Source organism: Myodes glareolus, chromosome 3, assembly GCF_982192425.1.
Source record: "Myodes glareolus chromosome 3, mMyoGla1.1, whole genome shotgun sequence".
Lineage (NCBI taxonomy): Eukaryota > Metazoa > Chordata > Mammalia > Rodentia > Cricetidae > Myodes > Myodes glareolus.
Window position 1 is genome coordinate 29,060,696 of NC_142028.1, and position 70,410 is coordinate 29,131,105.

The 70,410-nt window shown below is 44.3% G+C and overlaps 3 protein-coding genes across 8 annotated transcripts in view; 2 read left to right on the forward strand and 1 right to left on the reverse strand.

Annotated features, from left to right (window-relative positions):
- The first annotated feature begins 15,684 nt into the window (after positions 1-15,684).
- Phc1 (polyhomeotic homolog 1) lies at positions 15,685-36,888 on the forward strand. Of its 3 annotated transcripts, none has more exons than XM_048444308.3 (15): positions 15,685-15,888; positions 18,379-18,536; positions 20,212-20,322; positions 21,063-21,143; positions 21,723-21,872; positions 22,507-22,662; positions 28,223-28,715; positions 30,491-31,260; positions 31,803-31,950; positions 32,207-32,418; positions 33,184-33,298; positions 34,016-34,124; positions 34,297-34,447; positions 34,811-35,042; positions 35,914-36,888. In XM_048444308.3, exons 2-15 carry the CDS (start codon positions 18,423-18,425, stop codon positions 36,066-36,068), a joined length of 2,997 nt encoding a protein of 998 aa, XP_048300265.2. In that variant the 5' UTR covers positions 15,685-15,888; positions 18,379-18,422; the 3' UTR covers positions 36,069-36,888. The 3 variants fall into 3 exon arrangements, with proteins under 3 accessions (XP_048300265.2, XP_048300262.2, XP_048300266.2); XM_048444305.3 differs by lacking the exon at positions 15,685-15,888 and adding an exon at positions 15,904-15,984; XM_048444309.3 differs by lacking the exons at positions 15,685-15,888; positions 22,507-22,662 and adding an exon at positions 15,904-15,984.
- A 62-nt stretch (positions 36,889-36,950) lies between these two features.
- Positions 36,951-46,308, reverse strand: M6pr (mannose-6-phosphate receptor, cation dependent). Of its 2 annotated transcripts, none has more exons than XM_048444310.3 (7): positions 46,132-46,308; positions 42,697-42,876; positions 41,683-41,849; positions 39,639-39,748; positions 39,237-39,367; positions 38,472-38,598; positions 36,951-38,326 (listed from the first exon to the last, which is right to left on the reverse strand). In XM_048444310.3, the coding sequence occupies exons 2-7, from the start codon at positions 42,873-42,875 to the stop codon at positions 38,204-38,206; spliced, it is 837 nt and encodes a 278-aa protein (XP_048300267.1). In that variant the 5' UTR covers position 42,876; positions 46,132-46,308; the 3' UTR covers positions 36,951-38,203. The 2 variants fall into 2 exon arrangements, with proteins under 2 accessions (XP_048300267.1, XP_048300268.1); XM_048444311.3 differs by having other exon boundaries at positions 42,697-42,939; positions 46,132-46,307.
- A 22,703-nt stretch (positions 46,309-69,011) lies between these two features.
- Positions 69,012-70,410, forward strand: part of Klrg1 (killer cell lectin like receptor G1) — an 11,376-nt gene continuing 9,977 nt past the window's right edge. Inside the window, exon 1 of one of the 3 annotated variants that reach the window (XM_085687063.2) lies at positions 69,012-69,416. In XM_085687063.2, the coding sequence (XP_085543189.2) occupies positions 69,335-69,416 (82 nt within the window). In that variant the 5' untranslated portion in view covers positions 69,012-69,334. The remainder of the gene's footprint in view (positions 69,417-70,410) is intronic. The other 2 variants (XM_048444313.3, XM_048444312.3) reach the window with 2 other exon arrangements.

Genomic DNA, 70,410 nt, shown 5'->3' on the forward strand with positions numbered 1-70,410 from the left:
TTAAAAAGTCAAGAGATCCTGTATGCCTGAATGCCTAAAGAGGAAAAGATAACTATCCAGAAAGGATCACCAAACAAAAAGGATTATAACTTATGAGGGCAGGTTATCTGCAGGGTAAAATTTTGGTATGGGACAATTCTGTATTCTGTCAATTATGTTTTAAATAAATGCTAATTGGCCAGTAGCCAGGCAGGAAGTTTAGGCGGGACAATCAGACAGGAAGTAGAGGCAGGTCAATGAGAACAGGAGAATTCTGGGAAGGAGGAAGCCCATTTCTCCCCAGTCCTGCCCAGACACTGAAGAAAGAAGATGTGACCTGCCCTGTCAAAAAAAGTACTGAGCCATGTGGCTAACATAGATAAGAATAATGGGCTAATATAAATTATAAGAGTTAATAAGAAGCCTGAGCTAATGGGCCAATCAGTTTATAACTTATGGAGACCTCTGTGTGATTTTCTTTGGGATTTGTCAGCTGTGGGAACTGGGCAGGACAGAAACCCCAACAAGTAGGCCCTCATGTTACAAAATTTCATGTGTACACTCACTGTACATATATATAAATATCTAACACCCAGTAGAAATATAAATTCACTTAAAAATCAAAGCTGGCTTTGGAGTTGTACAGTGGCTCTCCTTCTCTAAATTCAAGCATGTTGTTAAAAGAAAAATTCAGAATTTCTGTCTCATGTCATGAGCCATCCAATATGGTACATAAAGAAGAAATATCTTAGGAAAAATTTTACTTTTCTTTATACCTATTTTGTCTATATTGTATCTTTCGTTGAATATATGTATATATGAATAATGTTTAAGCTTTCTGCAATGAACAATAGATTTTCTTGCAGTAATCTTTGAAGTTTCCAGGAAGAAGTTGGGGCCCCACAATGACTCCACCTGGTCAATATGACGTCATGATCCTGATAGTGCTACTGTGAGACCGGGTTTTGGGTACCAGCTGTAGAAATGATGCACCTTTTTACAACATTCTGGCCAGAGCTCCAAATAAGAACTTCAGAAAAACCCTATCTACTACTCAGAGACCATTTGAAATTATACAAGACAGTTATGCTGAAACTTAACCATTATTTTACTTTTACAGGATCCCATAGAAAGAACATCATTTCCATGACAGCTGAATGCCATTCTAGAAGACATATTCCCCTCTCCCAACAAAGTTTGTCCTCAGGTTTAGGGAAATCATTTAGGGGTCAGTTATTACTCGTATAGGGTTGGGGTGGAAATTATGTATACCCAGAAATCTTCTTGAAATAAAAAAGAGGGAAAATTGAATGAGATAATAGGTAGATTAGTGTGAACTTACTCACACTAATAATAATAGTGAGTAATAGAATGAATATTTGTGAGTTACTATTTATAGACAATTTACATTGTTATAGATTCTTGTATGTTGATACAAGTTCAAGTTATATGTTATATTGAATATGCTCCTTTTTCTGTTTATAATGTTTGTGTACCTGTGCAAAGTAATTTTGTAAGACGGTATGCATGCATGTTTCTACCTCTATTTAAGACATTTTGAATATTGCTACAATTTTAGGATATATTTGTATTATTTCTACCTCTGATCAAGATACTTATACATTGTTTACATTTTGAGGTCATTGTCCTCATTTGTTTCATAGTTGTTTAAATATTGTTTAATATTCTAATGTGAAGTCTTAGTCTTTAAGTTATAAAGGTATTAAGTATTATAGGTCAATTGTCATCCGTGTTTATCATACTCATAGTCAGAGTAATTAGGCTCTTTAGACACATAGAGATTGTATTCTGCATAGATAGGTAATTTTCAACCACTTAAAAAGATCTGTAGAACATGACATTTAAATAACTTAGGGTTCTGTTGATGTGAGACACAATTGCCCCTGGCGTCTCTGATTTATTCCCGAGAGAATGTTGAACACCAAAGACACTCCACTGGGAGTTTTTTTCTTCTTGGTACAACTGACCTTTGGGCAAGGAATTTCCCATTTCTCAACCACTGACAAAGTGCACAATGTCCAGTCTGGACAAGCAGGATACAAGAAAAAAGACTGCCAAACCTTACCAAGACAGCGTAAGATGGTTCTGAAAATTTTCCTGCCTCTGAAAATGGTCTGTCAGTTACTCTAGGCCTCCTTAGCCAAAGTTGGTTGCTTCAACATTGCAAACGGGACTTTGGATGATTGCCCAGGTAGCCAGTTTTCTCTGTGATCTATTGCACATTTTGGAAGCTGTTTGATTGCACATCCTGCCTACTCTAGCAATATTATCTCCCTTCTCAGGACTCTAATGGGGTTGAAGATTATATAGTTGTAGTTACCTTCCTCTTATGATCTAGCCCAAATATTTCTAATACAAGACTTAAACTCCTTAGGATAGAATGTTTATTAAAACATTTAGCATATGTTCCTTGCTTAATATTGTTTATGCTGGTTGTAATTCTAATTTTATACTTGATATCTGTTCCTAGTGTATATAGCTTTGTATTGGATTTGGAACTCTCTTATTTAAACAAAGGAGAAGGTGCTGTGGGAGCTCCTTCAGCCAATAGCCTTTAAGATACCAGCCCATTTGGGTGTGGTCTCTTAAACTATAAATGCAGAGGTAAGCCACATGCATTCTCTTTCTCTTCAGGTTGCTGGATTCGGTTCCCATTCCCTGTTTGTGCAGAGGACTATGATCAGTGAGTCTACCCAGAAATAAATAACCCTTTATTATACTCAATTCTGAGCTAGTGTGGGATTTCTTTTTAGCGTCCATCTTCATCTCTTCTAAAATCTGTAACTTCTTTCCAAATGATTACTTTATATTCACAATATCTAGGTGCTTTCAAAGCAGAGGTTATACTCATTTCACTAATAATGGGTAGAAATCAGGGATGGCTGCATGAGTTTAATTAATAATTTACATGGCAGGCAATGATTGATTTTTACTCAATCAACCTTAGGCACTCATAGCCCAAGAAATCACTAGCAGGATTTGGGATCAGAGTGGAGTCAGTGATTTGCGAGTATCTTGGTTCCTCTCTGGATCATCCTTCTCTTAAGATTTTCTCAGCAAGCATCTCAGAAGACATGCCAAAAGAATAGGCTCATTTACAAACTTAAAGCAGGCCCAGGAACAATGAGCTCTCAGGACAGATGAGAAAGTTAAATGTGTAAAAAGTGAAAATCTGCTAGCATAGTTAATTAATATATGTGACTGCAGAAGTCATTGTTTGACAAGTTTGATAGGAAGAGATTAGATTCTGGGCTTGGAGATGTGGCTTGGTGGTAGGGCCAACAGAGACAAAAATAATAGAAAGATAATAAGATTTTGAGGTTTATAATTACATTCTGACCAAAATCCTTCCAGAAGCATCCTTCTTGTGACCCAATGGCCACATGCAGTCATGAATAGTATGACTATAGACAGTCCAAGTCCTAAATGTAAAACATTGATATTTCTTTTTTCATGATTTGTTTATTTGTACCTAGACTGGCAGGTTCTCAAGTGTGAAATCTGTGCATGACAACAATGTCAAAAGGTTGCGCACACCTGCTGGGAACATTCTTGGTCTCCCACCAACCAGCCTCTTTCAGGAGCAAGATCAGGACCTTGAACATGCTGGCTAAGCATTCTACAATGAGCTATGTCCCAGCCCTCAGTCCTTTTCATCTAGGGTGGGCAACTGTTTTGCTGAGCTGGTGGGTGGTGGTTGGGGATGGAATCCAGGCCCCACACATTCTCTGAACCATTGGCCACAAGCAGTTCTTTCAGAGATCAGATGAGGACCCTGGAACCCTGGATAGGTAGCTCTTTCTCAGCAATCCAGCTTCATAATTGGCTCTTAAGACCATAGCTGTTTAATAATGACAATTATCAAATGCTTACAGAGGAAAATCAACAAACAAAGCAAATTCTAGACATTACTTATTTCTCACAATGGCTCTGCTAGCTATTGCTTTCATTTTAATGGAACTCTTGAAGGTTGTGACATGCCCAACATCCGAAAGCAGAGCTACTAAGCAGTAGAGCTGGATTTCCCCCAGGATCTCACAGTTCATGCTCTAAGTCATAACTGCAGGTTCAAGGGATGAAGAGTTTCCCTTATTGTAGTACATCTATAAATGCCCAGAACACAACTTAAAGTAATTAACTCATGGGAAATATTCATTAACTCTCAAGAGGATATCATGTTTGTACAAAGAGGTCTACATTCAGGTATATGAACTCGGTCTTATGGCTGATGGACATGAAGTTAAGAAATTGGATGGGGATGGTGGTGTGTGCTTCTAGTTTTAGTACTTGGGAGTTGAATGCAGGAATATCACAAGATCACAGGCCAACATTCGCTATACAATGAAGCAGTGTATAAAAGACAGACAGGTAGACAGGAAGGAAGGAAGGAAGGAAGGAAGGAAGGAAGGAAGGAAGGAAAGAAGGAATAAGAAAGAAAAATAGAGGGAAGGAAGGAGGGAGGAGGAAAAAAGAAAGGAGGGAGGGAAGGAAGGTAGAAGGAGAGCTGGAAGAAAGGAAGGAGGGAAGGAAGGAAAAAGAAAGGATGGAGGGAGGGAGGGAAGAAGGAAGGAGGGACAGAAGAAGGAAGGGTTGAAGAGGTGACTCAGTGAGTAAGTGCTTGTGGAAGCAAGAGGCCCAGAGTTTAGTCCCAGCACTCATGGGAAATATGAGCATGGATGCTGGTTTCTGTCTCCAGTGTTGATGGATGGGGGTGAGGGAGTGGGAGACAGGAGGATTCCTGGGACTTGCTGTCTAGCTGGTCTAGCTGATTAGTGAGCCAGGTCTAGTGAGAAACCCTGCTTCAAAAACTAAGATGGACAGAGACAGAGGAAAAACATTCAGCATCAACCTCTGGTCTCCACATGAACATACATGCAAACACATGAATGTACTCATGCACACATGTGCATACACATAAATGTACACATGCACATACTAGACACACATAGATGGGGTGGGGGGAGATGGGCATGTTGGTGCATGCCTGTAGTAGAGAGGTGGTGTAGGAGGGTCTTCTTTTTATGTGTTGCTTTCATTGGTTGAATAAAGAAAACTGCCTTGGCCTTTTGATAGGGCAGCCCTTAGATGGGTGTGGTAGACAGAACAGAATTCTGGGAGGAAGAAGGCAGTGTGGCAGATGCCATGGCTCTTCTCTCTGAGACAGACGCTGGTTAGACTCATGCTGGTAAGCCATAGTTAAGTGGCGATACACATTCATGGAGATGGGTTAAACGAATATGTAAGAGTTAGCCAAAAAGAGGTTAGAACTAATGGGCCAGGCAGTGTTTAAATGAATACAGTTTCTGTGTTATTATTTTGTGGCTAAGCCAGCTGGGCGGCGGGAACGCAGCTTGCTTCTCACTACTACAGGGAGGCAGGAGGATCAGGAGTTCAAGGTTAAGATTGATCATTGAGAAAGATCAAAGATAGATCAGATGCTGTCTCAAATCACAAATAAACAAACCTCACCATCTGTGTACTCTAGAACAATAAATTGTTCTGAGCAAGACTGCCAGGTTCATTAAGGTACAGACACCATACTTTGCCTAGGATTTTACTGGGCCACCTAAAGCTCCTGCTACTCTTACCAAGGGTCAATGAGCAGAGAAATTCATTTTTTAAAAATATGTATGGTTGTATTGTCTACATGCAAGGCTGTGTCCCACATGTATACCAGGTGCCTGTGGAGGCCAGAATAGGACACTGAATCCCCTAGAACTGGAGTTATAGATGGTTGTGAGCCACTATGTGGGTGATAGGAACAAAACCTGGGTCCTCTGAACTAACATCCAGTGCTCTTAACCACTGAGTCTTGTCTGCAGCCCCACGAATTGAATCTTCAGGATGCTTTTTATTCAGAGAGCCAGCAGTCTAAGTAGGTGGCATATTAACACCCCAAACAATATTGTTTATGTCAGCTCTAGCCAGGAGGCTAAGAAATAAGTGGGGAATAGGAACAACCCATAGCAAGGACAATCATTCCAGTGCTCATCTCGCCCCGCAAGTCAGGTCGGCAGCATCTCTGGGACATCTTTGAACTTCTCTTTCTCACCCCATGTGTTCTTCCTTCCTCTCGGGAGTGTCTGGGCCCAGGTACTTCTTGGAACACTGAGTCTAGTCAGTGACTCTTGGTGTTTATTTCCCTCCAGCTCGGACCTCATCTCCAAAGTTCCCTTGGTTTGGTATGGTCACATTGTTTGTTCTTTTAGCCCACTGACTATTTGACCCCTCTGCCTGGAACAGATACACAGGCCTCCATCTAAGTCTTGCCGTGATTATTCTTTAAAAAGTCCTTTATAGATGTATTTATTTGATGTGTGTGCATGAGTGTTTTACCTGAAGATCTGTCTGTGCACCATGTGGGTGCCTGGGACCCTCAAAAATCAGAAGAGGGCCCCAGATCCTCTGGAACTGGAGGTATAGATGATTGTGAGCCACCACATGGGTACTGGATATCAAAATGGGTTCCTTGGAAAGAGCAAGTGCTCCTAAGTACTGAACAGTCTTTCCAGTCCTTTGTCGATTCTCTGTGAGGTCTTCCCTGATCACTTCCTTTAAACACCCACCCTTCAGTTCTCCCAACAATATTCCTTAAAGATTTTTTCCTGTTGTGTTGGTCATCACAGTCTATAGATCTGAGGTTCTATTTATAATTTCTGTCACTTCTACTTCACTGCAATACAAACTCCAGGAGGGCGGGACTCTGTGTCTCATCTGCCTTGATGGACAGCCACAACCAAGACGTGACTGTCTGCTAGAAGACCTGCAGTACAGTCTTGTGAATACTGAGTAAAAGGATGGGTTAGATCTAGGGAGTGGTATCTGGATGAAAGTCCAAGGGTTGCTACCTAGACAAGTGGGATTGTCATTTCCTAAGGGTCAGTGTGAGCTGGAAGCAAGAAAACACTAATAAACTGTCATCTCTGAGCTTAGGCAGGAGAGTGTTGCTGCTGCGCCTGCTACAGTTGCTGCTGCTGCTGTTGCACTGAGGTTGCTGCAGTTGCTGCTGATGTTGCACTGAGGTTGCTTCGGTTGCTGCTGCTGTTGCACTGAGGTTGCTGTGGTTGCTGCTGTTGCTGTGCCTGATGCAGTTGTTGCTGCCGTGGTTGCTGCTGCTGCTGTTGAGGTTGCTGCAGTTGCTGCTGCTGCGGCTGCACCTATTTATTCTCTCTGATTCTGCATATTTTAACAATCACTGGGATTTCTACTTGCTAAAATATTACCTGGAAGTCGAAATCAGTAGGGAAAAGTTGCTCTCCAGAGTCTCTGTGCTTCATCTTCGACTGATTTCTCTTTGGCCCAGTTACTTTATAACTAGGAAGGGGAAGAGGCTATTTTATAGATACCAGTGGTTCTTGTATCCAGAGCCCTGTCTAATGTGACAAGATAATTCTGAAGCTTATAACTCATGTAGGTCACTAACCAGTTGTGTCCAGACCACCATTTATCATCCTTACTGAATTGCTTGGAAATATACAAGCTTTGCAAATGTACTTGGGCAGACTTTAATATGACTTCTTGAATAACTAATAGGCAGTATAAAGTCTTTGACCTTCATTTTAAATTTGTATGACTTAAGAGTCTACCTTCTTGAAAATAATAATTATTTTCACAAAACCGAAAGCTGCCAGAGAGATGATTCCTGAGTACTTATTGATCAGTACAAACTTAGGGTTCAAGGAGCGCCTTTGTGGTTGTAGAACAAACACAAAATACAGTTGCCTATTATTTATTTTTGGCAGTGCAGGGGGTTATCAAACCCACGGCCTTGTTAAGCAAGCACTCCACCACTGAGTGGCACCTTGCCTTAACTGCTGCTTTTAAAAATAAAGCATGGGTCTCTTATCCATGGGAGCATGCTCTCTGACATTTCATATTTGTCTGAAACAAACTGCAGTTAATATAGAACCCTATTAACACTGTTTTTTTTTCTGATACATACCTAATATGATAAAGTTTCATGTACTGATACAGTAAGAGATGAATCATTATAAAATACCTCGATTATAACCACGCAGGGCAAGAAAAGTTATGCAGATATGTTCTGACATGATTACTTTACTAAGCTCACCTGTTTTGGATGATGATGGGAGACAATACAATAAGATGGGGTGAGGTAAGTCTTAGGCACTGAGCCGCTCTTAGGTCAGTGTGCAGTGACTGCTTGAAGACAGTTACTGTAAGCAAGGGTGGGAACAGGACAATGGTACTGATCAGGGAGTTTCCATTCTTAGCCTGGGCCAGAAACTGGGAATATCCTTGGTTCTTCCTGGCTGGAGACCAGACATCAAAAGGAGCCCTGGCTTCTTATTATCACTCTCTTCTCCTCCTAAATGGACATCACAACTGTCTAGAAGCTGTGATGAGGCCCGCTAGCCAGTTCAGACAGTACGATCCCTTTCAGTGAACAGCTTTGAAATGGGAGCTCCGGATTTTCACAGTGAAAATTGGTTATACCTGCTCTCCAGTCTTACCCATTTCTAAATGACTTTGTGCTGTGGGATAATGGTCTTTATCCTGTCTCTTGTACTCTTTTTAATAAAATGCTGATTGGCTAGTAGCCAGGCAGGAAGTAGAGGCGTGGCAACGAGAATTCTGGGAAGAGGAAGTTTGAATCTGCAGTTGTGACCCAGATGCAGCAGATGCAAGATGTGACTGCCCCGCTAAAAAAGGTACCATGCCATGTGGCTCACATAGACAAGAATTATGGGCTAATATAAGTTATAACAGTTAATAAGAAGCCTGAGATACTAGTTCAATAAGTTTATAATTAATGTACACCTCTGTGTGATTTCTTTGGTACTTAATGACTGCAGGAACCGGGCAGGACAGAAAACTCAGTCAACAACTTTAGGGTCTCAATTCTTAAAAGCGGAATGCTGGATATCTAGACAGGGATTAATAACCCTGGAAGTCATTGAAGAGAGACACTCCCTTGTGATCTGTTTTGGATGCCACCTTCCATTTCTCTAGTCATCCTAGAAAGAAAACATCACAACTTATCTTCTTTAGGCCCCTTTCTTTAAAAAGAAGGAAAGAAAGAAAGAAAGAGAAAGATAGAAAGAAATATAGAAAAGAAATACTTCTGGCCCCTTAAGAGTTAATCCATCTGATCCATCTGTGCCCCCGCCCCGCCCCAACATGGTTGTGTTTGCCTTTAATCCCAGCATTTGGAAGGCAGAAACAGGTGGATCTCTGTGAGTTCCAAGCCAGCCAGGGCTACATAATAAGACCCTATCTCAAAAACAAAAAGCAACAAAAAGGTTAATCCAGCAAGATCTGTCAATCACCTGGCTAGAAGTCTACCTGCCAGGAAAGCTGATTCACCTGAAGACATGCTGTGAAGATGGAATAATTATCCCCTTAATGAGGTAATGTGTTTATTATATTTGCCTAAAGCCCCTGCCCAGTGCAATAGCTTTTGGATGGATGAGTTCTCACTGCTAATCACTGCTAAACCTGCCTCTCTTGTTTTTCTTTTTGTCATTTGTTTGTTTGTTTGTTTGTTTTGAGACAGAGTTTGTCCGTGTGGCCCTGGCTATTCTGCAACTCACTCTGTAGCCATGGCTGACCTCGAACTCAGAGGTCCACCTACCTCTGTCTCTGCTTGCCAGACTTTTGAGTTGTAAATTTAAAAGCACATTTTTTTTTCTCTGACTTTCCTCAAAAGCCTAAGTATGGTTTCCCTGATCCGCCTGACTTCCTGACAGTCTGGGCTTTTCACTGAGTCTCTGCAATTCCCTACCTTCCCCTCCCACCGGGCAGCTGCTTACCAACCTCAACTGCTGGCTTTCTAGAACCCTAAGCCAGCAAACAGGATGGACTCTTCTCCTCTGCCTCCTCCGGCAGCCACAGAGATTTACAACTTGCCTACCTTGTTTTTCTTCTAAACTCTAATAAAACAGTCCATGAGCTTCCTTTTGAGACTGTTTAAAATTCTTTTATTAAAAAGACTAATAAGTCATGAATGGGAGCCTTGAAGTCCTTGGTAAAAACCATGACCCGGAGACAATTTGCTGCGGAAGGTGACCTAAGTGGCTGACAAGTGGGTCGTACACATTGGTACACCTGACAGATGATTCATGTCCAGGGCGGGATGAAGCAGATCGCCAATGGCACAAGACCGCATCGTGCTACTCAGAATGCCACACAATTGAAAGCGTATGATTTATTTGTGGCAGACATTTTTGATGACATATTTTTGAGCAATGAGTTACTTTAGTAACTGAAAACATGGTGAGCAAAATCTTGGATAACGGAGGCTTACCACACCAGAAAAAGAGCATCCTTGAAATATCTTCATCTATTACTGTACTTGTGCGCACAGTACAGTACATGTGCAGAAGAGGATGACTCACGCAGTCAATTCTCAGTTCCTACCTCTGCCTAGGTGATCTCACCTTTACCTAGGTGATCTCACCTTTACCTAGGTGATCTCACCTTTACCTAGGTGAGATCTGCGAATCCAACACAGGCGGACGCACTTTCATGGCAAGCATCTTTACCCTCAGAATCACCTCGCTGGCCCATTTCTTGAGACTTGATACTGTAATGGACAGGTATAAACTTACTAAGAGAATCCCCACTTCTACTTGTTTTTCTCAATACATTTTCTAGTCACCGCACCTTAGAGCAAAAGCTCCGTGGCCTTTCTTATGCCTGTGATTTGTCCTTCTTTGAGTAAGGCGGACCTTTTTTTTGGGTTTTGTTTTTGTTTTTTTGTTTTTTTTTTGGGCCTAACCACCTCTTTGGGTCCTCAATTCCCTGCTCAAGATTCCTGCGAATATGTAAAATGCTTACACACATTTATCCTGCTAATCTGTTTCATACTGCTTTCATTCTTAAGGGAGTCAGAGAACCTAAGAGAACAGAGGGGAAATTTTCTTCCCCACGTTAGCTTGAGTGCTGCAGTAATATTCGGCTACAAGTTCCCTGGCTTAAATCAACATGAATGTATTCCTGTACAGTTCTGTAGGTTATAAATTTGACGTGCATTTCCCTGGGTGAACGTCAACCTGTTAGGAAGCCTGTGTTCTTTTTCGTCAGAGCTTGGGGAGTGTTATGCCCAAAATCCGTGAAGTCCCCCAAAAGTCAACAAGGAGACTGAGTCCTGTATGTAAAACCAAAGAGCTTTCATTTTATGCAAGTTTGCAAACTCGATCTCTCTGCATGTCCAACGTATTAGAATAAACGGAGCGCCCCAAGCTCGGTTAGAGTAAGGTTTTGATAGTAGTAAAGTTGGGGGTGAGGGATTTCTAAGGTTCAGGACCCCTGGTTGGCTGACATTTGTCTAGAGGTGTCCTGGGGAGTGTGTGCTGGCAGGTGATCCTATCTACAGCGGTTGGAACGTTAGGCATTTCCTTTGGATGGTCTGTTCTTGGGTGGTGCTTGGGTAATCTGTTTGTAGTCCTTCCTGCAACCAGGTATGGCTTCAGGGTAAACTACTGCTCTATTAAAGTTATCGATGGCTGAATCCTACTCTGGCAGATGATAATTGTTGGAAGTAAAGAACTTCCTTTAGGTGATCTGTCCATATTTAGCTTTTCATGGCTGGCTCCTACAGGGAGAATTAATTTAATTATTTTTTTTTTCTAGTTTCCAGAGGAGTGGTTCTCAACCTTCCTAATGCTGAGACCCTTTTATACAGTTCCTCAGGTTGTGGTGACCCCAATCATAAAATGATTCCATTGCTACTTTATAGAGGTAATTTTGCTACTGTAATGAATTGTCTATCTGATATGCCACCCCTGTGGGGTTGTAACTCATAGACTGAGAACCGCTCTTCTGGAGGCTTCCCATATTGCTTGGCTCCTTGCTGCCTGGCATCCTCAAAGCCAGCAAATGACAGGTTGAGTACCTCTTAGGTCATGACAATCACTCTGGGTCTTCTGTTCCTCCTTCTACTTTCAAATATATCCTCAATGGACTTGCCCCAATAATGCACGCTAATCTCCTGTTATTTAAAGGGCAATTAACAACATTAATTTCCCTTTGCTATGTAACCTCTCACAACTGGAATAAATTTAGGCTCCTTCATTCTAATCCTAGTTTAGAAGTAGACAATACAGGATATAAAATTTAGGGAGATTCTGTGCACATTGATTCGTTCTCATTTGCTAAGACATCCCCCCAGTTCTTACCCACAAAGTGTCTTTTGAACCTCTACCTGGAGATATTAGCTAAGTCAGAGTGAACCCTTCATTGCAGACTTTTTTTTTTTTAAACTGGCAAATGCCAAGCTTCTCTGCAAACATTCAGAGCTAAGCACTTGAATAGGGTTTTCACACTTGTCTTTCATGCTGTGACCTGGAGGTAGCTCTGAGCTGTGGCGTCACTCAGACTTGAATTGAAATTCTTACTCCAGAACTTAAGGCCCAAGAACCTTGAACAATTTAACTTGCCCAAGCTTTAGTTCTTCGTCTGAAGACATTACCATTGACCCAGAACAATTGTCTGGAGGGCGGTGAAGCCGCAGTAGAGACTCAGGATTATTTTCAGTTGTTTTCCCTTTACACTTCTTCCTGATGCTCAGCTTTCTTAGCCTGGAGACATAACCCCCACAGAGTATAAATCTGGTGTTGGATCTCATCCTGAATGTGTATCCTAACTTCCGAAATAGTGACCAGAGAAGCATATTTGAAGCCGTATAAATCTAGGGCCCAAGATAAGTTCATTAATTAAACTCATTGATCCATAAACCTGTTTATGAAATTATGACTAAGTAGGGATGTAAGATAAATAAACCATAAAGAATGGTCTAGATACATTGGAGAATAACAAACATTTATTGGGTTAGCTCCAGCCCTGAAATGTCTTTTTCTCTGCTGAAAACCAACTGACTTGGATAGCATTTTGCTTTAAATCTCAGAATCTCAAAACAATGTTCATCCTCCTTTCTTCCAGCTAGACCTTAAGAAGAGCGGCCACAGGATGGGATGGGATGCGGATTGGGTGATGTGATATATTTAGAATATTGGCAGTCACTGACTTGTTTCTTTACACTCTCCCTGTATTTGCATGAGAATGTGGTCCCTCATTTTCACTTGGGTAGTAGATAATGCCGTTTGTCAAGTAAACTCCTCACAGGCCAGTGCTCAGAGGCCGAGCAAAGGCCCTTTCTCTTACTTTCTGTTTGTTTTCATTGCTGCCAAATCACCTTCCAAATCCCTGCGCTCTGGAGGCCGCTGAGTTTGCAGGAGGGCTCAGATCTCCACAACACAGGTAGAATGCATTTCCTTTTCACCTGCTTAGGCTAAAGACCTTCAGTGTCATGTAGAGCAAAGAAATCCAGCCTCCATTGACTTGAACTGTTTGTTTTGAAAGAGAAAAGACTAATTCCAGTAGAATCATTAAATGAAAATGAGAACATTTTGGGGGGGAAAAAGCAATCAGCCGTAGAGTCTCTAGGGAACAAATTTGTTGACTTGTTTAGGTGGAGATGAACTGCTCTCAAGATAATTCAGGATATGAAAATGCTTTTTTTTTTGTGGATGAAGATTTTCCTGTAAATTCGACTTGTTGCTGACCCTTCTTTCCACTAAGTTAAATTTATTTTGGTGGAAATAACTTAGCCCTATGACCTGGAAAAGCGACCTGTCTTGGGGACCTTTATGTCAGAATTGAACTCTTGGCCCATAATCAATGCAGCATGGGCTGCAATAGATTACTCCTAGGCTAAAGTCAAATCAGAAGTTCAACAAAATTATGTGACTTCTTAATTCCCTAGTGTCATTTAGTAAATGAAGAAGGCAATGACCCTGGATTGCAAAAATAAAGAAAGAAAAAATCTCGAGTGGAATGTAGCTCTATGCAGCAGTAGCAGTTCTTCACTGTCAAGGCGCGGGGCTGAAACTTAATGAGAAAGGGCTATGGTCATCTAGACACATCCTATAGGTTATTGGGAAAATAAGGATGTAACTTCTGGCATCTGGATTCTCCTAGGAACCCAGTATAGGTCATGTCCAGACTCGGTAGTGGTGATGGTTTTCCACAGGAGTTACGTTTCTTGTCCTGATAGGGCATTTTCTGAAAACCATCTCTAGATTGTTCTCCATTAGTGTGAAACACAGGCAAGGCTCAGTAAGTCATTCCTAAGCCTCTGCAAGAAAGCTTTAACCTTCTCTGGGGTTCCAAAGATCTAGATGTGAAATAAGGGGGTAATGCTTCAGCAGGTTTCAAACCACTCAGTCTTCCTGCCAAAACATTTCCATTCATCCCCGGCCAACGCCCATCTTCCGCGGCCTGGCAGCAAACCCTCTCACCTCTGCACACCTGTGCTTCTGCCTCTCTAGTCCTTTGGCTGCCCTTTGGGGTTTGCATACTTGTTTAACTGGTTCCTAGACGCCTAGTACGGATCTGACCTTTCATAATTCTGGCTATAACAAATTAAGAGTGGGAGTCAATACAAACACAAATGGATCTAATTTATAATGAGAATGCTTCAATTTTTTTTCTCTCTACAAATTACACATGGGCTTTCAAAGGAGAGAATGAAGAGTGGGCTTGAGAAAACAGCTAATTAAAGCTGAGGCTGGCAAAAGACTATGAGAGCAACAGATAAAGCATAAATCGCAGTTATTATCACAGGGCAACACCGTTCGGCAAAGGCTAAGGAGAGCAGTTATCTTTGTTATCTGTGCCCCGATAAGACTCAAGCTTCCAAGAGTGACCGGCACACAGTAGGTGTCCCAAGAACACCACCGAAAGACTGGGCGTATCTAAATCCTGATAAATTAGTGTTACAAATAAAACGAGCCTCCCCTACCATATGCTCAGGCGTTGCAAAGGCAGCACCATTGTTCAGCTCTTTACACCCCGCCTTTTCCATTGTTTTGGGCGTTCTAATTCTTTCACACGTGCATGTGACTTTAAAGATCACAAGCACACAATCAACCCAGAAACCACCGACTTAAATGTTTCTTCAAAGCAAGGTGCCCCCAGGTTCCTGCTTTTAAATGAATTGCAGCTTCTAACGGGCTCAGTTTCTGGGCAGCGTTCTTTCCCGCCTTCTTGGAGTTGAGGCGAGGGATAAAACAATCAGTATTCTCTCGTCGTTCCCTCAACCTCGAAGTTTCTCTTTCCTCCTCTTCCCTTCCCTCTGCTCCATTTCCTTTCACAGACCGTCGTTTCTCAAGGGTTTTCGCCCCGCTTCCTCCCTCTCTGCCTGCCAGTCCCTTTGATCCTTTCTTTTGAGCCCCTATTCCCAGAAGCTGCAGAAAATACCTTCTTTTCCCCCCCTTCACGTCACTTCCCTCCCCTCTCCCATCTCCCTCTCTTCTCGGAGGTGAGTCCCTCTAGAGGCCAGCGCTTTCTTAGCTCCGTCCTTTCCGACGGCAAGCGGAATTCGGAGAGAAAGAAGGGGGGAAGAAAGGAGGAGAAAGAAAACCAGAGCCAGGGGAGGAAAAAAAAAAGAACCAAAAAAAAAAAAAAAACCCACCAAACCCCAAACCACTCCGGCCTAGAGCGCGGAGGCCCGAGAGCGGCGTCGCCATGGCAACGGGCGCCGGCAGGAAGCGAGGGACGCGCGCGAGGGCGGGCGCGGGGAGGGGGCGGGCCGGGGGAGGGGTCGGCTGCCCCGGAAGCACCTCCCCGCAGCCCCCTCCCCGCTGGCCCGCGGCCCCCCGGCCTAGGCCCCCACCCTCGCGGCGGGGCAGGAAGTGACAGGCCCGCGCGAGCCCCCGGCCTGGCGGAGCCGCGGCGCGGCCGGCACCCGGACGGCGGGAGGGGCGGGGAGCGGCGGCCGCGCCGGGCACCTCCCACCGCGCCTGGGCCCCCGCCCCTCCAGGAAGGGGAGGAGGCGGAGCGCCGCCGAGACCGAGCGACCCCCCCTCCCCCGCCCCTGAGGTGGACGCCCCCCGCGAGGACTCGGGTGCGGAGCCCGGCGCGAAGGTAACCGGGCGGCCGCGGGCCGGGGAGGGGCCGCATCCCGGGGTCTCGGCGGCGCGGGGATGTTTCCTCAGCCACCTCGGCGTGTGCAACGCCCAGGTACCTCCCCCAGCCGCGCTCCTGCCTCCCGCTCTGCTGCGCTCTGCGGTGCTTCGGTGCTGCGCGTCCCGGTCTCCGTGCTTTGCGCTCGTTTTGCTCGGTGCTGTGTGTCCGTCACCTCGTTGCATCTGGCCGCTCGTCTTCTCATTCATTTCTCCCTGCCCAGACTTCGATCCTTACGTCCGAGCATGCTGTCTGGTTATTTCCCTGCTTCTCGCGCTCCGCCGGGCTCCCCAGGCTCCAGTTCCTTGACTTCTGTGCCCCTCCTGCTTGGCTCCCTACTATTAGAATGTACATTGCCCTGCTTACGAGTCCGTTCGCTCCGGGCACAGCGCTGTATCCACCCCCTTCTCCCGGTGTGCTTGATTTCTCGTTGGAACTGCGTTTTCATCACGGTTCTGTGTAGAACAAGAACCCGTGGGGGACATTCCGAGGCACCCCCAACCCCTGCTTCTTGCTCCATTCTTACTGCAACAGAGTGTAAAAACTCAGGGACTTGATCCTACAGGCCCAGTACCGTGTCCACCTCAATATTACTTTCTAGTCCCCTCCCATCGGTGTACAGCTACCTCAGTTGAGTCTTTCCACATCCACACCAAATGGAGGTACCTTTTAGGGTGGCCTTTCATTCTTCTCCCAGTTTCTAATTTTTAATTCTGATTGCGTCCTAAACTGCTATCTTCATTTTCTATAGTTAATCTGGAACTCACAATGTGACTTAAAAAAAAAAAGTGTGCCTGCGAGATTTTGGATGGCAGTTTCCCCAATGGAAAGACTTTAAATTGGCCCTTTTCTGTTCTACGATCTGGGGGACATGAAGGGGTCATTGAGTGTATGAACATTTTTTTTTTATATATACAAGCCTCTATTGCAAGTAACAGGGTCTGATGTCTGTGAGTCCAGTGAGCTCAGTCCAGCAATGTCTAGTACAACTGTGCCATGCTGCCTCTAATCCTTGCCCACTTTTTTCCTTCACATGCTGATATTGAGGATTCATGGGTCTGTATCTGTTCAGTGCTTTGATATTTTGGCAAAAAGATGTGGGGAGAAAGGTAGACTGGAGGTGAAGCTGGTGATGCAGTGTCCTCTGTGTGCCCCTTCCGTTATGTCCATGTGTGGAGTGACATTCGCTCTTCCTACAGTGGGTAGAGTTCTCTGGGGACAGGGATGTGATGCGGTGACGCTGGGGGAAAAAATAGGAGAAATCTCAACTTTAATTGACAAGGCCAAGAGTTTGGCTTTTATTTACCTGTTTGCTTATCTGGGATGCATTCCCGAGAGAAATCCGTTCACCCAATGAAACTGTAGACAGTCCATAGCAGAAGTTGTGGTCAGGTTTATATTCCTAAGCTGCATAGTGCTTTGGTGACCTGATCGTTCTAGTAATCTGGTGTTTCAGAAGTAAAGAATGTACAGTGCAAGTTTAACAAAAGAAAGAAAAAAAAAAGAAAAATAATGTCATTTTAGTGCTGCTTTAGAAGAATGTTTCTTTTTGCTTCCCTTGTTTCTTTTATGTTTGCTAGTTTTGATGTAGCTTCTAGAGGGTAAATTCTTACACGTTGGTAAAGTTGAATCTTATTTTTTTTGAGTCAGAATACTACTTAGGAGTATGTCACATGCTCATTTTGTTACCTCACTTGCTAATAGGGACGCTGAAGTTATATAAGGAGGAGTGAGAGGCCCGAGGCTTTAATTAGTAGCTTGGCCTGTAGCCAGTCAGCTACTTGGAATCTGTGGGTAGTCCCCAGCGTTTATCCCCTTCCGTGACCTGTCTCTCCGACTGCCTCATCAGCATCCAGGTCTCTCCATGAGATGAGGATAGTGAACACTCGCGCAGAATGACACCGCTTTAATGGCAGAATTTTTTGTTTGTTTTGCTTTTTTTGTTTTGGGAAGAGGCAAAGTAGTGTAAAGACTTGATACACAGAAAATCCTCGTCTCCGCTATTGTAAAATGGGGACAGTAATAAAAAGAGTACAGGTGAGGGGTCTAGGCCAGGAAAAGGAGGCAGCCAAAGGGGTCGCAGGAAGTGCTGTCCATTGTTAGGATGATAGTGGTGTGATGGAGATAAGAATAAGGCGTTTTGAATGGGTCAAGTTTAAACTGCTGAACAGTGCTGGGGCACGAGGTGGTGTTTTTATTTAACGGTACGCAGGAGGAGGCAGGTATGTAAGGTCTCTTGAGACAGTGACTAGCTTGAAAAGATGATGGTGTGAGGGAAACATGATGTCAGACACTGTTGCAGATTTGAGAGTTCTAAGACCTCAGAGGAAGAATCTTAGATACTTTGTGGACTGACTGTGGTTTTGAATAATAATAATAATAATGATAATAATAAAAGAAATGACATATTAGATTCGAGGTATAACTAATCCTTTGCTGATTCCCGTCTAGGGTTTGAGTCAGAGCACCATTCTTGGGGACCCTGGAACACTGTCATGGAGACTGAGAGCGAGCAGAACTCTAGTTCCACCAGTGGGAGTTCCAGCTCAGGGGGCAGCTCTCGGCCCCAGATAGCGCAGATGTCCCTGTATGAACGGCAAGCCGTGCAGGTGAGACTCAGCTGTGACCGAGTTCTGTGAGTATTGGCTTGGGTTAGGCAAAGATGCTGGAAGATCACCATCCCCAGATTCTTTCTGGAGAAGCTAAGGAGTAAGCTTTTTTTTCCACTTCAAAATCTTAGCAGTTTACAAAATTAGAGCAAGCAATCCCAGAAGGAAATTTGGTTGTTTTGTTTTTAGCTATGTACCAAGTTCAAGGCAGCTTGGGCAACTTGGTGAGAACCTGTTTTGTAAAGGTGATTCATTGATTCAATACGAAGTACTATAAAGTTCATACATGAATAAATAAGGTTTAGTCTATTTAACTAGGTTTTAATTAACCATTTCTCTTCATTGTTTAAAAACCGTTATTATTTACTATTTTGTGTGTGTGCATGTTTGTGTGTGTTTATAGTGCGGGATATGTGGAGGTCAGAGGACGGCTTATGGGTTTTGTTTCTGCAGTATATATAGGTCCAGTTGGCGTGCGAGCTTCTGGCAAGTTCTGTCTCCATCTGTCATCTCATTTTAAGAGTTCGGTAGCTGGACGGTGGTGGCACACGCCTTTAATCCCAGAACCTGGGAGGCAGAGGCAGGTGAATCTCTGAGTTCGAGGCTAGCCTGGTCTACAGAGTGAGTTCCAGGACAGACAGTGCTGTTACACAGAGAAATCCTATCTTGAAAAAACCAAGAAGAAAACAAAAACAAGCAAACAAAGAGTGCCAGCGTTGCAGATGTGCACCACTGCATCTGGCCTTTTGTTTTAAGTTGTTCTGGGGCTTGAACTCGGGTCCTTGGGCTTGTGCTGAAAGTGCTCTTCCCCACCGAGCCGTCTTTCCTGCTCCGATAGTCAAGTTCTCAGTTTTGGGTCTCATAAGTTACTCTGACTAATAGAAATACAATGAACCTCTTTAGACATTTACTTTTGGACAAATATCATATCCCATCCTTTAAATACTCTGTTTGGAAATGAAGCATTTTACTTTGAAGATTTTGGTAGAACAGTTGTAATTATTAAGAACATAGGGAAATCCAGTTAACACTAAAGTGATCACTATCATTTTTATAAATAGTCATTGACATGGCACAATAGATATTTGAACTTATCAATTAGTAGACAGTTTTTGCCTGGTAGAATTGTTCAGAAGTCACTACTGCCTTTCTGTCATCTATCTCCAAACAATTAAGGATCTGTATAGCTATGCTAGATACCTAAAACATATAGCTTTTTGCTTTTATTATTAGTGTCTATTTATTTATTTATTTGAGATGCGGCTTACTCTGTAACCCTGGTTGGCCTGGAACTCGTCACCTTTCTGCCTTATTCTTTTGAGTGCATCTGTCACCATGTCCAACTTTTTTCCTTATACTAACCAGTGTCTCATTTATTTGCAGTTTGTCTAGATCTTCATATATATTTCCAGGACTCATTTTTGGAAGTAAAAGTTCATATACACTGGTTTCCTTTTCCTGCTGTGCAAGGACAGAGCATATAATCAGCTGTCTATCCTGTTTTAGATGACTGTATCGACTACTGGATGCAGCATAGTCACGACGAGTCAGACACTGATGATGGTTCTGCCTTCATCCCCCTTGGCTTATCTCCTTTCTGACTCCTTTTCTGGCAGTTACAGTGATGTGCATAGGATCAGGAATGATTACTCTTATTTTGTGTCCTGTCTTCTAGGCTTTGCAAGCCTTGCAACGGCAACCCAATGCAGCTCAGTATTTCCACCAGTTCATGCTCCAGCAGCAGCTCAGCAATGCCCAGCTGCATAGCCTGGCAGCCGTTCAGCAGGTGAGAGGTCAGCAGCTGGGACAAGAGGGAAGGGGTCAGGCACTGTAGGTTTATGGGAGAGGAGCAGTCTGGGGCAAACTGCATCCTCCACCAAAGCCTTCCTTTGCCTCTTGTACTAGTAGGAGAAAGGGTGGTTCTTAGATTCTGGGGTTGCAGTATGAACTGTGGGATACTCTTTAGAGGTGGAATGTGTTGTAGACCTGCTTTGTCTAATATGTAGCTTCCAGCATATGTAGCTGTAGAGTACTTGAAATGTGACTAGTTCAAACTGAGATGACACTAAGATTATAGAAGAGCTTGATTGATCAAAAGAAGGTAAGCTATCTCAGTCGTTTCTATATTAGTTTAATGTTGAGATGATAATATCTCTCCCCAAGTGATATTTATTTTGTATGTATTGTATAAATAGGTTACTGAAATTTATATCATTCCACTTAATACTTTTAAATATGCATAGTAGGAAATTCCATATTTGATGTTGTATTGGACAGCTCTGCATTAGATGTATCAGGTGACTCATGATGTGACAGAGAGAGAGGACCAGTTGCCTCCTACCCTGATGATACTGGGCAGCTTATATGGTCATTTGAGGTTGCGGGGATAGTGATATATTTTCCTTACTCCAACTTAGAGACCCTCTCTTCTTACCTGAAATCTCTGTTTTTTGCCGTGGATTAATACCAGAAGACAGGGAGACACCCAGCCTTTTCATTGTTTCTGTTATGCTTCCCCTTTAACAGGCCACGATTGCTGCCAGTCGGCAGGCTAGCTCCCCCAACAGCAGCACCGCACAGCAGCAGGCTGCTACTACTCAGGCCTCGGTGAGTGCTGTCAAAGTCTGGTCTCTGCAGCTGGGCTGTGGGTTATCGTGTCTCCAGTGGGTATTTATTGCTCTTATTGGCAAGAAAAGAACAGGGAACCTATTGGAATCTGTGTAGTTTTTGTTTTCAGACAGGCTTTCTCTGGCCAGTCCACGCTGCCTTTACCTTACAGTGACCCTCCTGCCTCTCCCTCCTGGGTGCTGGGATTGCAGGCGTGCATTGTCTTTAAATGGGAAAACCTAAAGGAGGAAGGAGAAAATCTTGTGCAAGAAGAAATGACAAATGAAAAGTTGCTTTCCAGAGAGAAAGAAAATCAGTTCGTTTCTGCCCTTTGCCTACTCAAGTGTTGGCATTAGTGGTTGTAGGAGTGCTTTCTTTTTTGATTGTTTGTCTTTTTGCTTTTGTAATACTCCAGTGTCTAGGATGACAGTTTTGGGTAGGAAGTTATTATTTATTTCCCTTGATTTCATGAGGGTGACATCCTGTTCCTGGTTCTGCTGCTCTGAAGTTGTCCGTTGTGTGTATTTTCTTTGATTTCTGCACAAATCCTCAGTCCTGGTTCCTTTATGCACTGTACAGATCAATCTGGCGACCACATCAGCTGCCCAGCTCATCAGCCGATCCCAGAGTGTGAGCTCTCCCAGTGCTACCACCTTGACCCAGTCTGTGTTACTGGGGAACACTACCTCCCCACCCCTCAACCAGTCCCAGGCCCAGATGTATCTGCGGGTAAGCCATCGCCGTAGCCACCGTTGTGCTAGGGGCATAATTCATAGTTTGTCTTCCCTGGCAAAGAGTGGAAGTGTTTTATGTATTTACTTTTGTGGTGTTAGGGAGGGAACCCAGGGCCTCATGCGTACTAGGCAAGTGCTCTGCCCCTGGGCGATACCCTCAGCCTGAAAGCTGTTTTATTTGCTTCTGGTCATCCACATGTTTTAAGACAAGTTGACCTACTCCCCATGTCTTATGTAAGCTAGAAAAAAAATGCTTTTAGATAACATTGAGATCCTCTGTGGAAGATGTGGCCTTGACATTTGATAAATCAGTGATAGGTGTAGTCTAGGCTTTAAATGTGCGACTTGGATACACAAATTCTAAGTATCTCTCAGCTTACCTGTTTCTGTGTAGAACTATCCTTGTTGTCTAAATGTCTTCGTTATCATTCCGTAGTCTTCTGTACATTCTAGGCTTTCTTCTGGATGAGTCGTCACGCTTGGAGAATGAGAGGTTCTTGGGTTGGTGTGGAAAGGGGCAGGCTCACTTGTTTAATATCTGCTGTTTATTTTGTCTTGTGGTCCTTTCCTTCCATTTCTTCTGTCTTCTCTTTTCTTCTTTTTCCTCTCCTACCTCCTCCCCTTGCCAGCCACAGCTGGGGAACCTATTGCAGGTTAACCGGACCTTGGGCCGGAATGTGCCTCTAGCCTCCCAACTCATCCTGATGCCCAATGGGGCAGTGGCTGCAGTCCAGCAGGAGGTGCCACCCGCTCAGTCTCCGGGAGTTCATGCAGATGCAGATCAGGTCAGTGGCAACCACTTACTGTGGAGAAGCCCGGGAGCATGAAGGGATGACCATAGACCAGGCCCCATACTCTGCCCCTTTATTGATTTTTTTTTTTTTTAGTTCTTATTTTGTGTGTTTTGGCTTCTTTTTCCTCAGCTCCTGTAAATCCCTTAAAACTTATGAGTTGATTTGAGCTAAAGAAGGAAGTAGAATTGCTTAAAAAGATCCCTGTGGGTCTGGAAGTCTTATAATATAAGTTGATTTTTCTGGGCATCCTTTTGTCCTCTGTAACTTAGTTTCATTGAGTCTTAAGTCCCTCAGAAATGTCACCAGAAGTTCGGGATGTTGGGGGGAGTTCTGTAGAGTTAGGTGTGAACTCGCCCCGGCTGAGTTGCTGGTAGGATGTTTGGTTCCTTTTGTTCTTGACTTACTGTGGTTCTCAGCTCTCAGTCTCCTGTCTCTGTCCGTGTTCTCAGTAGTCCTTTCTTCCGTTTGCTTTTTGCGACTTTTCCCCAAAACACATATATTTTGATTTTTAGCATATGGATGAGATGTAAACTAGGACCTTAGAATGTTTATATCTCTTTCTTCAAATCTAGCGGGAAGTAGATAAATACCTTGTGTTTGGATATGTGTTTAGAGCTTTGGGGGATTAAAAAGAGATGAGTCAACTCTTCAAAGAGCTGCGGGGACAGCAGTATCATACGAAATGCAGCTAGCCCTGAGTGACACCGGAGCTTCAAGAACTGGCTGTTACTTTACAGGGTACCTGAGTGGAGTGTTGAAGATAGGCAGATTTGATTTGGATTGAGGAGAAAATTGACAAAGAGCAAATGTGAGGGCACAGTTCATTTATATACATGGGACCCCTGTGGGAAGGGTGGGTAGTGGCGACAGCAGGGATCTGATGTAGGTCTGTGCTAGACCCTTTGCCTCTCATGCACATTGGGTTGGATGGATCTCCAGTTTTGTCAAAAACAATACAAAGAGACAATGGGTCTAATGGTAGAAGATGCCATTATTTGGAAGGAAACTGAAAGCCAAGGAAAGGAGGTTGTAGTTTTCTTCATGTGGATGACTTCGTAATAGCAGAGACAATTATGGGCTATTGAACAGCAGATAAACAGAATAAGAAAAATGCTTCAGAAAGAGTCAGGGAGCTGGGGAAGGGAACTGCTAAAAGACTCTTGGGGTCATCTAGTTATAAAATACCTTTGTAGGCTCTTCTGGCAGTGGGAGGCCAAGAGGAGCTGGTCGTGCTTTTATAGCAGTTCTTTAATTTATCCGTCATCCATCCATCCATCTGTCCATCTATCCAACCATCCATCCATACACACATGCATACATATATGCATGCATCAGTAACAGTGGATATAAGCATAGTGGCTAGAATGCGTACATGGTGTCTGGGTTCTGATGCAGCTCTGCATTTAACTGTAGCACCTTGATCAGGCGCTCTAACGTGGTTCTTCTGTGGTCTCTTCATCTGTATAGTAGAGTACACCCAATGTGCGGCGTGTTGTGAGGACTAATTGAGTTGATTATAAGTGCTTGTATCATATCTGGGCTTAGCATTTACGGTTGTTAACTACTGTCATTAGTTAACTATTGTCAGTCACTCTGTAGTCTTGGATGCTCAGGAAAGTCATGATACCTACGTTTGTGGAGATTATGGACCTTTAAAGTACTAGCTATTAAGCAAACAGTTACCTGAGTGGTATAATAATTGCTTCATTAGTAAGAAGAAGATGATCTAAGAATAAAGGAAGACACTTAGTCTTATGATGGGCTAGAAATCAAGGAGGTGACATTTAACACGGGCTCTATAGACACTAGCCAGGTATGGATGTAAGGAAATGCTGAGTGCCTGGAGAACATAATATCTAAAGATCCCGAGGGAAGAAGAGTTGGCTTGCTTGATGAATTATAGGATGGCCGATTTTCTGGGAGAACTGGACCATTGGGAGAAACCTCATCTCACAATTCTGGGTCTGTGGTTAGGACTTCAGTCCTTACACAAGGGTGATGGGAAGCTAGAGAAGGACTTTAAAGCATGAAAGTGCAGGGAGTCTTTTTTTCTGTAGTGTAAAGACTGTAAAGGCTGTGTTGAATGTATTAATAGGGAAAAGAGCAGTTTAGGAAAAAGATGATTTTGGCGTAGCAGTGAAGATGGATAGGAATGCGTGGATTTGAGACTAACAAGACTTATTGAAGGTGAGCAATTCAGTTTGGAGGGACTGAAGGATCTGAAACAAGAGCTTTTGGTGCTGTGTCTGAGGTGAAAACTGGAGAAATGGGTTAGACTGAAGTTGTCTGTGTCTGTCTGTCTGTCTGTCTGTCTGTCTGTCTGTCTGTCTGTATCTATCTATCTATCTATCTATCTATCTATCTATCTATCTATCTATCTATCTATCTGAGACAGGGTTTCTCTGTATAGCCCTAGCTGTCCTGGAGCTTTCTTTGTAGACCAGGCTGGCCTTGAACTCATAGAGATCTACCTACTTCTGCCTCATGAGTACTGGGATTAAAGGCGTGTCATCGTGCCCGGCTTGGAGTTCAGTTTTGTACATGCCAAATTAAAGATGCTTTTGAGACATGTATGAGGTACCAATACAGCGGCTCTGCATGCTCCTTGAATTTGGAAGAGCTAGCTTAGAGCTAAACATGTGAAAATGGTATGGTAGACATAGGTGATACATCTATTGAAGTTAAGGAATGTTTAAAATTGTCTACGGAGAGCATATGGTCTGTCGAGAAGAATGTCTAGTAGAACTCTGAGGGTTGGGGTGAGCCCTTAGGAAATTTGAAGGTGATGGGCTGACAGGGAAGGGGAAAGTCTGTGCTGTGGGGTGTCATGAAGACAGTGGAACAGGACAGTGCAAGACTGATAGGTATGAATGTGGGGGGGCACCACCCATTTCTTTTCAGTGTAAAGGAGGAAAACAGGATGGGTTGTTAATCTAGAGGGAGAGCTACTTCAGAGGAGGTGGAGGGATTGAACTTGAAGGACTGTTTGCTGGGGAGTGTGAATGAGGACAGTGGGCAGAGTTTAGTTAGTGGAGTTGGAGAGGACAGAAAGCAGGATGAAGCTGGGGGAGGGGAATAGACTGGGAAAGCGGGGACAGACAGGGAGAGGGGCACAGGCAGCTCACACAGGCAGAATAAGAGAGTTGATATGATAAACTTTCTAGAAAGCAGGAGGGCAAGGGTCCAGAGCAGGACTGCCCATTGTTAGAGGAAGAGTAGTGAGACAAAGGGGAGTGATGGAGCCACATGCTGGGAATGCAGAGATGGTGGAACCCACAGGCGAGGTAGAGAGAGGAGAAAAGAGAACGTTTCTGGGGTATATGGAGAGTAGGAAAATGTGGAGTGGCCATTTGCCGAAGGGAAGCTGTGTAATCAGTCAGTCCTCACTCCTGACGAGAGTTACTTCTGCAAAGCTGGCCTGCTCTCCCAATGTTCTGGATTCAAGTTCTTACCTTCACCCGGCTGTCCTCTGCTGGTTTTCTAAGTGGTCATCCTGATCAGTTCTAGTGATGTGGTTTACACCATCTTATCATTGGCCCTTCATGGCTTACTTTTTAAAAAATTCACTGATTTATTTCCATACATATGTGTATGACTATGTGAGTTTATATGTAGCATGTGCATGCAGGGGTCTGAAAAGTCTATTGGATCTCTCAGAACTAGAGTTAGAGGAGGGTGTGAGCTACCATATGGGTTCTGGGGACAGAACTTGGGTCCTCTACAAGATCAGTAAGTACCCTTAGTCCCCTGAGCCATCATCTCTCTAGCCTCTTACTCAGCTGCTTTTAATAGAAGTAGCAAGTAGGCTGGGCACGTAGCTCAGGGGTGGAGTGCTTGCCTTGTGTGTGAAAGGTGCCCTGCGTTGAATACCCAGTGCGTCAAACCATCATGTATGGAATGGTTTCTCTGCCCTTCCCCGTGGCATCGAGTGTATGTGCTGGTTTCTAGGATCATACTTCCTTTGGTCCCTTTAATATAGCTTCACCGCCTCCTTACATACTTCTAAAATTTACTTTGAAAATTAATTTTCATGGGAAACAAATATATGCACAAAATTGGATCTGTATATTTACCATTGAATTTCAACAGTTGCCAATATGTGGCCGTTCTGTTCAGGCTCTTACCCTCTGACCATGGATTAATTTGAAGCAGATTCTTGATACCATCATTTTATATGTATACAATATATAACATGATATATAATAACATGTAAATAGCAATATATAATACAAATATTGTTATATATTTTGTATATGACATGTTTTGTTTGTATTTAAAGAAACTTAGCTTTATGTAATCTTTTTGTGAATATAATTTTGTTTGTGATTTGAGACAGAATCTTGCTATGTTGGCTAGATTACTTGAATACTGGTCTTGTTTTCCTCTTACCTCTACCTCAACAGCATGGATAGCAGCAGCATGCCTCTGCACCCTACCCTGCCTGAGAATGTTTTCTTCACAGTGTATTATCAAGATACATTTGTCTTATAGTCATTATTTATCATTTTAATATTTATATAATATTCTTTTGTCTAAATATAGTATCCTTCTTATGTGGATGGCCGTTTGGGTTGTTACCCAGCTTTTGTTACTCTGCATGGTGTTCCATACTGCTGCCTGGCAGTTTCTCCTGTGGAATTCCTGGTGTTTCCTCTGTGTGTGTGTGTGTGTGTGTGTGTGTGTGTGTGTGTGTGTGTGTGTGAATTGTGAATAGTTATCATTAGGGTATGATGGCAATTTCTTCCTCAAAATATTTACAAAGAAATGGCTTCAGCTATAGATTTTATCATGTTTATTCTGATTATTACTAAGACTAATTATGATAGTATTCTGATTAATAAATACTAGGTAACTATTTTCTCTCCCTCTCTGTTCATGCCCAACTGTTACATTCTAGACTGTTAACAATGAACAAGACAGATTAAATTTGCTATTTGTAGGTTACAACTCAGATTGTTTAACACTCGAGACCCTAGTAACCCAGTGTAGCCCCACTACTTTTCTTGTTTCTTATTTTTCTGCTCCCTGTAACTTAATATGATGAAATGTTTATTTTTTACTTCTGTGGTCTTGCAGATGCTTTTAGATATGCCTTTAGGTCCCTCTCTTCACTGTCTCCCCTCCTCTGTTTAGGAATCGTAGGTCTGCCAGTCCTGTCCCCCTGTAAACTTGGTTTATGTTTGTGTATATATTGCTGTTATACTTGCTGATTTTCTCATCTGACAGAAACCATGCAGCAGGAGCATGTGACTCTTGCATTTCCACTGTCCACGGCAGTGCCTGAGGTGTAATGTAGGTGTTTGGTAGATGCTAAATGAGTATGAAGAAAGAAAAAGTCAGAGACGTATTTTGAGAGAATAAATGTTAAAATTTGATGATAGGCTTGGTAGTGAATAACATTAAAAATTCAGATGTGTGTACAAAGCTCTTTGAAGACTGGAAGGACTTCGGTATATTGTTGGAGAAGTCCTGTGGGCGCTGGAATATAACAGTATAACTAGTTCTCAGCTTGTGAGTCAATCTACACACACCCATACATTATATCTTCCAGGTGCAGAACTTGGCAGTGAGGAACCAGCAGGCCTCAGCTCAAGGACCCCAAATGCCAGGCTCCACTCAGAAGGCCATACCTCCTGGAGCTTCTCCTGTTTCTGGCCTCTCCCAGGCTTCTAGCCAGGCCCTTGCTGTGGCACAGGCTTCTTCTGGGGCCTCCGGCCAGTCACTCAACCTTAGCCAAGCTGGTGGAGGCAGCGGGAATAGCCTCCCAGGCTCCATGGGTCCAGGTGGAGGTGGCCAGGCACCTGGGGGCTTGGGTCAGTTGTCTTCTTCAGGATTGGGTGGTGGAAGCTGTCCCAGGAAGGGCACAGGAGTGGTGCAGCCCTTACCTCCAGCTCAAACAGTGACTGTGAGCCAGGGCAGCCAAACAGAGGCAGAAAGTGCAGCAGCCAAGAAGGCAGATGCAGATGGGAGTGGCCAGCAGAGTGTGGGCATGAACCTGACCCGGACGGCCACACCTGCCCCCAGCCAGACGCTCATTAGTTCAGGTAAGGTGTAACCCTCTCCCCACACTTCCTTTTTAAACTCTTGGCCACGGAATGACAGTAGGAGGAGAATCTTACTGGTTTTGAAAGTGCTAGCTCAGTGACAGGATACTAACAGATGAAGATCTTACCAGTTTCCTCCAAGCAGCAAACTGCTTATAAAGCCCTCTGTCTACTTTACGCTCATATTTTTAAATGTTAACTGTTTTTTCAAGACAGGGTTTCTCTGTAGCTTTGGAACCTGTCCTGGACTTGTAGATGAGGCTGGCCTCGAACTCACAGAGATCCACCTGCCTCTGCCTCTGGAGTGCTGGGATTAAGGGAGTACACCACCATTGCCCAGCTGCCCTCTGCCTATGTTCATAGGGTAGACAGAGTTCCTGAGTTTTTCAAGTTATTCTATTCATTTCACTGAATTCTAGTGGAGTCGACAAATGTGCTGGAGATACATCTTTGACAGGCGGAGTCCCTGATGTCATGTCGCTTATAGTGTAGCATAAAGTATGAGTTCTCTCCTCTTTTTAGTGGGTAGTTCAAACAACTATAGTGTCAATACCAAAGGGTATGTAAGACCAACAAGAGGAGCTGTGGTTTACTGTGTGTAGTTGACTTGTGATTATTTGTATCAATGGTAAGGACAAACGGGAATTAGTAATAACAATAACCCTAGTTGTACTTGCTTTCAAATTGGGTCAAATAGAGTCAATGTCTATACTTGGTAATGTTAGCTTTTGTTTTCTTTGTTTCTACCACCTTCATCATTGATGTATTTGGATAATTTCATCACAAAAATTACCAATATTAAATATACTTTAGTCTTTCTGTCCCCAAAGTGCTTTCAGATCACATGCCTTGTGCGTTTTGGACAGTCTAATGATACGCAGGGCAGGACTGTCAGCTCCAGTTTGTAGTGGAGGAAATAGTAATCAAAACCTGTGTCTGCTTTCTTATAACTTTGTAGATGGTGACTTTAAAAATGGAGGCGCTTGTAGAGAATGTTGATACCTTAACCTCAGGGTATTTATTCTTTCTGTGAATATTAAATACTTCTTATGTATCAAACAATGGAATGAGGTCTAGGGATGTCAAAATGAATAAAACATGGATTCAGCCTTGAGGTAATGAAGGAAGGGTCAACCATTTTTTGCTAAGTACCAAGTGAGAGGATAGGATGATTATAGCAAAGGAAAAGAACTCACAGAAGATGATTCCTGACTTAAGGACCTCCCTCCTCTCACCTCTTCCTCCCTCCTTTCCTCCCTCCTCCCTCCCTCCCTCCCTCCCTCCCTCCCTTCCTCCCTTCCTTCCGTGTTTGTTCGTGTGTGTGTGTGTGTGTGTGTGTGTGTGTGTGTGTGTGTGTGTGTTTTAGTTGAGGTTGGGTCCAGGCCATAAGCATCCAAGGCAAGTTTCTATCACAGAACTCCACCCTAGTCTTATCTTTCTTTTTAACTTGTGTTTTCAGAAACAGCTCACAATTTGCTCAGGCAGGCCTTGGACTTGCCGGAGTCTCCCGAGTACTTGAGCGTCCAGGCTGTGCCCTGGAGCTCTTTGCCCTGAAGTAGTCAGTCCTGTCTAACTCAGTAGAGAGTGCAGATGACATGATGCTCAAGTCCAAGGAAGGCCAGGTCTCCTTTCACTGCCTCATTCCCAGATGATGAGGTCTGCTTTCATTGATTCCAGCATTGGTACATCTTAGACAGACGGCTTTGCTTTTAATTTAGAAGAATTATTGTTTTCTGCTCTTCTCTTTGTTCTGCTCTGGCTTGTGTCACACATAGCCACATACACACAGATCCAGCCCCACTCACTGATTCAGCAGCAGCAGCAGATCCACCTCCAACAGAAGCAAGTAGTGATCCAGCAGCAGATCGCCATCCACCACCAGCAACAGTTCCCGCACCGCCAGTCCCAGCTGCTGCACACAGCTACACACCTCCAGCTGGCGCAGCAGCAGCAGCAACAGCAGCAGCAGCAGCAAGCAACAACCCTCACTGCCCCTCAGCCACCCCAGGTTCCACCTACTCAGCAGGTCCCACCTTCCCAGTCCCAACAGCAAGCTCAGACCCTGGTGGTCCAACCCATGCTTCAGTCTTCACCCCTGTCTCTTCCACCTGACCCCACCCCCAAACCACCCATCCCCATTCAGTCCAAACCACCTGTAGCACCTATCAAACCTCCTCAACTAGGAGCTGCTAAGATGTCAGCTACCCAGCAACCACCACCACACATCCCCGTGCAGGTTGTTGGTACTCGACAGCCAGGTACAGCCCAGGCACAGGCTTTGGGATTAGCACAGCTGGCAGCTGCTGTACCTACTTCCCGGGGAATGCCAGGGGCAGTTCAGCCTGGCCAGGCCCATCTGGCCTCCTCGCCACCTTCATCACAGCCTTCTGGTGCTCTTCAGGAGTGTGCTCCCACCTTGGCCCCCGGAATGACCCTTGCCCCTGTGCAGGGAACAGCACATGTGGTAAAGGGTGGGCCTACAGCCTCCTCCCCTGTCGTGGCCCAAGTCCCTGCTGCTTTCTACATGCAGTCTGTGCACCTGCCGGTGAGTGATGCTTGATCATTTTGAAGATACTACTGCCTGTCTGCATCCACGTGGGCTTGGGACCGAGTGGAAATAAATAGGTGAATGAAGAGAAGGCAAATGGTGGCGTGTATGCGCTCTTTTTTTAAAGTATATATGTGTGTGTGTGTGTGTGTGTGTGTGTGTGTATTAAATATGTTTGTATAAACGTGTGTGTATGTGTGTAATATCTAAACTTCAAATTCCTAAATTTATTACTAAAATCTTAGGGTATTATCTGTATATTAATTAGTTCAAGGGTGCCTTGACCAAGTCCATCTTCGTAAAGTCAACAGTTCTTAGTTGGTCTACAATGAGTCTTTCAATCCCAAGTCAGGACAGTGTTGTTTTTCTTGTCCTGGTGCAGAAGTTACACTAATTGGGGATGACCAAGAGGTTTAGTGTATCAAAGGAAGTAAACACATTTGAGCATCTGGAACTAAGAATATTCTCTGGAAGTATACAATTACAGCTTTCCTTTCACGCCTAGATCTTAGCTACTTTCTTGTTTGTTCATCTTATAGGGTAAACCCCAGACACTGGCTGTGAAACGCAAAGCTGAGTCTGAGGAGGAGAGAGATGACGGCTCCACACTGGGCTCTCTGCTTCCTGCAAAGGCCTCACCAGCATCGGAGAGCCCAAAGGTAGTGGAGGAGAAGAACAGTGTTGGAGGTGAGTAAGCAACTTCTAAACCTTTGTTGGTGCCAGAGAACAGAGAAATGTTCTTAGTGAACTGGACGATAAGTCTAGTTCAGTAGAAAATGGGCCTGAACTTGGTGAGCAGTCAATAAAGAAACATGGGCTCCGTGGTGAATGACCAAAGATGAGCATGTTGTGGGGGTCAGGCTGCCTCAGTAGTGAGGAGTTAGTGCGTCATGTCACAGCCGTTCCTTAACGTCTGTGTGGTTTGTGCTTTCTTTTTGTCCAGAGAAAGCTGAAGCGGTGGCCGGTTTGAGTGCTAATCCTCCAAGCAGTGACTTAGTAGCCTTGGCCCCTCCCCCATCAGCACCACCTCCTACTCTGGCCTTGGTGTCCAGACAGATGGGTGACTCCAAACCCCCACAGGCTATTGTGAAGCCACAGATTCTTACGCACATCATCGAAGGCTTTGTGATCCAGGAGGGAGCAGAGCCTTTCCCGGTGAGGGCAGGGCATGAAAGTTGGACTGGGAGGGGAGAGATCATCTTATTATCAGTTTATTGTCAGATTCCTCCAAATACAGCAAGTGCACAACTATGTAGTCACTAGTGGTTCATTATGCTGCTAACTTCGTTACAGAAGAGGGAAGGAATGTAGGGGAGTTTGGGGACCAGAAGGTAGAAATGCTGGGCACAGAAGACAGGAAGGTTGCTCTTAAAGCTCTAGTGTTCAGTTAAGTACACTAGGTGACTTAGATGGAAAAAGCCAGAGACCCTTGTTTGCCCTATGGAAAGATCCTGGGACTGGAGAGCCGTCTCCACAGTTAGCAGTGTATGTTGCAGAGGACCCGAGTTGTATTCCCAGCACTCGTGTCACAGAGCTGACAACTCTTATACTAATTCCAGCTCTTGAGTAGGCAATTTTGGCTACCTGGTGTATACATGCTCTCACACACATATACACCCCTGGCTGGGTGTGGTGGCTCACACTTCTGAATCCTTAGGTGGCAGAAAAGCATGCAGATCTCTTGAGTTCAAGGCCAGTCTGGTCTACATAGCAACTTCTAGGAAAGCCAGGGCTATACAGTAAGACTCTGCCTCAACTCCCTCCCTCCCCCAAGAAATATCTTAAGAAAAAGATCCCCTGTTAGCCAGATTTGGCCTATACCTCAGAGCTCATCCGGGCAGGGACATGGGAAATGTCATGGAAGACTGTAGAAGGGCAAGAAGGAACTAGGCTACCTTAACTGGTCTTTCTCTGGGACAGGTGGGATGTTCTCAGTTACTGAAGGAGTCTGAGAAGCCCTTGCAGCCTGGCCTTCCGACAGGGCTGAGTGAGAGTCAGTCAAGTGGCCCTTTGGGAGGAGACAGCCCTTCTGTAGGTATGTATTGGGTGCTCATGGAGATGGTCGATGGGGATTAGGATTGAACCCAGTTCTAGCACATACTATGCACGAATTCTACTAATGAGCTACATCCTATCACCAGGTAGCCCAGGCTGACCTTTAACTTCAGACCCTCTTGAGTCTGGGGATTGCAGACTTGGGTCACCACACCTACCCAGTCCTTACGTATTTAATAAAGTAGGAATGTAAATAAAGTCTGTCTCACTCGCACAGACTTGTGTGAAGCCATTCAGAAAGCACTGAAAAAGATTTTGCTTATGCTTTTTTAAGTCTTTGTGGAAAAAGGGTGTTGTGTCTTTCTCTATATTGGTCAGTTCCTCCTCTATATTCAGAACAGAATCCTATCTGAAATCTGAGTTGAACTAGAATACAATGAGTAAGATAGCTAACATGAAAACAATCTGACTTAGACTTGAAGATCTCTGTCTCTCCAGAGTCTTGCCCTGCACCTAGGTAGGTCTCTGACTTGCTGTAGATCCCTGCCTCTGTTTTCTGTGTGCTGAGATTATAGGCCTGTACTCTTATGAGTATACTTTTTAGGGACAAGCCTTTAGGGTGTTTGGTTTTAGGTATTCTCAGTTAGGTTGTGTAGGTCTTTGCAGAAAGCCCTGAGGAAAATTAGTATCCAGCTCCGAGCCTAATGATTGTGGGGCAGCAGAGACTGCAGTAATTCACGAATGCCTTGTTTTTCAGAGTTAGATAAGAAAGCAAATCTCCTAAAGTGCGAGTACTGTGGGAAGTACGCCCCAGCAGAGCAGTTCCGTGGCTCTAAGAGGTTTTGCTCCATGACATGTGCAAAGAGGTAGGCTGGGCAGCTGACCCTCATTGACGTTCCCATCGGACGTTCTGTCCCTTCCCTCTGTGCTTTCAGTCTGTTCCCCAAGTCAACTCTTAAAATACCACTTCATGTTTATGAAAGGGCAGTGTGTTGTTTCCACGGCACCGTGACGTCTTATATGTACCCTGGCCTGTAGGTACAATGTGAGCTGTAGCCACCAGTTCCGCTTGAAGAGGAAAAAAATGAAAGAGTTTCAGGAAGCCAGCTATGCCCGTGTTCGGAGACGTGGACCCCGCCGCAGCTCCTCTGACATTGCTCGTGCCAAGATCCAGGGCAAGCGCCATCGGGTGAGCTGTTGTCCACCCTCACCCCCAGTTCCTTTGCTTAGGAAAAAGCACTGGGTAGAGAACTCTAGTTTAACACTGACTGTATTGATGTACTGATCCATATTGTAAGAGACTGTCTCATCTCCTTTCATCTGACTGCAAGTTCATACATCCATGAAATGAATCCTTCACTGTACTTGAGATAATTCAGGGACAAATTTGGTTAAAGAAATGATATATTTGAACAATGTGTCTGCAAATGAAGTACAACTTTAGTTCACCCCTCTTAAGACACAGTTCTGTCTAGCGAGGGTAATGGGAAGGGAAGGAACTCAATGATGCCATCCTTACCTGGTCCCACATGTTTTGCTGTCTCTTCTAAAGGGTCAAGAGGACTCTAGCCGGGGCTCAGATAATTCCAGTTATGATGAAGCACTCTCCCCAACATCTCCTGGGCCACTGTCAGTAAGACCTGGACACGGAGAACGTGACCTAGGAAACACCATTACAGCTCCACCCACACCAGAGTTACATGGCATCAACCCCGTGTTCCTGTCCAGTAATCCCAGCCGATGGAGTGTAGAGGAGGTCTATGAGTTCATCGCTTCTCTGCAAGGTACTGGGAGCCTCTTGAGCAGAACGAGGCCCACATTTCCCCTTCGTCATCCACAAGGGCACCTGATGGACCTGTCAGCAGCTGGCCTTGTGTCTGTCTGACAGCACAGAGACTCCTTGCTAGTTATTCTGGCTGCTTTCCCACAGTGTACTTCACTAATTCCCTTCTGGGCCAATGTCATTAACTATAGTGTCTACATTTTTTTTTTAACTTTTGAATTAACTATTTCTCGCTTGGGTTTTTTTTTTTTTGGGGGGGGGATAAAAATCTCTTTGTTGGATGTGAGTGAGCATACATGACTTTTTCAGTGAAGTACACGAGAAAAGGCCTTTGTTTGACTCACTTTCTTCAAGGTAGGACTGCCTCCATTAAACATCTGGTTATCTGTCTGAATTAAGGTCCTTAAAGGATAATGTTGCCAAAGCTGTTAATCTTTTTGCCATTGTTAAGAAACCATGTGTGTAGTTTTTCTTTTCTTTTTATCTGGTTTTTTAAGATAAGATTTCTGTGTAGCCCTCCGTCTTGTAACTTGCTTGTAGATCAGACTGGCCTCAAACTCACAGAGCCACACCTGTCTCTGTCTCCCCAGTGCTGGGATTAAAGATGTATGCCACCACCGACGAGCTAGTGTCTAGTTTTTATCTCTAAAGGGGTTAGGAAGTTATTTGTGAACAACTTGTTGCTTTTCTGAAGCTATATGGAGTCGTCAGCAGCTCTAATTTCACCTGCTTTCAGAGCTTGCCTCAGGTCTATTACTGAATCTAGAATGGCACTTCGGGATTAGCCATCATCAGGTCTGTTTATCTTTAGTTCTTCCCATCTTCTGATGCTACCATGTAGTTTCTCATATGTTCCCATCTTTTCCTTTTAGGCTGTCAAGAGATCGCAGAAGAGTTTCGTTCCCAGGAGATTGATGGACAGGCCCTTTTATTACTTAAAGAAGAACATCTTATGAGTGCCATGAACATCAAATTAGGTCCTGCCCTCAAAATCTGTGCCAAGATCAATGTCCTCAAGGAGACCTAATGTGACCCTCTGCACAAATCAGCCTAAAGCAAATGCCCCAAGCATTCAGGCTATACCCTGGGGGCAGCAGACTTTGCAGGGAAGAGCGAGCTGTTCCTCTTACATGGCCCCAGATGGGGTATCCAGACAGAAGTGCAAGCATTGGTTGCTGGTGCTACATGGTGGCAGCTTTGACATTTTTCTCTGGGTTTCACCTTAAAACACACACAACCCATTCTCATTATTCACACCTACACTAATCCGGTTTTCAAGCAGGCAGACTGGAGACTAGGACTGCTCAAGCTTAGCCTGGAGAGGAGTGACTAGCCAGGTCTCACTTCTCAAGAGGAAGAGTGTCTTGAATGGTAAGGCATGGAAATGGATGAGATGTAGGTTTGCCTTCCCACTGGGAGAGAGCAGTTTTCCTAGCTTGTGTGGCACAAGTAGCAAAACCTGGCACTCTCCTTCTCTGAACTGTTTCATTGTGACTGTAGCTCAGTTTCTGTTATCCTTTTCTCCCTTAGTGCTGTTTCCTCCTGCATCCATGGCAGGGTCACCAGCCAGTGTAGATACTTGGTTGGTATCTGATTTGCTGCAGGGACTAAAGGTATTGGACTGACACGTGTGGCTGTCGTCATTCTTTCTGCATCCCCGCTCCCTTCTCATTTGTTATCATCTTCAACCCCTTTTCTACTCCACCTCTGCTCTTTCCTATAGCTTTACAAACCAGGAGTGTGTGGGGCTAAGGTCAGGATTGTAAGCACCTGCCTTAGGCACTATTCCTTATACAACAAAATATTAAATATTTTTTTCTTCCTCAGTAAAAGGCTGAAAATTGGTCTCCATTGTCTTACTTCATTCCATTGTTTATTTTCCTTAACACAAAAAATGACAAAGCCAGCATGTTTTGTATGTTTTTTAATATGTTTTTGTACAAAAGTGGTGTATTATTTTTCATTTAAAACATCAGGGAAGGGTGCAAACAACAAATGAGATGCCTTTTTAAAAAATAACATTAATTTTCCTGTATAGAAAGAAAACAAAACACCCACTACCATTGCAAGAGTATCGAGAAGTTAGAGTGTGTCATTTCATTTCCTTCTCTAAAGGTAACAGGTAGCCCTGCCTTTCCGTTCAGATGAGCCGAGCTGTTACTTAGTGGCCTAGGAGTTCACTATGATGTGATTCTGGGCACATGGCCTAAACAGAAGTGGGACAGGATTAAAAACCCTTTCTCATAGGTACATGGGTAAGACACTTCCCTGAGCCAGCAGGAGGGACAGGGGCAGCAGTGTTCCCTACCCAGAGCAGAGAACTGCAGAACCCTCCATGTCCACGTCTGCTTCCATTCCCTTTCTTTAAGATTGGGAAAAATATAAAAAGCCAAACTGCAGACCTGTGAGAAAAGTGCAACACAAGTTTGGAAGTACTGAGGAGAGATGAGCAAGAAACGGAGGAAAAGCAAAGCAATCCCACCACAAGGGAACACAGGTTCTAGGGCCTCTAGAGCATAGGTCTATTTCCTTTAGGATAGGACTGCCTGATTAGGTATTTGGGCTACATATGGATTTATAACCACAACCAGAGCCCAATTCTAGCTATCCAGCCACAGAAAGACCAGAACAATGTGATGGCACCTTAGAAGCCTGTAGTGGGGAAATTTCACATTTTTTCATGTCCTAATCCCACACAAGGAACATTGAAGCGACTCACTGCAGGCTCAAAGCAAACGGCAGTATTTGGGCTACAGCCAGGTAAGCACTGCAAAGCAGCTCTACACAGTCCATCACGGAGACTGCTATGGGGACAGCAACAACAGGATTTTTTTTTTTAAATTAAAGAAATCCAGTGTCTCAACTTGTGAAAATGTTTAGACAGACAGGGCTTGTGGCTTCCTGCTCATTTAGCTGTCCTTGCTCTTCCTGGCGGCACCAGAGTCAACCCCGAACACCCTATGTCTACCTTTCATTTCACTGTACTTGTGCAGAGGAGAAAAAATAGGAGCAGAGGGGGACCGTTTAGGGTCAAATCAAAAGCCCACTGGAAAGCAAGAATTTTAATGGCAAGGCAAGAGATGCGAAGAGACGGCTTGAGAAGTCTGGCTGTGTATGCTTTGGTTTGGGGACTGAAGAGGTGGCTGGACATTAAAAGTGCAATCACATTGGTAGCAAATGATCATCCCTTTCTTCCGACTCTTCCCCCAGCTGGTCGTCCCCAACTCCACGATAGGCAGCAGGCACGTTGCGGGGTTTGGAGCGGCACACAAAGTCACAACCATCCTTTGTAGGGAAAAGCAAAGGAAAGAATATCTGTTTTAGAGTGAGACAGATTACATGGTCTCAGACTGTGACAACTGGTTTTCTCCAGGGACCATAAAGGGAACATCCCAAATGCAAGGCTTAGTCCAAATGAATTGCTACTTACAGCTACGAGGTTGCCAAGATCCTGCCAGAAGGCCAAATGGGGAAACTGCTCCATTCCCTTGGCTCCCACCACCAGTCGCTGGTATAAGAAACCACCCATGACGTAGACAGCAACCAGGGATGCAAATCTGGAGAGGACAGGACATCACTTAAAATGTATCAGTTCTGAAGGGGCATCACATTCCTACAGTAGCTACTCAGAAGGCCAAGGCTAACTTTAATATTCAATATTAGCTGTTCCCTAAACTGAAAACAAAAAAGGGCTGGTATTCCTTAGAAAACCTGCTAGGACACTGCCAATCTGACAGAAATAAATCCCAAGGGGGAAAAAGACTTGGTATGTGATTCTAATAGCCAGGAATCACCATTAAACAGGATTCCGTTTCTTCAAAGTTCTACTGATGCAATTAATAGGACAGTACTGAAAACTGTCCAGCTTTCCTGGGAAAAACATAAGCCAGGAATGGTGGTGCACACCTTTAATCCCAGCACATGGGAGGCTGAGACAGTGATTCTCTTGAGTTTGAGGCCAACCATAGCAACACAGTGACTGTCTTCAAAAAAAGTTTTTGGTTTTTTTCCTCTTTTGCCACTGCCAGGAATCGAACGTAGGACACCTCATGCATACTAACCAAGCACTATGTCACCAAGTTACATTCCCAGCCTAGTTTCTTTCAACTTGTGTAATCAGCTAGCTATTTTATAGTTAGCCCCTTCTGATTTTGTGTATGCAAACACATGTACTGAAGAGGTAAAAAGTACTCACATGACCAGTAAGATAGAGCCCACACTGAGGTGGGAGGTCTCTGGCGAACAGGCTACACTGCTGTCCATCTCAAAGAGGTACAAGCAATCTTGGACTTTGTTCCGCTCCTCTGACACGGGGTTAAAGTTGCCCTGATGATGAGTGGACCAAACAGTAACTATGTATGTATACAATATTTTCTTTCAACTTGCATCCGACAAACAAGAATACCTCTCAAATAAGCAAACCCCAAACATTTGCTTCTCCTGGCTAAGTAGCCCATGCTCCATGTATGGTGTGAATCTGGCACACTGAAAATTTCAATTAGTTTTCTCCCGACTACTCCACACAGACTTGTCTTCCTGTTAATGCCCCTCCCCCGCTGTCAGATCTTTCAATCTGCTGTACCCCAGGGTACCTCACCGCTAGTGTGTGTCGATTGCAGGAGATCATCACCACTGCACGACGCTGCTCTTTGCCACAGTGGTTGTCATATTCGTCACCCCCTTTATAGATCAGCATGATCCAATTACCTGAGGAAGGACAAGAACAGTGGCACTGGAGTGCAGGGGAAGCAGAGGCAACAGTGGGTTGAATGGAAGAGTGGAATTAGCCACCAAAACTGACTCTAATTAATGCTAATTGCTATGATCTATACATATGAATGCTAAACTAAAACTTCTCATTTTGTAAAAGACAAGAGTTTTGCTATGCAGCTTTGGCTGGCCTCAAGCTTGTCATCTTTCTGCCTCTGCCTCCCACATTTTGCGGTCACAGGTATGAGCTGCCATGCCTGGCCTTAAAATGTGTTTCTCGACAAAACTGTGTTTCCTTATGTTAGACAGTAAGAACTAGTTAAGATTAATCTTACTTTCTACATTAAAGATAGGCAACATTAAAAGCAGTTCTTATCTGTGCTTTTATTGACTAATGATCATTTTCTCAACATGTAGCAAAAGGAGAGGAGGTTCTGTATGATTGCTAAGTATCAGAAGTCCGAGACAACACAGATAAAATCAAAGTGGATGCCGAGTAGGGAATACATTTCTCTTCTTTAGTATTTACTACTTTCAAAGTCCTTTGCAAAATATTGTTCAACCATTAACCATGTGAAGTGAATAAGTAAGGATGCTTTTAACTGTGCATATGAGAAGATTTTAAAATCAGTGAGCTAGTGCCTCAAAATCATCTGTGGTGATCTGAGTAAGAATGGCCCCCATACAGGATCACAGATTTGAAAGCTTAGTCACCAAGGAGTGGAACTGTTTGAAAGGATTCTAAGGATTAGGATGTATGTCCTTGCTGGAGGAGATGTGTCACTGGGGGTGGGCTTTGAGGTTTTAAAAGCCCATGTCAGAGTCTCTCTTGTTACCTATGGATCAGGATGGAGAACGCTCAGCTACTTCTCCAGCACCATGTCTGCCTGCATGCTGCCATGCTCCCCTCTTTGGTGACAGTGGACTATCCCCCGAAACTGTAAGCAAGCCTCCAATCAAATGCTTCCTTTTATGACACTTGCCTTGGTCACAGCATTTCTTCACAGTGCTAGAACAGTGACTAAGACACTATCATACTAGGAAAATGATGATTTGGGTAAAGAATGCACTCATATGTGTTTTATTTTGTTCTTTATGTAATGAGTATCTACACTAGATAATTTATCTGCTTATGGGAAGAAACCAGGTCACAAGTGCTCCCTTTCAGCGTACACTTTCATGACATCTGAAAAACACAACTATGTTAGTACAAAAAGGTGGTGAATTTTTTTTTCCTTAAATACTCACTGGTTTGCACAAAAAAAGGTATTTTAAAATTCAGCTGGCAAATTTGGTTATTTGATGAGAAATGGCGATGGCTGGTGTGGAACTCATGACATATTTGGGTGCCTAGAAGGACAGCAGGCTGTGTGAAATCCTGGCTAGACTCATACTCATCTGCACTCTCTCCTTCTACCCCTTCCTCACCTCTCTTCCTGTGCTACTCAGGATCAAAGTCAGAACTTTGTGCACGAGGGTGAATGTTTTACCTGAACTGTTCCCAATCCTCTACTCTTTGTTTTGTAAAAAAAGATTTATTTATTTATTATACACTGGGGTTTTGCCTGCATATATGTCTGTGTGAAGGTGTCAGATCCCCTGGCACTGGAATTACAGACAGTTGGAAACTGTCATGTGGTTGCTGGGAATTGAACTCAGGACCTCTGGAAGGGCAGTCAGCACCCTTAACCACCGAGTCATCTCTCCAGTCTCCCCAATCCTCTATTCTTTCTGTTAAAGTTTTGCACTGTCTTCAGACACAGAGGTGTCCTGAGCTGTGGCTCCAGAGCATCTGTGGAACTAGGCACTGTGAGGTAAAGTCTCAGGCAGGCCAAACTTCATATAACATGACTTACTCAAAAAGAAGGGAGGGCCAACACACACAGGATTGTTAGAGACTGCGTGGGATGAGTCAGCAGGAAATAGCTTACTTCCATTGAAGAGGTGAGTCTCGTTGATCCTCCCAACCACCGTCTCCTTCCAGTTATTTTTGTTGATCTGCACCAGGCCTGCCCCAGAGGAGTGGTTGCCAGCTTCCCGGCATATTCTGAATTTGTAGATGTATGTGTCTGAGCCCTGGCCCACAGTGCTCTCAAAACTAGACGACAAATAGGAAGAGAAAGAATAGTATCACTAGTTATCAAGCTCAGAAAACAAAAAACAAAAAACAGACCCCTCTCTCTGATGACAACCAATGTGCTAAATGCACACTTGTTGCTTATGTTATCAACTTCAGAGACCGTCCTGCTTGTTGATAATAGAAAGGTAGATATACCACCCCAAACAGCTACACATTCTAGAACACCTACTCTAGCCACGCAACAGTGTTGGCTGTTTCCCTACAGCAAAGGACAGTCCCATGTTTAAGGATCATTTTTCTTTTAAAGTTATGTATACAATGTTCTGCCTGCATGTATGCCTGAAGGCCAGAGGGGGGCATCAGAGCTCCTTACAGATGGTTGTGGGCCACCATGTGGTTGCTGGGAATTGAACTCAGGACCTCTGGAAGAGCAGTCAGTACTCTTAACCACTGAGCCATCTCTCCAGCCCTTAAGGATCATTTTTATACTTGAAAATGCCGACAGTGATGAAGACATACTTAGACATGCATATTTTTAAACGTGTCTGATGTTTCTGAAGTCTTTATTATATGAAGCCTAAGTTATGTTCTGATTTCTACAAGCTTGTGTTTTAGACCCAGTCATTAGAAACAGCACTTTTCTGTGAAAGACAAGAAAAACACACACGATCACATGGCTGTGAACTTGGTCTGTCAGTAAGAGGGCAATGTGTTACAGCCAAATAAAACTAATACTTCCAAAACTCAGATTAGAGACTGTATCATTCACGCACTCCTTCCGCAGTAAAGCTGAAGTCAGTGAAAGGAAAAGACCCTTAATAAAGATAATTTCTTAAACCCTGTCAGGGTCTTCGCATCTATCTACCTTTTGTTGAACAGTGGCCGTAGCCTCTCCAGGAGAGCCTGCTCTTGCTTCGACTCCTTCTCATTGTCTCCTACCAGGTCACAAGACTTTTCTTCTGTCTGCCAGGATTCTCTCACAGCCAGAGCCAGGACCAGCAACAGTAACAGTTCAGTCCTCCAGCAGCCAGAGAGGGGGAACATCCTTTTGGAAGAGTGTGTTGAGGGTGAAGGCAGGATCAGGAAAGGAAACAGATCAATCACATGACTGCAAAAGTTAATGGTATTTTGATTATGCAAACAAAAAGCATGAATCTGCTTTCAAACAAACTATGCCCAGTGAAGTGTCAAATGTCTTTAGTCTCAGCCCTCAGAGGTACAGGCACGTGGATCTCTGTGAGTTTGAGGTCAGCAAGAGATATTTGGTGAGTGACTCTGTCTCAAAAACTACCAGAAAACAAAACAAACTATGGGGGTAAGATGAAAATAATGAATTATGCTAGTTTGGGTACAACCATCTTTGCTTTGTTACTGTTTGATGAAATTTACATTGTACTATTCCACCATCCAAAGTGAACTACTAGTTTACAAACAAAGCTGAAGTCAGCGGCCTGCCTTGAAACACTCCAATCATGACGTGAACAGACCCTCCAGTATGTCTAGCTTGAGGTTATTAGAAAGATGCAAAGTAGAGGAAGGAACTTGAATGTGTTGGATTGACTATGCTAACGTATCAGCATTCCAGGAGCATCTAGCAGTCTTTCTTCACATTCACTGGAAGCATGTAGGATGGCAGGGAGGCAGCACCTCAACTCACCTCAGTTACTCACACACCACTTCTCTGGAAAAGCACCCAATCAGAAGAAAACTCATTCGGTCAGAACAAGAGATTAGACGTTTTCCAAAACCTGCTCTAGCCTCTCCAAGTCACCAATCTCAAGGGCTTCTAGACTTTCTGTGAGATGGTTCTGTTTCTACACTGCTGCGTTCACTTCCTGTCTGTATGATTCTAACAGGCCTATCTATGGCCCATGTGAGACACCCCCCACCCCCAAGTTATCTGTGAATGCAACCCAACATATCTGTGGACGACAATGTCATATTTCAATGTTGAAAAGTTGGATATCCCTGTACCATCTTTGTAGTTAGGCCATTGTGAAAGTTTCACTCGTATTTATTAGGAACCCTTCAAGCCATTGACATTGTTCATTCTTAAGTTAAAATGTTTTTCTCTGAGACATTTAATTCTTCCAGACTTTCCTTATGACAAGAAAATGACAGCTCCTGCCTTGTGATCTAATTGCAGTTCCCTTTCTCCCTGAAACTTAATCTGAGTTTTTATTTCCCACATGCAAGGAAGGCAAGGAAGGCAACAAATGCTTGGGACCTTATCTACCTGACTTCACATACCCCAAATATCAATCCACTACAGAAATACAAACAAGGCATTTCCACACAACAGTCACCGGTAGCCAAGAGGTCAAAGGCTCTCCTAAGACATCTCAAATGCTAAACAACAAGACACCTTGATTGATAGAGTGACAGCCTTCAGCCAGGCACTACTTTAAATACTTAACATGCATTACTCAACCCTCCCCAAACCTTATGCGGTAAATTTAACCATCTCTACAAAAGGCAAATGACAAACCAGACAAACACCAGCGACACAGCGAGTGGAGTGAGAGCTCAAGGTCTGCGTGCCACCGTGTTATACAGCTTCCATCATCATTTTCTGGGATGCCAGTAGAAGCCAAAGCAGAGCTGCCCTTTTTCTTTTTAAACAAGGCAGGAAAGGGAAGCAACTGCTCACAGAGTTAACTGGACTGTAACAAAGAACTCAGACTTAAGCCCTGGCCTTCCCTAAGCTCATCTATTGCTCAACACATAGCTCAATCAGTCAAATCACTGAGTGGTTCTTTTGTTAACCGACTCTGTGCCATTTTCCTTAAGTTTTCTCAGGACCCAATTGAAATGCTAACATTCTGGACTCTGATGCTCTCCCCCCTCCCCTCACCCCAGCATAATTTGGAGGGATGCTCTCCCAGGGCAAATGCTCTGCACTCTGGCCTAAAAGTTAGTTCCTTATTAGTTAACTGCTGCTGCTTTCTCTTCCCAAATGAGGGCAAAAAAATTTCACAAAACTAGGAAGGGATGAAGAATGAAAACACAATGTGGTAGGCATTAGATGAGCCGAATGACTTGCCATTTGCTTATTTGTTCAAGATGAAGAATAAGTTTACATTCTTTCTACCTAAAGATAGACTGTAAGCAGCAATGTGAAGGCGTTCACCTTGAATCCTAGCCCTTGGGAGGCAGAAGCAGGTGGGTCTCTGAGTTCAAGGTCAGCCTGGTCTTGATAGCCCAGAATAGCCAGGGCTACACAGAGAAACTCTGTCTTGAAAAACCGAGAGAAAGATCTAACTGTAAGTTTAAGCTGCTTCTCTTTGGTTCAGTGAAGTGTATACCCAAATCTTAACTCATTTAGTTAAGCCATAACTTATCAGTTAGTTCCATATCTTGGAAAAGTAAGATAAGGGGACCTGCGCTTCGAATCCTATTGAGTTAGTTCTAGGTCACACAAAGCTGAAAAGGGTGAAGTTACTAGAGCAACCTGGATGACTATCGGCATGAAGGCATTTGCTGGCAAACTTCTGATAAACACGGGCACAAGTAGAGAACAGTATGCAATTCAAGCCGGGCAGTCTCTTTTTAATATGGTGCAAATAGACCTTCAAAGTGCACACATTTTTCGGTGTGTGACACGGGATCTTATGACCTTGAAAAATCTTCAATTTCTCTATTCTATAGGGACAGATCTATTGGCGATGCTGGAACGGTCTCCTTTACAGGCCGGCCAGTGACTAAGTTAGGAATTGGGAAACTGCTGACACCACTTCTCCTCGCTCTTTCCCACTTATAGCCATTTTCCATTTTCTGATGGAAGCTTTACTTTCTTCCTCATGGTTCACGGCAGTCAACCTTTTCCAGATCAGACTGAACTGGCAGAAAAGGCAAGGAAGTGGTTCTATGCTTCAAACTCCCTACAAGAAGAAACACAGGTAACCCCTGTTACTCTTTTCCACGCCAAGTTAACACACGTTCCTCGAACTTCTTCCAGGATCCTGGAAATCCTCGCGTTCCATGCGCTTCAAGCCCATACCTGACCCAAAACGACGCCAAAATTCTTTCAACAAGCATCCAGGAACACTTCGCACATCTCCACACTTGGCACTTAGTTTTCCCCACCTTACGAAACATCTTAAATTCCTTTTTGATCTTGGACGTCCTCCCCCTCACTCCTGTGGCGCTCTCCGTGCTCACGCCTTTCGCCTCCACTCGTCCCTACGGCTCCCTAGCAGGCTCTTCGGCTAGAACCACCACCAAGCGAGCCTCCAGGACTGTATCTCCTCTGGCGCAGGGGACCCCAGCCCGCCTCCTCCTCCACGCCCCCCACACTCACGTGTCACGGAAAACACAGCAACCGAAGCTAAGGAGCCCCCAAGAATGAGGCCCTGGGGCTGGGAGACGCGGCCGGAGAGCGGCGGGCCGCAGACCCCGGTCCTTGGTTCCCGTCTGAGGCCAGCGCTCCCCAAAGCGCCACTGTGCGCCTTGCTCCAGAAACCGGAAACAGGAAGCGGCCAGAGGCTGCTGAGCAACTGCTCCTCCCACTAGACCCCCGCGGCATGTGACCGCAGCACCATCGCGCCCCGGTCCTGCCCCTGAACGCTGATTGGTCGGCAGCCTAGTTCGCTAAGTCCCCGTCCCATCAACCCCCATTCACTCCGAGAGTGTCAAGATTAGCTTCTTCTTTTCGGGTCGCTTTTCTACCAATGAGGCTCGAGCCCCGCCTCCAGGGAACCTGGACTGGGACTCCCGACTCACGCGGGGGTCACATGCCAGGTGTCCGGCTAGGTCGGGTTGAAGACAGGACGAGAGGGCGGCCGGCGGAAGCCGGGTGTCGCTCCCTGGGCTCGCTGGGAATTGTAGTTTCTGCTCCCGAGCCTCTCCGGGAATTGCTCTTAGGGCTCTTCTACTGTGGTGGCCTCTGTGCGGCGCTGCTCAGCTGGGATCTCTCCTGGTCTGTAGTTGACTCAGCCGCTAGGACGGCTAGGACGGCGGAACTATAGGATCCTGCGTGCTTTTGTTTTCCTAACACCTTTGTTCAGAATTTTCCAACTCACTCAGGACATGCTATTATTACTGTTACCTGTGCAATGACTTGTCCTCTGGCATCTTGCGAAATAAGCATACTCTGCTCATCCAAGGTGCCTGCCCTATGTGTGCGGGTCCTCTAGCCTGCATTTTGTTTCTCAGGGGTCTTTGTGCCTTTGGTAAGGTCCTAGGAAGGCTCCATGGGTTTATTAGCCACTCTCTGAAGTGCTATTTGTTCTTACTCGGTTTGAAACTTAATTGGTATGGCTTCCTGGATTCACTCTCCAGGTTCCTAATTTCTTCCTCTGACGGTTCTTTAGGCTTTAGCTTGTCCTGTCCTTCGGCCTCTTATATGCTTTTGTGTGCACCTCTCTCTGCTTCAATAGGGATTCATGTTAGAGACAGTATTATGTTTGAAACTGCTAGTGCTGAAGTGTCCCACACTATTTTTAAAAGTTAACTTAAAAATTTTAATAAGCTTTAATTAAAATACAATTACTTCCCTTTCCTTCTTTCTTTTCCTTTCTCCAGTTCCCTCCCAATCCCTCCACCTAGCTCTTTCCACGCCCCCCTCAATTTGATAGCATCTTAAAATATCATTATCATTACATATTCATGCATAAATATATTACAGCCTGAGGAGACTTACTTGTAAGTAAGACTTACTGTTCCTTTATGGATTTCTGGCTATGCTGTTTATTGTTCTGATTTATAGGTGCCACAGCTGGGTAGGATTATAATTGCCTCCTTCCCGTGGCTGCCTGTATAATATTTTCTGGTACCATGGAAGCTAGACTGCAAGAGGGAGGCTTCGATCCAGCTCAAATAATAAGAGTTCCAAATCCTAAGTGTGCAGTGTCTTCAGCAATAGGGGCTTATCTTCAACCTCTGAAAGGTAACCAAGGGCAACAGACAGTTTGTATTGTTTTGGGAGTCACTTGGATGACCCTGATTAAAACAAAACCTGGGGGTTTTGTTAGTCTATGGTTCTTTATGTTTATTATTATTGTAAAGCAGTATGCCATTTTTTACTTTGTTTTTTTTAAAAAGAAAACAAACTATATATATTTTTTCATATCAATTCCAGTTCCCACTCCCTCCCCTCCTCCCAGTCCCTTCACCACCCCCCCATGCATCCCCCAGAGACAGCAAGGCGCATTGATTGCTCCAAGAAAGGACCAAGGCCCTCCACACAATATCCAGGATGAGCAAGGTATCCATCCAAAGAGAATGGGTTCCAAAAAACCAGTTCAAGCAGCAGGGACAAATCCTGGTGCCACTGCCTGTGGCCCCGCAGTCTGCCCCAGCCATACAACTGTCACCCACATTCAGAGGGTCTAGTTTGGGCCCATGCTGGTTCCTTCCCTGTTCAATTGGAGTTGGTGAGCTCCCATTAGCTTGGGTAAGCTGTTTCAGTGAGTGTTCTCAGCATGGTCTTGAACTCCTTGCTTATATTCTCACTCCTTCCATTCTTCAACTGGACTTTGGGAGGGAGTTCAGCCCAGTTCTCCACTGCGAGTCTCTGCCCCTGTCTCCAACAGTTGCTGGATGAAGGTTCAATGATGACATTTAAGATACTCATCAAACTGACTACAGGGCAAGGCCAGTTTGGGCCCCCTCTCCACTATTGCTTAGGGTGTTAGCTGCAGTCATTCTTGTGGACTGCTGAGTGTCAGGTTTCTTGCTAGCCCCACAATGGCTCCCTCAACCAAAACATCTCTTTCCTTGCTCTCATCTCTGTTCTTCTCCCATTTTGACTATCCCATTCTCCTCCCTGTCTCCCCTCCTCTTCCCCTTTTGACCTCCCCCCCCACCCCGCCACTGCCATGCTCCCAATTTTCTCAGGAGATTTTGTCTATTTCCCCTTCCTAGGGTGATTTATATATATTTTTTTCAGGATTTACTTTGTTACTTAGCTTTTCTAGGGTGGTGGACTATAGGCTCCTTATCCTTTACAGCCAGTATCCATTTATGAGTGAGTACATACCATGTTCATCTTTCTGGGTCTGGGTTACCTCACTCAGGGTGGTTTTTTCTAGTTCTATCCATCTGCATGCAAATTTCAAGATGTCATTTTTTTTTTATCTCTGAGTAGTACTATATTGTATAAATGTACCACATTTGCTTTATCCACTCTTTTGTTGAGGAGCATCTAGGTTGTTTCCAGGTTCTGGCTATTATGAATAATGCTGCTGTAAACATAGTTGAATAAATGTCTTTGTAGTATGATTGAACATTCTTTGGGTATATGCCCAAGAGTGGTATTGCTGGGTCCTGAAGTAGGTTGAGTCCCAATTTTTTGAGATACTGCCATACTGATTTCCAGAGTGGTTGTACAAGTTTGCATTCCCACCAGCAATGGAGGAGTGTTCCCCTTACTCCACATCCTCTCCAGCATAAGCTATCATTGGTGTTTTTGATCTTAGCCATTCTGATTTGTGTAAGATGGTATCTCAGAGTTGTTTTGATTTGCATTTCCCTGATGGTTAAGGATGTTGAACATTTCCTTATGTGTCTTTTGGCCATTTGAGATTCTTCTGTTGAGAATTTTCTGTTTAGATCTGTACCCCATTTTTAAAATTGAATTATTTGGAATTTTGATGTCTAATTTCTTGAGTTCTATATATATTTTGAAGATCTGTTCTCTGTCTGATGTAGGGTTGGTGAAGATCTTTTCCCGTTCAATAGACTGCCTTCTTGTCTTATTGACTGTGTCCTTTGCTTTACAGAAACTTCTCAGTTTCAGGAGGTCCCATTTATTTATTGTTGCTCTTAGTGTTTGTACTACTGGGGTTATATTTAGGAAATGGTCTCCTATGCCCATGCATTGAAGGCTACTTCCCACTTTCTCTTCTCTCAGGTTGAGTGTGGCTGTATTTATATTGAGGTCTTTAATCCATCTGGACTTGAGTTTTGTGCATGGGGATATATATGGATCTATTTGCATTCTTCTACATGTTGACATTCAGTTATGCCAGCACCACTTGTTAAATATGCTTTCTTTTTTCCATTGTATAATTTTAGCTTTTTTTGTCAAAAACCAGGTGTTCATAGGTTTTTGGATTAATATCTATGTCTCTGATTTAATTCCATTGGTCAACCTATCTGTTTTTATGTCAATACCAAGCTGTTTTCATTACTGTAGCTCTATAATAGAGCTTGATGTCAGGGATGGTGATGCTTCTGGAAGTTCCTTTATTGCACAGGATTCTTTTGGCTATCCTGAGTTTTTTGCTTTTCCAAATGAAGTTGAGTATTGTCCTTTAAAGGTCTGTGAAGAATTGTGTTGGGATTTTGATGGGGATTGCATTGAATCTATAGATTTCTTTTGGTAGGATTGCCATTTTTATTATGTTGCTCCTACCTATCCAAGAACATGGGAGATCTTTCTATTTTCTGGTGTTTCCTTCAATTTCTTTCTTCAAAGACTCACAGTTCTTGTCAAACAGGTCTTGAACTTTTTTGGTGAGTGTTACCTCAAGATATTTTATGTTTTTGTGGCTATTATGAAGGGTGTTGTTTCTCTGATTTGTTTCTCAGCTTCTTTGTTATTTGTACATAGGAGAGCTACTGATGTTTTGAGTTGATCTTGTATCCTACTGCATTACGGAAGGTATTTATCAGCTCTAGGACTTTCCTGGGAGAAATTTTGGGGTCACTTATGTATACTATCATATCATCTGCAAATAACAAAAGTTTGCCTTCTTCCTTTCCAATTTGTATCCCCTTGATTTCCTTTCATTGTCTTATTGCTCTAGCTAGAACTTCAAGAACTATGCTGAAGAGATATGGAGAGAGTGGACATATCTCCTGATTTTAGTGGAATTGCTTTGTGTTTCTCTCCATTTAATTTGATGTTGGCTGTTGGCTTGCTGTATATTGCTTTTATTATGTTTAGATATGTTCCTTGTATCCCTGCTCTCTCCAAGACCTTTATCATGAAGGGGTGCTGGATTTTGTCAAATGCTTTTTCAGCATCTAATGAGATGATCATATGGTTTTTTCTTTCAGTTTATTTATATGGTAGATCACATTGATAGATTTTCATATGTTGACCCATCCCTGCATCTCTGGGGATGATTATTTTGATGTGTTCTGAGATTTGGTTTGCCAGTGTTTTATTGAGTATTTTTGCTGCATCAATGTTCATAAGGGAAATTGGTCTGTAATTCTCTTTCTTGGTTGAATTTTTGTGTGGCTTTGATATCAGGGTAACTGTAGCCTCACAAAAAGAATTTGGCAATGTTCCTTCTTTGAAGTTCTGATAGAAGTCTGCACTGAAACCATCTGGCCCTGGGCTTTTTTTTTTTTTTTTGAGGCTTTTGATGACTGCTTCTATTTTCTTGCACATTATAGGTCTATTTAAATTGTTCACCTGGTCTTGATTTAATTTTTGTGTGTGGTACCTATCCAGAAAATTGTCCATTTCTTCTACATTTTCCAATTTTGTGGAATACAGGTTTTTGTAGTATGACCTAATGATTCTCTGAATTTCCTAGGTGTCTCTTCTTATATCCCCCTTTTCATTTCTGATTTTGTTAATTTTGATATTCTCTCTCTACCTTTTGATTAGTTTGGATAAGGGTTTGTCTATCTTGTTGATTTTTTCAAAGAACCAGATCTTTGTTTCATTGATTCTTTGTATTTTTTTTTGTTGTTCTTTCTATTTTATTGATTTCAGCCCTCAATTTGATTATATCCTGTCTTCTACTCCACCTGGGTGAGTATGCTTCTTTTCATTCTAGAGCTTTCAGGTGTGCTGTTAAGTTGCTAGTGTGAGATTTCTCTGCTTCTCTTTATGAACTTTCCTCCTAGCACTACTTTTATAGTGTCTCACAAGTTTGGGTACATTGTGCCTTCATTTTCATTGAATTCTAGGAAGTCTTTAATTTCTTTTTTGTTTCTTCCTTTACCTAGAGGTGATTCAACTGAGCTCTGTTCAATTTCCATCATTTTGTAGGATTTCTGCAATTAGTGTTGTTAAATTCTAACTTTAAACCATGGTGATCCAATAAGATACAAGAGGTTATTCCAATTTTTTTGTAATCTATGGTACTTGTGGGGAGCAATAGTCAGTCCAAATGGTATGATGCACCTGTGTGTGTGCATGTGCATGTGTTATGTATAATTTTAGGCAAATATAAAATAAGTTTCCACAAAAGTTTATCAAAAAACCTTGGTGTTATTTGTCCATTTTCCTTCCCTCTTCTTCTGTATGAACTGCCCTTCCTCTCCCCCACTTAATTGGAACCCCCTCCCCATTTTTTCCATTTTCCACTTCATATCATCTGTGTCCTGCTATTCTTTTCTCAAGCCCCTCCCCCATCATGCAGCCCCTTTATAGTTTCCTGGCTCCTGCTGTTACTCCGTGTATATCCTCATCTGAAGATTTAGAGCTAGGTACCACAGATAAAGGAGAAATGCAGCATTTGTCTTTCTGAGTCTGGGTTACCAAACCCAATATTATCTTTCCTAGGCCCATCCATTTACCTTCAAGCATTCTGCTTTCCCTTTTCTTTACAGCTGAACACTATTCCATAGCATACATGTGCCACATTTCCATCATCCACTTCTCAACTGAAGGACATTTAGGTTGTTTCCACTTCTTAGCTGTTGTGAAGAGAGTAGCAATGGACACAGCTGAGCAAGTGTCTATGGAGTAGGATGCTGAGTCATTTTGCTATGTGCCGAGTCGTGTTATAGCTGGGTCATAGAGTTTGGTTGTTGGTTTGTTCATTTATTTATTGAGATGTGTAGATCTGGAGTCACTGGGTAGTCACGGCTGGCATGAACCTCAATGTCTAGACCAGGCTGGCCTTAAAATCATAGAGATCCATCTGCCTCTGCCTACCGATCTCACTTCTAAAAAGTGTTTACAGTATTCTTCACTGAAATCCTCACACCCCCATACTTATGAGGAAGTCCCTTACCCAGTTTTACAGGTGGCTAAGCTAAACCAGATAGAGGTGAGTGTATTTGTATATGTGCATTTGTATGTATTAGTATTTATTATTGTTGTTAAGTTTTTTTGTTCATTTTTGTTTTCAGGCAGGATGTTGCTCTGTAGTCCAGGGACAGTGGGAGTTTGAGGTCTTCCTTTTTCCCTCTTCTGAGTGCTGGGATTACAGGCACGCACCTCAGAGTTGAGTAACATTATTAACTGACATGTTTGTTTTAGGCTTGGTGAGTGTGTGCGCTGGGTATTGGAGACTTTCTGGGGGGAGGGAGAAGAAGTGAAAAAAAGAACCCTGAATTTTGTAATAATAGAAGTTGTTTGACACTGGAAAATAGAGCTAATAAGCAATCATACAAAGCTGCCGAGCAACATCACCAGGCCTACAAATAAACATTTGAATAGTTGCGTATTATTTAGCTTCATAGATTACAGTCTAACCGATGCTACTAAATGGTGAGTGTTTGACTTATTTCTACTGACTTGCTTTAATCACTTACCCAGCGAATGCTTAATAAGAAATTACTGTGTGCCACATTTTGATGATAAAGTGTAGAACAATTCTAGTTACAATGAACTTCCACTTGAGAACTGATATTCCCTTTTCTTAAGTCTTTGAAAATTTCATATATGTATACAATGGGTCTTAATATCCACCCCATTCCATCCTTCCAAGTTTCATTAGGAACCCCCTCAACACATCTACTTCCCAACCTCATGTCCTCTCCCCCTGCAATAATCCACTGAGCCTATTTAGGGATACCCATGTGCTCGTGGGTATGGAATCATTCACAGAGTTACTGGAAACCTAACGGTAGCCACCTACTCTGAGAGAAAAATGACTCTCCTTTTCCTACCAGCCGTTAACTGCCATAGGTCCTCAGGAGTGGGCCCTCGGGTACCTTCCTCTCACGCTGTAATTTTAACTGGTGAGATTGTGTACAGGCAATCATAGCTGCTGTGAGACTGTGTGCAGCAGCTTTTCATGTCCAGAGGACAACATTTCACATCACTCCTCTTCTTTCCACCCACCTCTTCCAGAATGTTCCCTGAGCTTTAGGAGACAGGGGTCGACATAGACATCCCATCCATAACTGAGCCTTCGGTCACTTATCCTCAGTGTTTTGAACAGTTCTGAGCCTCTGCATTAACCTCTACCTATTGCAAGAAGAAGCTTCTTGACTAAGGTTGAGAGTAGCTCAAATCTATAACTATTTAGAAGGCAGTTTGATAGCACTACTATTTAGCAAAACAATACCATTAGGTTTCCCCCTTACACCTTAATTTTCTCCTTTGGAGCAGGCCTCGAATCCAATTAAGAGAGCAGTTGTTACCCCCTTCAACAACTTTGCCACTAGTGCACTGTTATATGGCACGCTCAGATTTGCAACATTCCCTCCGAAAGGAAACGTGTCTCCCAGGAGGGAAAGGAAGATCCAAGAATCTTAAGAGATAAGCAAAAGGCCCCAAAAGGTTGTGTGTACTGGAGAACAGAAACTTGGAAGATGCCTGGGCGCCCATACCAACAGTGTAAAAGGGAATAGATGGTTGCTGGGAGTGGAGACTATGACCAACGAAACCGAGGTAAGAAAGAGCTGCTGGGATTAACTAGGTCGAGAGCTCCAGCACTGTAGCTTTTCAGAGTCATCACCTTTGTTGGGTGGGCTTTCTGATGCTGCAGCCTTTGAATCATCCATGCTTCTTGTAAGTGACCCCTCACCCAATCTCCTGTTAGGAACCCCATAAAAAAACCCACTGGTTCACCATATTGGACTTTGGTACAATAGTTGTTTTGGCCTGTCACAAACTCCCTTTCTGGGGTGAGCCGACATGTATGATATGTGTAACTCCCCAGTAAAAGTGTATTCTACACCATAAGCTAGTGGGCACATCTTCAGGATTGGTTAGTTTAGCCCAGGCAAGCTGACACGATAGGCCCACAGCCTTGGGTGAACAGGTTCAGGCCAGACCTTGAGCTTCTCAGACAGCTGAGGGAGAAACTAGGTCTGGGGGCGGGACAGGGGGGCGGTGGGGGGTGCTGGCTGTTACCTCAGGTCGGAAGGTCAAAGAAGAAGTTGAAAGTTTGCCATCTTCATTATCTTTCTGTGGCCCCTTTCCCTGTCTATGCCTGTCAAGGATCCATTGAACTTCTCATCCTTCCCCTCCTCCAGATGTTTTCCACCAGATGTTTCTATTTTGCTTTATTTTGTTTTTAAAGTCCTGAAAACACCTTTTCGTCAACCAAACAATTGTATTTTAAATGAATACTCAGGAAATTGCATTGTAGAATTTAGTTATTACCTCTCAATCTAAATATATTTGTAACATAATGAAACATGTCAGAATTTGCTTTAAATTCCAAAATCCTTAAACAAAAATGTCATCTTTTTAAAAATTGATCTTTATTGAGCTCTACATTTTTCTCTGCTCCCCTCCCTGCCTCTCCCCTCCCCGCTTCAGCTCTCCGCCAAGGTCCCCATGCTCCCAATTTACTCAGGAGATCTTGTCTTTTTTATGGGGACGTGACAGCCAGCCCTAACCTAATGGCACTGTGTTTTTCTGACTGTCCAGAAACGAATTGCTCTCTCCCAGTCTTTGGAGTGCTCAGACTCGGGTAATAACTTACACAGGACCCTGTGATGGCTAAGGAAACTTAACATGGAGCCTGGCATCCCTTAAGGGCCATTGACTTTGGAATGCCTGGGCGATCCTAGTGGCCTGCAGGTGAGGTAAGAATAGGTCGTGAGGTATTGACAGCTGCCTTTGCCCCTGTAAAACCTGCTATGTCGATGGGAAAAGAGTGACATGGTCTTTTTATTGCTATATACTGGGGAAGTCAGAAATAACTGAGGGAAGCAAATAAATTCTCCTGCCCAGCTGTGAATTTTATGGATAGTTGTAATGAAAGATTTGGTGGGTACCACGACCGGTGAGAAATGAGGGTGGGAAACAGAATATGCAACGCAGAGAGAGCCGGGTATGGAGAGCTTATTTAGAGGTTATTGGGAAGGTATGGGGGGGAAGAGAGAGAAAGAAAGAAAGGGAGAGGGACAGAGAGGGAAGAGGAGAGAGAGGAGAGAGAGAAAAGGAAAGAGGGAGAAGGTGAGAGACAGAGAGCTGCCTCTTCAGAAGAACAAGTGGGGAGAAGAGGGGTCTAGACTAGCTTGCCTCAGTAGGCGGAGAGAGCCTGGGAGTGGGCAGAGCTTGTCTCTTAAAGGGACAGGGTATTGCCTGGTTTCACCCTGCCAGGTGACAGGGCAGCCCAGCATAACCCTAACATGTAATGCGCACTTTAAAACCTCTCTTTAACCCCCCTTTGGCACAGCATGCTGTTTGACAGCCACCCTTCTGCTAACAGTAAGAATACATTCACTTAATCTAAATTTGAATTGAGTCTAAGTGAAAGGACTCTAGCGTGCTTGTCAGAGCCTGGCAAACGTGTCTCTCGCAGCCTTGCCCTTTCCTGATTCCCTCTGCCTTGCTAAATTAGTATTTAAACATTTCTAAAGCCAGCCATCAGGGTCTATTCCCTTCTTTGGCCACTTCCTCCTCCCCAGGCCGACGACCAAGGTCCAGCTATCAAAGTATTGACGTCCAGTAATCACAAGTCCCCTTTGGCTATCCTAATTTTCCTGTCCAATCAAAATTAATCACCTCATCCTAACATGGGTTAGGTAAAATGGGTTCCCCTTTTACCTTCATAAGCTGCCGTTTGCCTGTGGGCCACACCTGTTTCCTCTCTATCCAGAGGCAGTCCTCTCTGGGACAGATCCTCTGCCCCCTTTCCCTTGTTTGTTTCCCCTCTGCCCTTGTCCTCCATCGCTTTGTCTCCTATTCCCTGCCATTTGTCCCTCTGGGGCAAATCTCCTTTGTGCTGAGAACTTGGTCTTGGGGTGTCTTGTGCTAATGCTGGAGCTTTCACTAAGTCTCTGGCTTCTCCCAGTGGATTTGAATGACATAACAGTGTACATACGCATACATACTCATACATATATATGCACACCTTAAAAATCAGGTGTATAATAAGTGGCCTTATTACTATTACTATTACTTATTACTATTACTATTATTATTACTATTAAAAGTGGCCTCATTACTTAGATTGCATTTGAGACAGAAGATGACATCCACAGGTCACATGAGACCCTTAAAAAATACAGCCACAGTCAGTAAACAAACCAGATAACTCAGGATGGACACTGGGAGACCATTGCATGAGGTTTTGGAATCCTCTACTGGACTTTGAAAGTAAGTGTGTGTGTGTGTGTGTGTGTGTGTGTGTTGGGGGGAGGTTAGGCAGGGCAGGGGAATTTTGGCACTTGGAAGGTCTTAAGCCCTTTTTGGTTTATAGCTCATAGCTGGGAGCTGTGGTATAGGTGTGTGTGTGTGTGTGTGTGTGTGTGTGTGTGTGTGTTGGGGCTGCAGCTCTGAAGTTGAAGTGCAAGTCCCCACGGTGTAGGGAGACTCTCACTCAAGTCTCAGGATAACATGACTCCCCCCCGCCCCCCCCCCCCCCAGTAACTCATGAGAGACTGCCCTTGCTGCAATCACGTGAGGTTTATTCGGCAAGACAGGAACAGTGCACTGGGGCCGAGACTCATAACCCATGCAGGGGAGGAGTTCAACCCCGAGTAACTGGGAGAAGGGGTTTTTAAGGGAAGAAACTACAGCCCAGTAATTCGAAGGGGGTAGGGTGTCATAGGAAACTCTGAAAATACCAGTGATGATCACAAGGGGGCAACTCCCTGTTTCAAGATTATTCTCAAGATTATAATCAGCTAGTTCCTGAAACAGAGTATTCCAAAAATACCAAAGATAATCACAAGGGGGCAATTCCCTGTTTCTCAGGATTTTTCTCAAGATTACAACTTTATCTTCAGCTAGTTCCTGAAACAGAGTCACTGAACCTGCTAATCCTAGATTTCTGATTCTTCCCTCCCTGCTTAGATTTTTGGCTCTATTTTTTCCTGTTAGGGGGATCTGGATTTATCCAGGTCTTTCAGAAGGAGAGAAAAGAAACTAATTGCAGAGAGGGGAGGAGGAGAAAGGAGCAGCATGGTAGAGGAAGAAAGAGACTGTGCTTGAGGAAGGTGGACTGTGTCACTGAAAGCATTTTGCAGGCTAAATAAAGTAGCTTGGGACTTGGTAAATTGGACACATTTTAAATTGAACATTTTCCAAACGCAATCCAGGCTTGAGTGCAAGGAAGTGAGGGTCATAATCTGATTCTCGGGACGAGGTGGTAGAGCAGGGTCCCACTTCAGAGCTGCACTGGTCAGATCAAGGCGCATTGACCTGGAGGGGGATTTTATAGGCTGAGATTGGACTCAAACCAGCTGTGAGGGGATGGGGAGGAACTCATCATTCTAGAGAAGGCAAGAAGGTAGCTATTGACTTTTCTTCCTTCTGGACAGCGGAGGCGAGGTGGATTTTCCGGTTGAGAGAAGCAGTGCTGGAGTGAGATTCTGGAGGCAGGACCAGAGAGGAGGGTGGTGGGCCAGCTAGGACGGTTTGGGGTGGGAGGTGGGGGGAGCGGGGCTGACAAGGAAGGGGAGGGCGGAATTTAGCAGTGCTGGGCTAGGAAAAAGGAGAAGGATACAGAAATGGGAATGCTTTTACAGAGAACCTCCCAGAAAGAAAGGAAGTGGCAGCGATGAGCCAGCCTGTGCGTTACAGCTGGCACTTTCCGTGTCTGATCCGCGCCCGGAGCCTGGCTCCGGAGGAAGTCTGTCCTCAGCGGCAGCGCTGAGAACTCCCACAGAGAAAAACTGCAGTTAGGTGTCCTCCAGCTGCCTGGTTTCTCCTGCTGAGGGACAAGGACTGAGCACTGGCAAGAAAGAGAGGGCGAGAGGAGAGAGGGGTGGAGAAGAGTTAGGTACCCGAGTGGGTCTGTAAGGAAGAGACTGTAGGTGGACAGAGCCAGCTAGAGGAGCAGACGGAAGTGGCTGGGAAGGTGATCTATAGGACACTGTCTCTTGGTTTGCTTTTGCGTTGGATGAAGCTGTCTGGGTCTGCTGTTGTTTTGAGATAGCATTATGAAGTCCGCTGATCAAGTGGGCAGATAGGTGTCAAGTCCAAAAAGAAACTGGAAACAAATGAGTAGCCAAGTTGTCTATTAACACACCAAAATACATTCTGGCGTCCAGGATGCACCTCTGGCTGCTCTCAGCCCTTTTACCCCGCCCCCTACTGTGGAGGTTTCCTGCAAGCTTTACAGCAGGCTGGGAAAAAATCCCTGAAGAGAAAAGAGCGAAACCTGATCTGCCCAACTCTGGTACCAGTGATGGACCAAGACTTTGAGAGTCTGACCACCAGATTCATTATTTTAGGCCAGCACAATTTTGGAAATAAATTTTCTGATAACAATTAACTCAGTCCCATGAAGGCAACAAAGCTTAAGACACGTTTACTTTGATGCTCTTTACAAAGCACATATGGCTTTGTTCCTAATATGGATTCTTGTTGACTTAGAAACAATGCTCAAGATAAGGGTCTAGGGTGAGTGACTGAGGTAAACATAGTCCTTGTGGGAGTCAGGAGGCCTGGCCCAAAGATAACAAACAGAGAAGTCACTTAGGCTATTATAAAGTACAAATGACATCTCTCACAAGAATGAGTTTTATAGTTTAGAAACGATGCTCAAAATTTAGAGGGAGAGGGACTGGGACAAGTAAAATGTAAATTCTGGGAGACATGGGCAGAACCTGGCTCATCAGACAGCAAAAGATCACAAGCCTTTGAACTACATCCGTGGCCAGCATTCCAGGAGGAGGACAGGTTAAACACCTCTTTCCCTTGAAGGATGCCTGCACGGTTAGCTTTCCTGGCTTCTCTGTGCACACAGGCACTTTTACCCTCTACACCCTACCCTAAACTCCAGCTCATGGGTCACCCCCCCTCCCCCAATCATTCCTATATAACCCTGCCATTTTGGCCTTGTACCTTCTTGGCCCTCTCTTGCCTCCCTCTCTCTTGCCGTTCTTTCTTGACTCTCTTTGACTCCCTCTCTCTTGGTCCTCTTTCCTCTTTGCTCTTTCTCTTTTTTCTCTTCCTCTCTTGTCCCCCCCCCCATCCTCTCATGGCCCAGTTTAGTCTCCTGGCCATGTTGAAAAGTCTACTACTTTCTCTCTTGCTCTCGACTCTTCTAGATGCCTCCAGTTGTACTCTTTAACACACACACACACACACACACACACACACACACACACACACACTAAAAACCTTCCCCTCAGTCATACCTTGGAACAGTCATGTCTCTTCTCTTCATACAAAGGGGAGAGTGGATGGAGCAGGCTCAGGAGCAGCTGGGTCTGTTGGCATGGGGGCAGAGAGCTGTCAGCATGTGAATGGAGAAGGGACCTCAAGAGGGAGAGGTAGGGTGGTACCCAGGCAATGGAGGTGTTTGGGCTGGGAAGCGCTGGTTGAGGAGAAAGGGCCTTTCATAAAGGAGTTCAAAAGGGCTTAGGCTTGTAGGAGAATGTGGGGTGGCCCGGAGGTATGTAAGGGCAATGGAGAGAAGGGAGGGCCGAGATAACCTGAGTTCAAAGGAGAGTTGGTGCTGTCATTTGATGAGCCTGTTGGCTTTTTCATTCTTTCCCGAGGATGGTGGACAGTAGGGGATGTGGTTCTTCCAGGAAATGCTGAGAGCTTCTGACACAAGCTCCATGACCCTAGCAGCTTTGGGACCTATGTGTAAGGTCTGGTGGGTGTCTGAGATGATGGAGAGAACCTGGTCCTGGGGAAGAATGAAAGGTTCTTTAAGTAGACCCATCCATCCTTCGCATGGCCCCCTTGTTAGGAGTTCGTCCCTCTCCTCTGGTTGATAACAGCTGATAGAAGGGTGCCCCAAACAAAATATATTCTTTTGATCCAGTGGACTTGGAGGCCAGTCTCCAGGTTACTGAGTCAGCCCTGACATTGCCTAAGGCCACTGGCTCCTTGGGGAGGGAGGGAGGGAGAGAGAGAGAGAGAGAGAGAGAAGAATGGCTCAGGAGGTCTGAGAGGTGGTGGGTGGAGTATACCGTAATTGGCTGCAACAGGGCGATCTTGGATCCTGGGTGAGTTCAGCCCCTGCTGCTAGAGCTCTCTCAAGCATGGCTGCCATCCACAGATAGTGGGGTCTAGTTGTTTCGACAGAAAAGCAACAGCTTAATTCAAAGACCCCAGACTAGAAGGCCACTCCCAACCTTTCATCTGTATAGAGGTGATAAGGTCTAGTGAGGCCTGGAAGAGTCGGGGGGGGGGGCGGGGGGGGTGTAACATGAGGAGGCCACGTTGGGCGCCATTCTGTAACATAAGGGGGCCTGTTTGTTGGGGGTTTTTCTGTCCTGCCCATCCCCCCAGATGCTTAGTCCCAGAGAAAAATCACACTGAAATCTCTGTAAGTTATAAAGCTGATTGGCCCATTAGGTCAGGCTACTTATTAGCTAACGCTCACATCTTGATTAACCCATTATTCTGATCTATTTTAGCCATGTGGCTAAGTACCTTTTTCAGTGGGGCAGCTCACATCCTGCTGCTTCAGTGACCTGGGCAGGAGTGGGAGGAATCAACTTCTTCCTCCCCAGAATTCTCCTGCTCTCCTTGCATCGTTTCCACTTCCTGTCTGGTTTTCCTGCCTACACCTCCTGCCTGGCCAATCAGTGTTTATTTAAAACATGATTGACAGAATACAGACAATTTTCCCGCACCAGGGGGGCTTTAGGAGGGCATCCCGCAGAAAAAAGAAGAGGCAGCCTATGGTGGCCAGGTGGGTGAGGGGCACCCTGAAAGTCTCCCTATCTACTGGGTACAGAGGCGTGGCAAAGTTAGGGACCCAGTGGTAGAAGAATCCGATCAGGCTCAAAAATGAGAGAATCTGTTCTGCTGTGCTCAGGGACTGTAGATCCCGCAGGGCTTGGACTCTGTCAGAGGTGAGGGTCTTAGACCCTGGGCTGAGTCGAATGTCCACATACACCACAGTGGGAGAACATAGCTAAGTCTTGGATGGGGAAACATGTTATCCCAGGGAGCTGAGGAAGTTTAGAAGTGAAGAGGTGGCCTGTTTGGGACAGAGGCAGGAAGGGACTGCAGAGGAGGAGGTCATCTACATATTAGAGGAGTGTGCTAGGACCGGGGTCAAAGGTGGAAAGATCCCGAGCCAGGGCTTGACCAAAGAAATGAAGGCTGTCCTGGAAGCCCTGAGGAAGTAAGTCCATGTAAGCTGCCTGGAGGACCTGGTGTCAGGGTCCTTCCAGGTGAAGGCAAAGAGGAAGCATGAGTCAGGGTGTAAGGGGACAGTAAGGGCATCTTTCAGGTCCAGGGCAGTAAAGTGGGAGGCTGTAGGAGGATGATAGAAAGCCAGTTGTACGGGCTGTTGACCCGTGGGTGTGTTGGAGTAACTGCTACATTAATGAGGCGGAGGTCTTGGACTAAACGGTAAGCACCAGAGGGCTTACACACAGGAAGAATGGGGATGTCGCAGGGCGAATCCACAAGAATTAGAGGTCTCTGAGATAAAAGTCGGGTAATAATGGGCTTGATTGAGGCCTCTGCAGCGGGTTTCAGGGAATGGAAACTGGGATCTGAAGGGAAGGGGCAGGGGTCCTTAAGGCGAGCTAGGACTGGCTGGTGGTGAGTAGCAACCACTGGGGTGGAGATATTCCACACTTGGGGATCTACTGGATTCGGGAGGGCAGTCTGGGGTAGAACCTGTGAGGCTATTAAGGGGAGAAGAAGGTGGGAATCGGGAGAGAGTGTGGGGGCCAAGGTGAGTGTGGCCCCAAAGGATATCACACCACGGGCAGGAATTAAGCATCTTTAAACTTAGCTTGTTTAGGGCAACCTGTCTGATCCCAGACCATGCGAAGCATCTTACTCAGTGGTAAGTCTAACTCAGTCCAGAGATGACAGATGTCCTGACAGCCCAAGAGGCCAGTGTGGGTGTGAAAAAGCAGTAGCAGAGGCATGGGAATCTCCACTGGGCAATCCATTTCTAAGGTGTGCTTACCCAAGTTTCAGGGCCATTTTCTGAATTCTTAGAACTCAGGGTTCAAGAGGGACACTGAAATGGCTTGTCCTTTGGAGTAAGAAACTTGTGGTGGAGATTGTTGAGAGAGAGAGAATTGGTGCTTTTGTAACGTGATGTATAAGTTGAGGACAACTTGGGGGGTTGGTTTCTCTTTCCATCAGGTAGGCCTGGGACTTGAACTCAGGTTGCCTTGGTGGTGATCGCCATTACTTACTGAGCCATCTTGTTGGACCTTATTAGGGAAATTCTTAGCTCCCTGGGTAGATAGACAGGTGGGATCTCTGAGGAGAATTCGGTCGCTGAAGAGGCTTCAGCCAATAGGCAAAGAGAGGGTTCCTCTCTTGCAAGCTTGTGGGGGGGGGGGCCCATGTTAGATAGATGATAAGTAGCCCATTTAGTAGGTGCTGACAGTCACATTGTGAGATTTTAGGTAGCAGGGGGAGGGGAAAGTTCAGCCCCATAGTTATTGTGCGGCTGTTGCAGAGATCCGCCCCTCCCGCATCTACTGACTGTTAGCCCAAGAGAGATGACATAATCTTGAGCTAGTGGAGCCCTACCAAGATCTGTGGCCGTGTTGTCTCCAGGTGTGTCTTCCATGCTTTTCCTCCATAGCTTTTCAGCTGACATTAACGCCTTTGATCCATTTTGAGGTTTTTTTTTTAATTCTATTTATTTATTTATTTATTTATTATTTATTTATTTTGGTTGAGCAAGACTTCTCTTTCATTTCTAACTTAAAAATTCTTAGATTTTGATATATTCTGAAAATAAACTACTTGAATTAGAGAAGTCAAGGGGAAAATTCCATTCACAATAAAGAATAGAATAAAAAACAAAGAAAGAAACAAAAACCCTAGGTGTAGATTTAACCAAGATGTTGAAGACTTTTATAATGGAAGCTACACAGCACCAAAGAAAGAAATTCTAGAAGACTGTCATTGACAGAAGGCTCTCTTACATCTGTGGATCAAGAAAGTTAGTTTGTGATGGTGGCCACATTGTCAAAAGCTGATTTTTGCGCTTTGAGCCTGTCTCTTTTGCTTAAACCAGCCCAAGGGTTGTCGATTTTGCTTAGCCTTTCAAAGCTGCTTAATTTTCATTTTTGAAAATTCTGTATTTATTTCTGCTCTAATCTTGTTCATTTCCTACCTCTAACATTGGACTTAGTTTTTTTTTTTTTTTCTTTCCTTAAGGTAGACTTAGTGCTTCCAATCTTTTCTCTTTGGAGAGGTGGTGGCAGAGGCCATCTTGCTTTGTGGCCCAGACTGACCTTGAATTTACCATGGTTCCCCTCCTTCTGCCTCTTGAATGCTGAGATTACAGGCATTACAGTAATGCTCTGTTCTTACCTTAAAAAAGAATCGTTGTGGCCTGGAGAGATGGTTCTAAGGCTAAGAGAACTGCCTGTTCATCCAGAGGACCTGGGTTTGATCCCCAGCACCCACACAGCAGCTCACAGCTGTCTGCAGCTCCAGTCCCAGGGGACCCAGGGCGCTAGGTGCACACATGCACACATACTACTAAGATTTCACCCTGACCTGCGACCAATGTCCTTCTTCTCTCGCTAATGGGAGCTTTATCGATCTCAATCTCATAAGAACCAAATTTGAGTTTTTGCTAAATTCCCTACTATTCTGATCTGATCTGGGATTATTTTTATTCTTAACACTTTTCTGTTTTTAATTTGCTGTTATCAAATTTCAAACCCTGATTATTTTTATCTGTCTTCTATTCATTGGAAGTTGCAATAGTTCTAAGCATCATTTAGCTAATGTTCACATTTATGGTGATATTTTATTAATTAATAATGCTACATGCATTCTACCGCACACAGTTTGAAGTATTTCTTTTTCTTTTCTTTGATTTATGACTTATTTATTTCAATTTCCAAGTGTTTAAAAACTTGTGGAGATTCTTTTCCTTGTTGCCGGTTCCTTTGCAGATATAGGATGTATGTCTAATATCCTAACATGTGAGGTGGCTCTGGTGGACGTACGTCTAAGATCCTAACGTGTGGTGGCTCTCGTGTATGTACGTATAATATCCTAACATGTGAGGTGGCTCTCGTGTGTGTACGTCTAATATCCTAACATGTGAGGTGGCTCTCGTGCATGTATGTCTAATATCCTAACATGTGAGGTGGCTCTCGTGCATGTATGTCTAATATCCTAACATCGGGATGTGCGATGGCTCTGGTGGTGAAGGGCTTTCTGCACAAGCCTAGTGACCTGCATTAAATCCCAGAATATATACTAGAAAGTGGAAGAAGAGAGCCACCTTTGCAAAATTGCTCTCTGACCTACCCAAGCACAGCGTGACGTGTGTGTGATCCCAATCTCTCTTTCTCTGTCTGTCTCTCTCTTGTGCACGCCTGTAAGCATGCAAACACACACACACACACACACACACACACACATGAATAAAGATGAAAATGTCCTAGTATCTCAAATTTATTGAAATGTGTATTATAGCCCAATATACCATCTGTTTTTATTAACTTTTTTTTTCAAACTTGAAAAAAAGCATGTATTCTCTACGTGTTCGATGTAATTTGGGACAAATTTTAATTAGATCAATCTGGGTTATGATGTGGTTGGAATGCTTTCTATTACTACTGATTGTTTTGAAGCACAAGGACAATTTTATTAGTGTCTAAAGGAAAACCCCCGGGGCAGGCAGAGTGTAGATCTTGGCAGCTGCTGGTAGAAAGAGAATGGAAAAGAGAAAGGAAAAAAGCCACTCTGTTTAAACTGGCAGTGGAGTTCAGACGGTAAGTCACCACAGGACGAGGAGCGGAGTGCTGGAGAGTGAGGAAGCCCAAAAAGCTAAGTGTTAGGGAAAGCATGCACACAGAAAAGAGAAAAAAGTTACACTCATTCTAAGTAATTTAGAGAAGTGCTTGTGCCTGGAAAGAGACACGAGAGAAAGGAGAAAGCAGGAGTTTATCATTACAAGCCCCAGGCAGAGACTCAGCAAAACCCAAAACTGGTATTTTGAAAATGCCAAACCAAAGTTCATTAGCCCAATGGACTAATGAGAGCACCCATCGACTGGGCTTCTCCTGCCTTTTCTTTTGACATCCAAGGCTGGACTCAAGAGTGGTTACCCCAGGATACTTTTAGGGCCTTGGATAGTTTTTGGAGTGGCTAAAACCACAGTGTGATGTCCCTCCTAGATGAGAGAGAGAGAGAGAAAGAGAGACAAAAAAGAAGAAGGAGGAGGAGGAGGAGGAGGTGGAGGAGGAAGAAGGAGGAAGGAGGAAGAAGAAGGAGGAGGAGGAGGAGAAGGAGAAGGAGTAGAAAAAGGAGGAGGAGGAGGAGGAGGACAGGCTTAGTAATGGCTTCCAGCAACTTATACGGTAAAAGATGTTCTGTAGTTGTGATGGACTTATGTATATAGAAAACATACACACATATACATAACACACACACACACACACACACACACACACACACACACACACACACACACACACGTCATTACCATGCCCCCAGGCTGTTTGGGACCTTGTGATTCTCTGACCTAAGCTTCACAAGTGCTCGGTTTATAGCCATGATTTATGTGGGATTGTGCTGGACCACCCTCGTGCTTCCGATGTACTCACGGGGGAGCCAGTGAGTCAGAAAAAGGAGGTGCGACAGAGGAAGCAGAAGTAGAAATGATGCTTTGAACGTGGTGGACTAATGGTAAGTCCAGGAAAGCAGGCAGCCTCGATGCACTAGAGGAGTGAAGGAAGCTGCTTGTTCCCAAAGGGGAACATTCTGCAAGCTCAGTGATTGTAGATGTCTGACTTCTGAAACATCAAGAAAATACATTTATGTCACTGTGGCTCTTAAGTGTGTCATAGGTGGTTTGTTACAGTGATGATGGGAAACTAATACTCCCTTTCAGGCTTCTTTTGTTGCCATTCATTGACTTGTATTTTTTTTTTTTTTTTTGCTTGTATGTGTGAGTCTGTGTAGTGTGTGTGTGTGCAAGGGAGCATGCACAGGGAGGCCAGAGGAGGATGCTGAGTGTCCTGCTGTATCACTCTTCCCTTCATCCCTTGGAAAAGCTCTCTGAATGTGGAGCTTGGCTGGCAACCAGCAAGCTCCAGCAAATTCTCTTGTCTTGACTCAGTGCAATACTGGGCCTGTAGGTGCATGCCACTTTTGCTCAAAATTTTACACGAATGCTTAGGATTTGAACTCATGTCCTCATGCTTGTGTGATGAGTGCTCTTACCATTGAGAAACCTCCCTAGGCTTGTACAGTCAAATTTTTATAATCTATTTTTTCACCTGGTGACATTCATCATACATTACCCACCCCACCATGCACATGTGTATATATATGTGAATGTATAGGCCAGAGGTTGATGTAGAGGCCAGAGGTTGATGTTGAGTGTCTTCTGAAATTAGTCAACTGATAATAATAATAATAATAATTACTATTATTACTATTATTCAGTCTCCTGCTGAACCTGTAGCTCAACAATTTGGCTAGGCTGGTTGGCCAGCGAGCCCTGGGGATCTTCCTGTCTCTACTGTCCCAGCACAGGATTGCAGATGCGTGCCGCCATGACGGGTTTTTATGTGGCTGCCAGGGATCTGAACTCAGGTCCTACGTTTGCATGCAAACACTTTATGACCTAAGCCAACTCCCTAGCTTTGATATTATCCTACAAGTTCTTCATGTTCATTGATCTTCCTTCTGAATGTTCTAATTTGCTATTGACCATATTCAATTAAAGATTATGAATAGGATTCCAGAACATTTGTTTGATTCTTTTTTGTAGTTTCCATTTTTTTGATGAGATTCTTAGCTTTTTATTCACTCTGACCTTTATTTTTTTAAAGTGTTTGAACATATTTTTGTAATTATTACAGCTCTTGTTTGTGGGCTCCTGTCAATTTTGTTATCTCTACTCAATGTGTTTTCCTCAGACTGTGGTTTAAAAGCGTTATATCTGAGCGTCAACTTGACGAGGGGTGGACTTGTGATGGTTGATATCGGTTGTCAACTTGACAGGATCTAGAACAGCGGTTCTTAACTTGCGGGTCGTGACACCACAGGGTTCACACAGGGTTCAGTTATCTTGCACATCAGACATTGACATTGCAATTCATAATAGTAGCAAAACTGCAGTTATGAAATAGCAATGGGGTCACCTCAGCATGAGGAACCAGATGGAAGGCTGGGAACCACTGCTCTACAGTTACCTAGGAGACTAACCTCCTGGAATGTCTGTGAGGGAGTTACTGAGGTGGGAGGATCCACCCAAAATGTGGGCGGCGCCGGCGACAAAATGTGGTCCAAGACTCAAAAAGAAAGACTTGAACTGCGCATCAGCGTCCACCTCTCTCTGTGCCCCGCCTTGCAGATTTCCACCATGAGGGACTGCACTCTCTCGCCTGTGAGCCAAAATGAGCTCTCCTCCATCAACACGCTTCAGCTGTTAGGTATTTGGTCATAGCAATAGGAAAACCACCTAATGCATCCAAGTCACAACACAACTCACTGTGTAGCTGGACTGGCCTTGAACAGTCTGTCACTGAAGGAAGCTGGCAGGAACTCAAACAGGGCAGAGCCCTGGAGGCAGCGGCTGATGCAGACAAGCGCTGCTTCCTCTACCTTGCTCAGCCTGCATTCTTGCACACCCAGGACCTCTATTCCGGGGATGGTACCACTCACAATGGGCTGGACCCTCCCATATCATCACTAATTAAGAAAATGCCATCTACAGACCAATCTTATGGAGGCATTTTCTCAGCTGAGAATCCCCTTTCCCAAACAACTCTGACCTATGTCAAGTTGACAATAAACCAGTCAGGACAATGATCTGTTTTTCAATTCCCATGTTTTCTTATGTGAGTTTTTTTTATTGGTTTTTAATATTTTTATTTTCTCCTACTAGAAATCCATTGCTGATAGTTCATTAGCTTTTGTTTCTCTTTGTAATTGTCTTTGCATGGAAGAATAAAGCAAGGTGAAAAGGTTGTGGTGTATTTGCCACTGTGAGGAATAAAGGTGCGTACAGACCTGGAAGAATGTTCTGGGTGAGATAGTGTTGTGCCGCACTCCCAAAACACACGGGAGTCTGTTTCTTCAATACCAAAGGCTGTTTCTTCCACGCAGCCAGCAGCCCATCATACAAGCATTCATCACGACTCAGCAGGCCCACGAGCTGATGAAATCAGTTCTAGTTGGTGTCAGTCTCTTTAAGGGAAGGAGACTCTGATGAGGTCTAGGACCTCCTCACTTTCAGTGCCGAATCCATACAGAAATGTGGGCGTGAGCACTGCTGTCCCGGCAGAACAAGACGAGACTGGGAGTCGGGGTGTGCCCACTGGGCACCTAAGGAGTGTGCTGCAGCCGCCTTTAAAGGACAGTTTGAATATAAAGCTCTATAGCAGCCCTGGAACTTGAATCATTTCCTGAATAAATCGCTTCTGTTTCTGTCAAGTTTCCTGCTGCTGTTTTACAGGATGGGCCATTTCCTCACGGGCGCTTTCTCTCACCCTGCTCTCATTCGGCACCCTCGACCGAGTGTGAAAGACCTTCGGTGGAGATGACTGACAGCGATATTTACTGCACATTGGAGCTGCCTGCTGCGCCTCAAGTCCCAAATGGCTCCAGATCGAAGCTCAAAGGTGAGTGAGTCACATCAGCCCTGAAGATTGGGCCGCGGGGGAGTGGAGAGGAGGACAAGCGGGAGGACAACCGGGAGGACAGAGCGCAGCAAATCGAGGATTTGAAGAAACACTTGTCGGTTCAGTCTGTAGTGTTGATGTGGAATATGGACCTTTGGCGTGGAGTGCAGCTGTGACCTGGGTCTCAGAAAATTCTTTTCTAAACCGGGAGGTGGGGGCGCACACCTTTAATCCCAGCACTCAGGAGGCAGAGGCAGGCAGATCTCTGTGAGTTCAAGGCCTGCCTGGTCTACAAGAGCTAGTTCCAGAACAGGCTCCAAAGCTACAGAGAAACCCTGTCTCGAGAAAAACAAGACAAAACAAAAAAGAAAATTCTTTTCTAGACACTTTTGCCATTCCAGCTAATGGCAATGCCATCTTTTTTTTGTTGTTGTTAATTTTTTTCTTTATTCCTAAGAATTTTATACATGTAGAAAAGCATGCTAATTTTTATTGATCCCGTTCGAAAGTAAGAGTTTTGCAAGAGAGTTTTGTCTGCAGTCAGGCTTGGAGCAGTTTACTGTAACTGTTGAAATCCTACCATCTCTACTTCCCTAACCATGGCATGATAAAAACAACAACTTTACTGAGGGTAATTATAAGGGTTCTTGAGACAAGAAATGGACCTACGAATGTAAGTTTGTTTCCTGTGCCCCACCCGCTTCTCATATTGCAACTGAATGATGATAGCATAAAAAGAGCTGAAGCCTACTGACCGCTGGCCCTACTGACCGCTGGCCCTACTGACCGCTGGCCCTACTGACCGCTGGTCCTGTGGCCTGGGGGGCCAGGGAACAACACCAGTAACGCCCACAAAAGCCATTTTCTATGCAGATTCACATCTGAGGCAGGGAGCAATGTAATTGCCAAAATGAATGCTTGATTTTCCATCTCAAGCAGTTGACTCCAGAAGATATGTTCTCTTTTGTAGTTTTGCAGGCTTTCTCTGTTTGTT

What these genes read in the sequence shown, in the direction of transcription:
- Phc1 (XM_048444305.3), top strand. Translation starts at nt 15,948, where the DNA reads ATGTTTCCTCAGCCACCTCGGCGTGTGCAACGCCCAG. An exon ending in GCCTGGCAGCCGTTCAGCAG is followed by an intron (nt 20,323 to 21,062) that starts GTGAGAGGTCAG and finishes CCCCTTTAACAG; the next exon opens with GCCACGATTGCTGCCAGTCG. An exon ending in CCAGACGCTCATTAGTTCAG is followed by an intron (nt 28,716 to 30,490) that starts GTAAGGTGTAAC and finishes TGTCACACATAG; the next exon opens with CCACATACACACAGATCCAG.
- M6pr (XM_048444310.3), bottom strand. Translation starts at nt 42,875, where the DNA reads ATGTTCCCCCTCTCTGGCTGCTGGAGGACTGAACTGTTACTGTTGCTG. An exon ending in GGCTCTATCTTACTGGTCAT is followed by an intron (nt 38,599 to 39,236) that starts GTGAGTACTTTT and finishes TGTCCTCTCCAG; the next exon opens with ATTTGCATCCCTGGTTGCTG. An exon ending in ATCTTGGCAACCTCGTAGCT is followed by an intron (nt 38,327 to 38,471) that starts GTAAGTAGCAAT and finishes TTCCCTACAAAG; the next exon opens with GATGGTTGTGACTTTGTGTG.